At 37.6% G+C, this 72,089-nt stretch overlaps 4 protein-coding genes, 1 long non-coding RNA gene and 2 other non-coding genes across 7 annotated transcripts; 1 reads left to right on the forward strand and 6 right to left on the reverse strand.

Moving 5' to 3' along the window:
* Positions 1 to 14,448: 14,448 nt before the first annotated feature.
* LOC146915897 (uncharacterized) lies at positions 14,449 to 18,217 on the reverse strand. Its single transcript, XR_015014798.1, has 7 exons — positions 18,138 to 18,217; positions 17,487 to 17,538; positions 15,770 to 17,314; positions 15,524 to 15,678; positions 15,137 to 15,265; positions 14,990 to 15,061; positions 14,449 to 14,743 (listed from the first exon to the last, which is right to left on the reverse strand). It is a non-coding gene; the product is annotated as an uncharacterized LOC146915897 (long non-coding RNA).
* Positions 18,218 to 28,756: 10,539 nt separating this feature from the next.
* LOC146915898 (uncharacterized) lies at positions 28,757 to 31,037 on the reverse strand. The gene is made up of 2 exons (XM_085721483.1): positions 29,656 to 31,037; positions 28,757 to 29,513 (listed from the first exon to the last, which is right to left on the reverse strand). The coding sequence occupies exons 1-2, from the start codon at positions 30,879 to 30,881 to the stop codon at positions 28,757 to 28,759; spliced, it is 1,983 nt and encodes a 660-aa protein (XP_085577609.1). The 5' UTR covers positions 30,882 to 31,037.
* Positions 31,038 to 31,411: 374 nt separating this feature from the next.
* LOC146915899 (uncharacterized) lies at positions 31,412 to 31,816 on the reverse strand. The gene has a single exon (XM_085721484.1). The coding sequence runs from the start codon at positions 31,814 to 31,816 to the stop codon at positions 31,412 to 31,414; it is 405 nt and encodes a 134-aa protein (XP_085577610.1).
* A 55-nt stretch (positions 31,817 to 31,871) lies between these two features.
* On the forward strand, positions 31,872 to 31,973 carry LOC146915900 (small nucleolar RNA R71). Its single transcript, XR_015017173.1, has one exon. It is a non-coding gene; the product is annotated as a small nucleolar RNA R71 (small nucleolar RNA).
* A 1,580-nt stretch (positions 31,974 to 33,553) lies between these two features.
* Positions 33,554 to 38,992, reverse strand: LOC146915901 (kinetochore protein NDC80 homolog). The gene is made up of 3 exons (XM_085718140.1): positions 37,718 to 38,992; positions 37,152 to 37,398; positions 33,554 to 35,325 (listed from the first exon to the last, which is right to left on the reverse strand). Exons 1-3 carry the CDS (start codon positions 38,230 to 38,232, stop codon positions 35,275 to 35,277), a joined length of 813 nt encoding a protein of 270 aa, XP_085574266.1. The 5' UTR covers positions 38,233 to 38,992; the 3' UTR covers positions 33,554 to 35,274.
* A 12,777-nt stretch (positions 38,993 to 51,769) lies between these two features.
* Positions 51,770 to 52,393, reverse strand: LOC146915902 (uncharacterized). Its single transcript, XM_085721485.1, has one exon. It carries the CDS (start codon positions 52,391 to 52,393, stop codon positions 51,770 to 51,772), a length of 624 nt encoding a protein of 207 aa, XP_085577611.1.
* A 3,190-nt stretch (positions 52,394 to 55,583) lies between these two features.
* On the reverse strand, positions 55,584 to 55,690 carry LOC146915903 (small nucleolar RNA R71). Its single transcript, XR_015017153.1, has one exon. It is a non-coding gene; the product is annotated as a small nucleolar RNA R71 (small nucleolar RNA).
* Between the last annotated feature and the right edge of the window lie 16,399 nt (positions 55,691 to 72,089).

The following is a 72,089-nucleotide window of genomic DNA, read 5'->3' on the forward strand; positions in this document are numbered from 1 at the left end:
ATCTTTACTGTGTTCTTTCTAGTGTCGTGTTTAGATACTTGTTTAGGACTGGTTTTGTGAGTATTGATACTCTTGTGCATCAAACCGAAGCTGTGAAACAAGGTTTGGTTGTTTGTATTGGAAGGTAACTTATATCTTGTTGTGTTTGAGGTCTGATAGGTCACTGGGGCAGTGACTGACCATTAGGATAGTGAGATGGGATCTCAGATCTAGGAGTTCCTAGGTTCAAGTCTATACGGGTAGGTCCTAGGTCATATAGTGTAAACGACGAGTTTGCTGAGAGCTATTGAATAAGGACTACACTAGTGGATTTCCTTCCTGGCTTGGTAGCCCCCAGATGTAAGCGTGTTATGTTGAATTGGGTCAACAAACTTCCTGTGTTCTTTATTTTCTGTCCTTTATTTTTCTTGTTTTATTTCTGTTTATCGCATGATGTTGAAACATTAAACGAAACATTGCAAACGTTAAAACATCTGACAGAACGTGTTAAAACAAGTGCGCTAGAATTTCAATTGGCATCAGAGCAGGCACCCTGCCTGTTTTAGGGTGAGCTCCAGGGAGTTCTATTCTAGCACTATGGACAAGGAAGGTGGTTTTGTAAATAGGCCCCCTCTGTTGGATGGATCTAACTATGACTATTGGAAATCATGTATGTGTGCTTTTCACAAATCCATTGACAGCAAAACATGGAAGGCGGTTCTGAGAGGTTGGGAACATCCTGTTCAACTAGATGCTGATGGTAACAGACTATGTGTTGAAACCAGAAGAAGAGTGGACTGATGTTGATGATGAATTGGCTCTTGGAAACTCAAAGGCATTGAATGCTTTGTTCAATGGTGTAGACAAGAATATGTTTAGATTGATCAAGCAATGTACTGTCGCTAAAGATGCTTAGGAGATTCCAAAACTGCTCATGAAGGAACTACTAAGGTAAAGAGTGCAAAATTCCTACTCCTTACTACAAAGTTTGAGAATTTAAGAATGCTGGAGGATGAAAGCATTCAGGATTATCATCTGAATATTCTTGATATTGCTAACTCTTTTGAGTCTCTTGGAGAGAAAATCTCTGATGAAAAACTAGTCAGAAAAATCCTCATATCTCTACCTAAGAGGTTTGACATGAAATTTACAGCTATTGAAGAGGCTCAGGACATTTCAAGCTTCAAGGTTGATGAACTGATAGGATCCTTGCAGAATTTTGAAATGACTGTCAACAGCAAAACTGATAAGAAAGGCAAGGGGATTGCTTTTGCTTCTTCTGTAGAATCTGATGAGTCACAAGCAAATCAAAAAGATGATGAAGACATGGCAGAATCACTGGCACTGCTTGGGAAACAGTTCAAGAAGATTTTAAGAAGAGTTGATAGAAGGTCCAGGCCAAATCGTCAGAACATCTTCCCTAACATTGACAATCAGTTTAGTAAAGAGACGGCGGCAACACCTGATGAAGCAAACTCTCACTACAAAGGAGTCCAATGTTATGAATGTGAAGGGTATGGACATATCAGAACAGAATGTGCCACATTTCTGAAGAAGCAGAAGAAAAGCTTGACTGCCTCCTGGTCTGATGATGATGAATCTGAAGAAGATGGAGAAAGAGAATCTGCTAAGCACATAGCAGCTTTGACTAGTAAAATTGTTCCTGATGTTGACTCATGTGTAGAAAACTTGGGTGTTGCTGAACTCATTGCATCCTACAAATGTCTTACTGAAAGAAACTACAACGCAAGCAGATAACTTGAAGAGCAGAGAAATATCACCAGTAAATTGGAGAATGATAGGATCAGTCATCAAGCTAAAATTTCAGGATTAAACCACAAGGTAACTCTGTTGAACTCACATCTTAGTCTAGCGATGAAGCAGGTAAAAAGGGAAACTGGTAAAATAACTCCAACTTATGGTGAATGTATGTTGCCCCATATTGAAAAAGGTGTAGCACCACAAGGAATACGTCTGACAGGCAACTTAACTGGTATGTCGAACATGATGTTGGAACATCTAATCACCTTCAATAAATATAATAGGCCACATCCTGATGGAATGTATGATAAGAAGGTTAATCAGTTCTTCTGTACTCATAAGGAACAATCAAGTAGCATTGCAGCAAAAAACTTGAAAGACGGGCTACCTGTTGATATGAATGATAAACTTGAAATCTGTCCACATAAGAAGTTGAAAAACTTGGTACGCATGGGTCCACACTCATTACAACACACTAATCCGATTTTTCTGTCCCAAACCCACACAAACACGCCAACAATAACACACAAAAACTCCTCTCCTATCACTACCTTCTCTCTCAATCCTCCTGAGTTCAAACACACACAACCTTTTGTACTTTACCCTTTTCAAACAGCTCATCCCCGCATCTTCACCAATCAGAACCAACAACTTCAGACCAGCAAAAACTCACGCCCTGTACTCAACCAAGCCATGGCCTCTGAACACCAAGAAACCAACACTTCAGTTCCTATGATGGTCGAACCAATCACTACTGTTCTGCCCAGAAAGGTTAAAAGGAAATCACCCACTAACTCCAGTCCAAAGGAGAAGAAACGTGATAAATCTAATGTGGGAACACCTGTGACAACCTTATGTATGTTTGTCCAAGCAACTCCCTTTGTTACTACTGCTGTCAAACCCAATGTTGAGCCTTGTGTGAAGGATGCTAACAGTATTGATGCTGAAGGATTCCTCAAAACTACTTCCTCTTCTGAGTATGATGAAGGTAATTCTAATGCCTCTCTGATTTTTGATATACCTGTATCTAGTGAAAAGCCAGGTTTGAAGAACTTTAGTGTCATAAAGAGAACTGTGTCCATAGACATGGATCCATCTAATGATGGTAAGGTTGCAAACTTTAATGTTCCTGCACAAGAACATGGAGACATGAATGTTGAGGGAAATGGTGAAACATCCTTGAGTAAATTTGATAACCATGAGTATACTGCTACCACTGGTAAAAATAAGAATTCTGGTTCTGAGACTACTTCAGCAGAGGAAGTGAACTCTGAAAAGATGATTATTAGTGACCACTCTAATGGAAATGAATAATCTAGGGGTAAGACTAAAGAAAGCCTTGCTAATAATGAATCAAGTCAGGAGACTCACTCAGATAAGAGAGTTCCTTCTAAACATTCTGTTGAGAAACTTCCCCCTGATAAAGAGGAACATAGTAGGATTGAGGTTATTGCAGAGAAAGATATTTGTGCTAATAAGGTCAATGAAGATCTGGTGAACATTGATGATAGGGTATCTGGTGACATTTCAACTACAAAAAGAGGGGTTGAATGTGTAGCCAAAAGACTAAAGAGTAACAAAAGAAAGGTAGTCTACCATGAGGATGAAACCCCAAAATTTAAGAACAAGACTGCTGGTATAGGCCCTAAGAAAAGTTGGAGCAAGGTAAAAGTGAAATCTAATGCCACGAGATCAAGGAAGAGGAATGTGGCTTCTTCAGATGAGTCTGACTACTATGTTGGAGAAGATGTGTCAGACATCAACGTATCTGCTTCAAAAAGGTTTGCTGAGAAGAAAGTTGGGAAGATAGTCACAAATGTACCTATTGATAAGGTATCTTTTCACTTTCCTGAAAATGCACTTAGGTGGAAGTACATATTTCATAGAAGGTTGGCTCTGGAAAGAGAACTAGGCAAGGAGGCTATGGAAATGGAACAAGTAATGAGTATGATCAAAGAAGCAGGGCTTCTAAAAACAGTGTGCAATATTGGTAACTGCTATGAAAAACTTGTAAGAGAATTCTTGGTAAATATGCCTAAAGACTGTGACAACCTTCTGGGTCAGGAGTATCAAAAGGTATATGTTAGAGGTGAATGTGTCAACTTCTCTCCTGATATTATCAACAGATTCCTGGGGATTGAAGAGGTTAATGCTGCTGAGCTGAAAGTAACTAACAACCAGATATGTAGAGAAATCACTGCTGATCAAGTAAGAATTTGGCCTAGGAAGGGAAAAATTTCCTCTGGAAAACTGTCAGTCAAATATGCTATTCTCAACCAAATAGCTGCATCCAACTGGGTTCCAACAAAACATTCCTCTGATGTTGCTACAGGCTTGGGAAAATTCATTTACTCTGTGGGAACTGGAACTAGAATGAACATTGGAAAATATGTCTTTGAACAAACTGTCAAGCATGCTAAGACTGATGCTGTTAAATTTCCTATAGCCTTTCCCACTTTGTTGTGCAATATTATGATTGAACAACATCCTAGTTTGATAACTGCTGCTGACACTCCAAAGAAGAGGGAATCTCCTCTTACCATTCACTCTAAGTTGTTTGAGTCCAGTCATGTTCCAGACCTTGTTGGAACATATGGGAATGTACCTACTGCAGGGCTGATGACAAAGCAAGAGATTATAGCTGCACTCAAAGACACTTGTGTCATGATGGATAAAAGGAAAGCTTAGTTTGAATTAATGATTCACTCCCTGAAAGGGGAAAGTACAGATGTAGATGAACAGAAGGAAGATGAAGGAGCAGAAGAAGCAGACAATGATAATGAGGACAACAAGGAAGATTCTGATAGCAGTTCTGGAGCTGCTGAATGATTTTTTTGGTGTTTTATTTTGTGGGCTATGCCCTGAATACTTTTTGTGCACCTGTGTGTGTCTATTTTGGATGTGTAATACCCTAATACTCTGGATCTTTTTTGGTATTCTACTAAGTACTCTGCATTTCTGAATTCATTCTTCTGGTCTCTCTCTCTCTGGCGTTATTCCTTTCCGTTTGGCACATTTTGTGGCTAAAAAGGGGGAGAAAAATTGATGTGTTTCTGCTTATACTCCCTATTTGTATAGGTGCTCTCTTGCATGTATCTATAATATGCCTGATTGCTACTCTATGTTGTTGCATTTATTTTGCAACTATTTTAGGTTATGTGTAGATGTTGGCTCTTATGTTGCAACATCTTCATGATAATCTGAGAATCTGTCTCAGTATTTGTGTTTGTACATGTTTCCTTGCTGACATCCTCTGATATGTTGGGACATGTCTATGAAGGCTGGTGTAGGGGTTAGCACTTGTGCCAGAACATCTCTGTGCTTCTGAGGTTCTACTTTTCTCAGATGTTGTACATGTTCCCTGAAAATGCTCATTCTAAGGTTGGAACATGTCTGTGAGACTCTATGCAGATGTTGGCACTTTAGCTGCAACATCTTGATGTAATTCTGAGAGTTTTCTTAGAATTCTAGTGTACAGGTTCCCTCTGTCTGGTGACTTCTTAAAGTCAAAGTTGTTTTGTGTGTGACCTTTGATAGGTCTGCTAGCATGTATCTGCTGATGGTTGCTAGTTTGTGAATATTCCTTGAATGTCTATGTCCAGATCCTGAATCTTTTATGTCTATACATTAGGAGTTTATCTGTTCAAGATTTTCTGTATGCATGTATTCAGGGGGAGTAATGGAATATTCCTGTAAGTAGTCACTCGTGAGATCTTATATTCAGGGGGGAGTGATACTTCTATGTGTGCTTGTGCTAAGTCCAAGTTGGGTGAAAGGTTTAAACATCTGCGTCTATCACTTGTATGTTGAGTCAAATGTTTAAACATCTGCGTCTATCACTTGTAAGTTTGGGAACTTGTGTTTCCTGACTTCTGTTGCTGTTGGTGATAGGTATCTGAAGACATCCTAGTCTGTCACTTGTAAGTATAGGAACTTAGGTTTCTGTGCTTCTATGGTCTGTTGGTGACAGTACTCTGTAGGTATAGGAAATTTATTTTTTCCCTTGCCTCTATGTGCGGCAGGTACTCAAGTCTGATGTGCTAAAGGATGTTGAGACATCCTATGTCTGTAGCATTGGAAACTCATTTTTCCTCTGCTCTTGAGAGATCTTGCTTCTCTCCACTTTTGTGTTGGAAGTTATCTTCCTTGAATGTAGCATTGGAACCTAGTATTCTACTGCTCTTGAGAGAAATTGGTTCTCTCTTCATCTTTTGTACAAGAACTTATGTTCCCTAGATGTAGCTTAGGAATTCATTCCTCAGCTCTTGAGACTATGCTACTGATCTGATCCGCTGCTGCTTGTCTCTGATCCAGTGTAATACCTCTGCCAGCTTAAGCTGAGATTGAAGATCCGTGAGGTATTCTATGTATGCACACTTCTGCTTTCTCTAAAGTGATACTGCCTGCTACTCCTTCTTCTTGAATATGTGTTCGTGATGAGTTGAGGAAGTGTATCTATGGTGTCTCTTTGGATTTTGTGTGCTAGCTATTTCTTCATTGGTGTGTGCTCATGCTCTTGGAGGAATGGTATCTTCTGTATCCCTCTATTTCATAAGTATTGGCCTTGATTTGTTTTAGCCAAAAATTTGCCAAAGGGGGAGATTGTTGGGTATTTGTGTTGGCTACATTATTGTTAAAACAAATATCCTTGCTCTGTAAGTTGGAACCAATGTTCCAGCATGTAATGAGGCAGCTCTGTAACATGTTGGATACAATGTTTCAACATCCTGGCACGGTTCAGTGTGCCTGGGTTTCTACCTTTCTGTACGCGCGTATTTTATCGCTTATGGAAACCATATTTCCTTTACTTACTGACCAAGTAACGCGCATATCTTATAAGAATCAGTTGTGGAATATTTCTTAAATAGATATTTTATTTTAGGAAATATTTGTTACAATTTGGAATGTTTCAAAATAGGTTCCGACATATTAGGACTTTCCAGATTTGTTTATGATTCTGTTTTGCAGGTTTGCTGAACCGATCTGCAAGTTTACTGAAGCCTAACGAATTATTTAGCCCAAGCTGCTTCAGTATAAAAGGAAGACTTAAAGACCTAATTGCTCATTCAAGCCGTCATACTAAAAAGTTTAGATCTTTAGGGTTTGAGTCTTCATGTATTCTGTTCTTGTATCGTTTGTGATGCAATCTAGAATCTTTACTGTGTTCTTTCTAGTGTTGTGTTTAGATACTTGTTTAGGACTGGTTTTGTGAGTATTGATACTCTTGTGCATCAAAACGAAGTTGTGAAACAAGGTTTGGTTGTTTGTGTTGGAAGGTAACTTCTATCTTGTTGTGTTTGAGGTCCGATAGGTCACTGGGGTAGTGACTGACCATTAGGATAGTGAGATGGGATATCAGATCTAGGAGTTCCTAGATTGAAGTCTATACGGGTAGGTCCTAGGTCATATAGTGTAAACGAGGAGTTTGCTAAGAGCTATTGAATAAGGACTACACTAGTGGATTTCCTTCCTGGCTTGGTAGCCCCCAGATGTAAGCGTGTTGTGCTGAACTGGGTCAACAAACTTCCTGTGTTCTTTATTTTCTGTCCTTTATTTTTCTTGTTTTATTTCTGTTTATCGCATGATGTTGAAACATTAAACAGAACATTGCAAACGTTAAAACATCTGACAGAACGTGTTAAAACAAGTGTGCTAGATTTTCATTGTGATTTCCTGAGGAAAAGCTAACGACGAGGAAAGTCTTTGAAGGTGATCATAATGTTCCTATTAATGTGGCTACTTTTTAGGAGTTTCCTTATCCGGTCATGTTGATTGATTGATGGATCACCGGTTTAATCTGAAGCCCGATTATGTTTATGACCCGCATTGCTTCAGTATTTAAAGAAGGCTGCAAGACCTGAAGTATCATTCAAGCCATCATTTTCATAAGAATAGTTTATATAGGGTTTTGAGTCTTTTGTTTGTGAGCATTTCGTGTATCATCTTGATGCATGTTTAGGACTGTATTTTGAGTTGTAATTTGTGCACTCCTCCGAAGCTTTTAAGCAAGGAGTTAGGTAGTCTATGAACTGCATCTAAGCTTTTAAGCACGGTTGCAAGTTGTTATGTTTTGAAGGTAACTCCATTTTATAAGCGTCTGTAATTTGAGAATCACAGGGGTTGTGACCAATTGTAAGGGAGTGAGATGGAATCTCAGATCTCAAAATGATATCTACATACAATCATCACCGTCAAATCCAGAAGAGGGAAAAAAAACAAGTAAGAAAAAATTAAATAGTACCCAAAAAGCCATAATCTTTAAAATCGACCATTCTTTCAAGGAAATTAAAACAATAAACCAAAAATTCAAACTCAATCATTTTAAATAAAATGTTTAGCAACAACAAACACAAAATCAAACCAAAATTCATCCATTCTCATCAAAAACAAAACAAATTGTACATACTCTCACTATATTCATCTCTTTTGTTTTTAATTTATGGCTTTTTCAATAAAGTGTGTGTTGATATTGAGGAAGGAGGTTTGGGATTGAGATCTCTGATTTGTCTAAATCAAGCTACTAATTTGAAGCTTTGTTGGGAATTAAATCACTCTGAAGAGCAATGGGCAAGCATCTTAAGAAGCAGAGTTGTTAGAGAAAATAATTGCATTCATTATCATATCTTTTCTTCAATTTGGAGTGGGGTGAAAAGTGAATTTAACACAGTCAAAGAAAACACATGCTGGAATATTGGAGATGGCAGGAGAATTAACTTCTGGCTGGACAATTGGGCCGAGGAACCGTTAGTTCATTCTCTGCAGCTTCTTCCTTCACAAATTGCTCATTATCCTAAAATGCTATGTGATTATGTCCATAACCATCAATGGTCTTTCCCTGCGGATTTGACCTGGGAGTATCTCATTTTGAGGAATCTTGCAGCTCAAATTCCCTTACCAACACAAAGCAACATTGACAAACTTGCTTATAAGCATGTTGGAAATGGTATTCTCACTCTAAAAGAGGCCTATAAATTTAAGAAGCATCATTTTCCAAAGGTTTCTTGGGCTAAGTTTATCTGGTCCCCCGACATTCCGCCTTCAAAATCCTTGCTGGTTTGGAGGTTAATGTTGAATAAACTCCCAACTGATGATAATCTTCAAACTAGAGGTTGTCTTCTTCCCTCCATCTGCTCTCTTTGTTATAAAAATGCAGAAACTTCTTTTCATCTTTTCCTAGAGTGTCCGTATGCAGCCCACTTATGAAATTAGCTTGCATCTGCTGTCAACAAAAGCTGCAAATTCCAGACGGTAGAATAAATTTGGTCCATTTGCAATGGTGCCTGGAACCCTCAGTGTAAGCTTGTTATTATTTCTTCCTTGATTAATATTCTAAATGAAATTTGGTTTGCCAGAAACCAATTGCGTTTTTCAGACAAAAAAATCCACTGGAAAAGCTCTATATCTTCTGTTATTTCGGGCACTAGTTTATCTGGAAATTTGACTAAAGCAGTGGCATCAGCAAGCATCTCTAATTTCATTATCTTAAAAAAGCTCAACGTTAATCTTCACCCCCCCCCCCCCCCCCAATGCTCCTAAGATAATTGAAGTTATTTGGAAGCCTCCCTTACCTCAGTCGGTTAAATGTAACACCGATGGTTCTGCAACTTCTTACACTTCCGCTTGTGGAGGAATTTTCAGAGATCATGACTCCAATATGCTCCTTTGCTTCGATGAGCACATTGGGTTAAATAATGCTTTACATGCAGAATTGTTGGGTGCAATGAGAGCCATTGAGTTAGCAAATCAATTTAATTGGAACAATCTGTGGCTTGAAAGTGATTCTGCTATAGTGATCAATGCCATTAAGAATAGTGCACTTGTGCCTTGGAGTTTAAAGAATAGATGGAACAATTGTATGCATACTACAAGATCTATGAAGAATTTTTTGGCTACTCATGTTTATAGAGAGGGAAATACTTGTGCTGACGCCCTAGCAAATGCAGGCGTTTCCATTAATCATCTCATGATTTGGATGCAAAGTCCTGATTGCATTAGAGAGTTTTATGGTAAAAACAAATTAGGGTTTCCTAATTTTAGGTTTGTAAATTTTTAAGGAGGTATTGGTCCATGTCCCCCTCCTTCTTTGTTTCGTTTTTCTTTCAGTAATATAATTTTGGTAGCCTAGCCCTTTGTTAGCTACCTTGTTTTGGTTTAAAAAAAAATTGAAATCCAAATCTCAACCCCTATTTGTGCCACATAGGATGACAATACCACAGAGGATGACAACAGTAAGAAAGGGGAGCAACCTACCTTCACATAACCACATATTCATTCATATTTAAAAGTACAACAATCAAGTGAAGCAAGCAGTAACTAAGAAGACTGTGTCAACATGAAGCTTCGCTTATTCAATTCTCTGAATTTTACGGCATGCCTCCAATCCATAACAATATTTTTCGGGGAATGAATCTCTGTATATATTCGAGACTTCAGTTACAGTTTCCAATGACCCCCTTCTAACCTCTGAAGCTATAGATCCCACATGTTCTTTATAATTTGAGACTGCATCAATCAACTTAGAAAGTTCACCGGCATGCATTTGAATTTCTTCATCAGTTTGTTTAATCGTTTCCTGCAACTTCAATTCAGATGCCTTGACAACAATATATAAAGTTCATTAGATACAATGTTGTCACATAAATTAGGTAAAATTTAAAACGAGGTATTCAACAATATATCCAGTTTCTTGTCAAAAAAAAAAACAATATATCCAGTTTATGTTGAAATTCCATGTTGCTAAGTTTAGAGATAGTTTAAGCTTGATGGCCCTTGAACTAACTCGTTACTGCAAATATATAGCAGCAAGTTACATGTTACATATCACAAATATAGATATGCAATTAACTTTTAGTGTACCTTTTTTCTTCAACAGTCACAGTTTGATTATCATTTACTAGGTAAGCAAAAGCTTGCAGTAAAAAGGAATGGATTCAACACAGTACGGAAAACATGTTAGCTGCGGTGCAGAAGTAAGAAATTATGTCAAATTATGCACTCATATTCTTGCACAGTATAATACAAGCCAAAAAAAAATGATAAGATCAATGGGTAGCAACTAGCATCTTATGAAAAAATCCAAAAACTAAACTGGCACGAAATTGGCCAATCAATGTGGAATGCATATTTACAGCAAATTTTGGTCACCCTCCAAGTTCATTGAAACACAATAAACATAACAACGACAGACAGATGTTCAAACATTCAATACATATAACAACTACCAACGCCTTTTCCCCCAATTTGGTTCAAATACAACTGATTTTACTATTAAATATAAAATAAGAATCCGGATCTTACGTTTAGAACCTCAGCTGCCTCTCTTTCCATAATGCCCACATCATGATCAGCTAGCTGGATATCGTCCAATATCTTCTTAGCATCGGCATAACATCTATTTATGTAGTCCTGAGTTTCTTTCTTTATCATGTCCATTTGAGTTTCCAGCTAGTGAATAAATCAACAAGCAGTAGAAAAGAAAAAGTCAAACAACAGTCTTTACAAGGCAAGGCAATTTATGTTTCAAATACCCTTCTAACTCCAACGAAGAGTGTAACATAGACATTGTCAGAAAAAGGAAGAGTCGGCAAGAACTTGATTTGTCATCTACAACAAAGAATTTTCCTTTTAATAGTAGGGTGTCCCTAATATGGTCCTTATTTTTAAGGGTGCATCCATGGTCCCTTCTAAATGACCTTCAATTGCAGGTTCCACATAACAAAAATTATTTTTTTAAATGAACATGAGTAACTACTTTTACTTTTACACCCTTTAATAGAAGCCTAAAATCCCCAAATAGAGAAGCATTTTTTTTTTTTTTAAGAAAGAGAAGCATTTGTCTCCTCCCTTTCTCTCTCTTCAAGACCGCAAGATGGTTGCTGGAGTGGGATAATAATATCTGCAAATAAATCCAAGAAACAGGATGTTAATGCTTTTGAAATAAATCCTCCAATGGTGGAAATTAAAGGAATACTGGCGTAGAGGTTCAAACTTTAAGCCTCCTGCAAATCGAATAAATAAAACACCCCAAGGTCCATGAAATTAGTATGACCTAATTGGATAGTTACCAGTCAATTCCATACGGGTGCAATTGTGGTGGTTAAGAATTTGATGAACTATTTATTTGATGTTGGAGGTGATTGAATCGCGAATTCGGAAGAGAGAATTGCTCCGAGAATCGTGCGTGTGTATATGAAGGAGGAATGATTCTGGAGCAATTAACATAGAAGAGAGATAAAGGAGGAAAATAAATGGGTTTCTAAGATTGGTTTTATGAAGGTGCAGGAGAGATAAAAGAAGAGGAGGAAGAGCTGCTGTCTTGAAGAGAGAGAAAGAGAGGAGGAAAATGCTTCTCCGCTTAGGAATTTTTGGCTTATACTGAAGGGCGTAAATGTAATTACCTATGTTCACTAAAAAAAAATTGTTATGTGGGACCATGAAACAATTTTTGTTAGTGTAACCTACAATTAAAGGTCATTTTGAAGGGACCATGGGTGCACCCCTAAAAATAAGGACCATATTAGGGGCACCCTTAATAGTATTTTATTTTTGTTTTTCGGTCACATACTATATCATTTTTTCTCAGTGTAAAGATAACAACTAAAAGAAATATTTTTTTTTGAGAGAAACTAAAAGAAATATTAGTTACTTAACTATGTACTTTGGACTGGACCTACTATTAATATTATTATTTAAACATTGTCGCATGGAGTCAGATGACAAGTGCAAGGAATGATTTCAATTTGATGAGAAAAAAACATAAATAAGAACTAGTAGACTGTAGTGCCACAAGTAAGAAACACAAGCATGAGCCATCAATTCACCAACATTACCCCTGTATCAGCTTCCACATTCTAAGCTAAAGGCAGTCAAAACTCAGAATTAGAACATTAATTGGGGAAAAAAAGGGGATATTATTAGGAACCAAGTTTATTTCTGAATCATTGTAGGTGTGCTGGTTGTGATTCAGTGTGCTACTGCTTCATTTAATGGGCGTGTCTTCTCTGCAATTTGTTTAGGTGGCATTTCCAGCAGTGAACTGTTCTTAGAAGTTACCACAAGTAGAAGCTTTATCATGTCTCCATTTTGATGGTGTACCACCAACAGAACTTATTTTCTTATTTCTGCTGAATGCTAGAAGAATTAATATATTGATTATTTATAATCTTAATACCCCTCCCCTCTTTTTTGTAATTGTGGGTGTAATGTTCTACAATGATATGTGCTTGGAATGGTTCCTGGAATATAATTTTCTACCCATCCATACTAGTATAATATACATTGCCCATTTTAATATCATTTTATTTACTACTCCAGTTTAGGTAAGCTTTTACATGAGCTGAATTTTACCAATTTATGGCTCTATAGTATAATTTATTGGAGCAAAATGCTCTTCAATTTTTTATCGTGCATTCATATTACGCTTTGATGGACAATGTTGAGCTGCTTATTTGGTGCAAAATAGAGCATATATAGGATCCAGAGGCCTATTTCGGGAAGCAATGTCATTTTACTGTTTCAGCAAACGCGTTGATATATTTTACAGATAACAATTAATTTACTCACACGATGGGAAACCACAATCCTTACTGTTTGACTATAACTTTCTTTTTTCATTTAGATGTTGATTCTGCAGAACACTTTATATTCCTGAAAGATTACCAAAGTAATCAATGAATGATTTTATTCCTTTGCAAGTATGGTTTATTTCTCCCCTATGTAGAAGGTGTATGCTATTGCATATTTCTACTTTATTTTATGAATTTCAATTTTATGACTATTTGTATCTTTTCAGTTATATTGTGATCTTAATAAGCAGTCATATTCGATCACTAACCCCCTACCCCCGACAAATCATAGTTGTACCTTTTTTTAATTTTTTTACTATTATACACATATGGAAATTTTTATTTTAGCTTCTAAGTAAAATTTCAACATCATAGGATTTGAATGAGGAAGGGGAAAGTGCTAACCACTGAAATGAACATTTATAGTTTCATTTGGAAGCAATCTTGTAGAGGACAATAACTACCAAAAAACAAAAAATTACTGTATTGTACGCAGCCTTACCTTTTTCTTAGACAAGAGGTTGTTTCCAGGTCTTAAACCCGTGACCTTCCAATCACATGACAACAACTTAATCAGTTGCACCAAGGTTCCCCCTCTGTAGAGGACAATAACTAAGCTATCTTAATTCTTCATGCATTCTGAATAATATACTAGATTGATGACCCGTGTGCCGCACGGATCTTGTAAGTTGAAACTAATTTATAGTAGTATAATGTAGTCAATAGTTGGTAGATGTAAAAAATTTAAATGAAGATAATACATTGTACTACGCAATTAAAACACAAATTAGTTTGTAGAGCGTCTAAAAATAGTAATAGTAAATCTGAATAGTCGTTGATAATTTAAAAAAGTTGGTAATTGAAGTTTGTATATCTTAGTGCGTAACCGAGACATTACATGACACATTACAAAATACTTCCTCGTAGACGACGTTAGATGTCACATCGGTGTCCTCACCATCTTCATTAGTAATCAAATTTTTTAGCCCTTCCCTAGGTGTAACTCTCGAAACAACAACATACAGTTGGCTGTGAGAAAAAACAGGCGTTGGGAGATAGCACATGTTTTATAAAGTTTCATATATAATTATCAAATTGGTTATATTATTTCTTGCCACCATGTTTAATTGTATTATATATATACATTTAAATAAAGGATACAATAATACGTTCGATTTTTAACCAATGGTTAAAGATAAATACAAACCAAATCCATGTCTATACCAATTTTCATAAATTTTAAGAAGGAAACCTTAGATTCCAGCCTGCACATGTTCCATTGTCTGTTAATGATGAACTTGCTTTCGCAGCCAGAATTCATTCGTCATGTGATGCTGAGAAAGTCGATGAATAGAGGAAATTATTGCGTGCATCGGTCCGAAGAGAATTAGGTTTGATTGATAATGATATGCTTGTGATATCTCTAAGTAGCATCAATCCTGGAAAGGGACAGTTATTGTTTCTTGAATCAGCAAACTCAGTAGTAGAAAATGAATCATTTCAAGATGATTACAAAATGCAAAATTCATCAAAAGTTGAAGATATTTATACTTTGTCTAGAAGACATCATCTTAGAAAATTGTTGCCAATGATGAAGGATAGCAATATCTCAAGCAATACTATAAGCAGGCAACATGAATCTAACAATAATATACATGGTTGTAGGGCTATCTGTAGAAATTTACCAAGACAGACTCTTCATTAACTTTGCCCTGAGTAACATCATTACGATCAACACCAGCAATGCCGTGCAAGGCCTGGAAAATTAAAGAATCATGTTAGAATTAATATAGGGCAATATGCTTAAATTGCTTAAAAAAAATACATTATACCTCAATGTTGTTTAGTTTTCTATTTTTGAATAATTTCAACATCAGTGGTAGCCTTTTTCACAGCATAATTGTGCCACTTATTGTGCACATTGCCTCTGCTAACTTCCACTTTGAATAGCACTTGCTTGTCTAGCATACAGTTGAAATCAGTTGGGTAGTCACCTTGAGGGTTTGTCTAATATAAAGTCACCATCGCAAGGAATTTAATGGCAAATTCATATAGTAGTTGAGTAACAATACGATTAAATAGCACAAAAGTTGTCGATCCAGTGTCTTCCATGACAATAACATGTACTTTGAATCTAATAAAATTATCATACATTTGGAATTACTACGTCATTAAGCAGGATGTATGTGTATCATATAGATGGCCAAATATTAGTATACCTAGGAACAGTGCTCTTGCATTCCACACATTTATTACAACACAGCCGTCCATCAACAATAGTAACCAATGATGCACGTTGAGTACATGATCGAAAATACCATTCAACACCTGTTTCAATCTTACAAATGGTCGCCAACACTGATCCGCAACATGCCTATATAAGTTAAAACAACATTAAAAAAAGGTACTTATGGCATTGTGCAATTATTCAAAAAAATAATTAAAAGTCAGGTTGTAAGAAATACCTCGGTTGACTCGATCAGATTTTCAATTGTCATCAGCTTTGTTTTAACCAAATTCTCAGTCAATGCTTCTGTTCAGACTTCTGACTAATAGTCTGAATCAATTCAATTTATCCATTGTTCATCTTATTTTATACAGTAGTTTAGCAAGAAGATTAAATTATATGCAATTGATAATCTATAATCCAGGTAAGAATACTAAATTGTATACCATAGTTCATCTTACCCACTCTTATATGCATTAACCTCAGGTAAATCTCCATTTAAAATGACCTTAGAACCAAAATGGCACATAAATACTTCCTTAACTTGCCAAACTGAAGGATCAAAATCACTGGCGAAGACATGTCATGTATTGCAAAATATTACTCTATTTTGTCAGCATAATCACTCCATAGAGAGCAGTTTATTTGATTGTTTCTGTATGTAATCAAATGTTAGATTGTAAAACTAAACATGCATACACCAACAAAGTCCATGGAAAATGAAAGAGAGAAAATTAAAGGAAAGTGCAAGAATACAACTGAAATATAAAAGAGACAGAATGCTGAGATTTACTCTAAATCCTCAAGAGCAATGTCAATGACTCTCTTCTTTTTTCCATTCTTCTTTTTAAAATGATAATAGATAAAGAAACATCAAAGAATTACACGGCAACAGCAGGCAGGGTGGTGAAGACAAATAAATTCAGATTTCAAGTAATAAGAACTTAGAAGGCATGTCTACAATTATGCAGTACAATCAGCAAAATCAAGCTTAATCACTGTATAAATATTTATCTTCATTGTGTGGGTTATAACTTGGGAGAGACATATAAATCAATGATGCTAGCTACTCCTTTAGAAAAGCATTTATATAGTTAAAGTTTAGAGTATGTAAAGGCAGGTATTATAATATAAGTTACGGATAACTTAATCAATCTAATTTCTAATTATTGAACAAAAATATCCAATTTTATTTTCCTCACAACGTAGTAGATAAAAACTAATTGCATATTATTATGAACAGCACATAAGACAACAATATCATCAAAAATTATAAAATAGAAGAATTTGGCTCTACTTAAGACACATCTATTCTAACACTAAACACTCACAAAAACAGAAAATCACCTTGTGAAAATGCAACCCACATTATACTTTTAATCAACAATTTGAGAAGAAATTCAAAATAAATATATAAAATCTCATTGATAAGTTAGAAGACAGTGTGAATTTGCGATAAAATGAGGATGAAATTGAAGAGAGGAGGGAGATAAAGATTTGACCTGAAACACAAACATGACGTCTGCGTGGACAGGTTGGATTTCAAGAATATGTTGTAGCTGAAGAAATTGGATTTGTGTTGCTTAATAGCGTCGTATCAGTCACATTTCTTACAGATTGAATCAACTGTCTATTAAGTTAGTCCTCAATTCAGTGAATGTCGTAAAATGATGACACAAAAGGAAGCTTTGTTTTATATAACTTTCAATTCCAATAACCGTGTAGAAGCATCGACTGAGGTTCTACTGTGAGTTATGTCCTTCAGGAACCTCTCTGTGTTTTCCTGTTAATAAAGATAGGGTCCTGAATATATTGAATTCAAAGAATATGCTAGCTACTGCTCATGAATTTGAAGACTTTGATTTCAATTAGTTTTCAGCATAAAACTTCAATCTTTAAAATGATAATAGCTACATGAACAAAAAAAGTAGATTATAGTAGAGTAGAGTAAGTACCTGAAGATGATTGCGATGAATGTTCTGAAACGCATTTAGACACATGTAAAGCCTATGTGAAAGTCAAAATATTATCTCAAAATCCACAACAAAATAAAACAAATGGTCCTTGTCTATAGATGAGAAGTCCTAAAGAAGAGGTTGATGGACTCAAACATAAAACAAAGGTTGGGCAAAGAGTAAAATTGAATGAACAAACTCTATCACAGAAAACGGCTAAAAAGAAACAACAAAAGGCAGACCCAAAATTGAAGTAGCAGCGTAGAAAAAAAGTTACTGAAACAAAACACCAAGTGCAGAAGAACACACACCGACCAGCAACAGCCACGAAGCAAAAGTCCATCACTATTCAAGATCTTATAAAACCCATCCGAAATTGAATGTTTGTAAACTTCCAAAGCAATGAAATGATTCAAGATAGAGCACAGAAAAGTGAGATCAATAACTCAAATAACCCATACAAAGTAAAAAAAAAAAAAAAAAAGAGGAAAACCAAGAGATTATTTTAAAACTATATATGCAATCATACACAAACACAAATAAAATGCTTGAAAATTAAAATTGACTTATGCAATTCATGAGTATGTAGTACAGTTAATGTGATCTACTTCAATAAAAATTAATCTGGAGAGAAACTTTAACAATAAAAACCTTTCTCCATTGGATTCAAGCTCAAACAATCAGATTCTCAAATTTCTCTTTCTCATTTTGCAAATGATTTGATGATCACTGACAGGGCCGCAAGTGTACGGCTATGTCGGTTTTAGTATAAAAAGTATCGTATCCACATAGACCAATTTAACAAGTACCGCTTCTTGCTGTTTCTATGTTTATCTAAGGCGAAATCAAAATATTTTGGAATTTGCGCGGAGTAAATTAGATTTTAATTAAAGTGTAGAGGCCAAAACGACGGTTTCCGTCGACTTCTGTCACTCAAGTAAATTGTTGCGCTAAATAAATGGTAACGGGATAATTAAAGCTACTTGTAGAATTTATCGAACAAGAGACAACATTTGCTTTCGCAACACGTTGTCGGAATTTTCATACGCATAACCACCTACTTTCATAGAGCATAATTACAGGCTTAAAAATTCCCTTTTCTTAGTTCAATAATTTCTTAATTAAAAGAAAAGAAGTGCTTTCGCTTTATCCTTTTCAATTAAAAATCTGAATTTTTTCTAAGTCGGATGTCGTTTTCGCTCTTTCGATACGTAAACGATATCTCGGTGTCTCTACTTTCGTAGTAGACTTTTTAAGTTGCAAAACAGAATTTTTCAAAACAAATATTTAAATTCTCGTTACAATAAAAGGAGCGCGCAATTTAGATAAGTTACATCGATACGACGGTCCTTCGTTTTGGACTCAATTAAGACTACTCATCATGATAAAATAAAGCACTAAATTTAACTTTGATGAATTCATGTTAAAAATAAAATAAAAGCAAGTGAATAAAAAGGGAAAACCGAACCTGAATTTGATGACAACTTTAACTTAAAAAGAAAGAACAACTAGTAGAAAATAGAAGAGATTGGCACGACACTTTTCTGAACCAAATACCCGCAGCAGCTTGAATTAAGCAACTATATGATTAGCAATTAGAAGAGCATCCGTAGCAATCAGAATTGGGATGAACAGTAACACAAAGCAATTGGTTTGTGCATGGTAACTGCAGCAGCAATAAGAATTAAATACGATTGGAAGTGAGTATCAAAAAAACCATGTAGTAATGATTTGACACAATTTGAATTCAAGTAAAAGTGGCACAGCAACAGTATATATAAATATATATTACGTGAAAGCAACTAAATTGGAGTGAGAAAATAATAGAAAACTGAATTTGGAATTGAATTCAAAGGAAAATATTCTCGAGAACCCTAAATAAAAATAAAAAGAATACGGCAGTCTAGGTTTCTGAAACTATCATATTCCCTGGTGGCTACGGTTCTATTGAAATAAAACTGAAACTGAAAAAGTAGCCTAAAAACAAGGTAAAGCCTTTTCTCATCAGCTGCCCCTCCTTTTAGGAAATTATACCCCACACCCTTACAATTATACTCTCACCCTAAAATTTTACCTAAAATACCTATTATACCCTCTAATTGTTATTTGTCAAATCCTTTCAGCTTTGTAAGGGTGTGAAACTTTTTCGGAAAACCTCTATCTCCCTTTCGGTAAAAACAATTTCATCTTCTAGGGAAAATCTTTGCAAGGTTTCCAACCTTCTTCTTCTTTCCATGGTTGCCGGTTTCTTCAATTTTTCCATTTCTTGTTCCAATTATTTTCCCAATTAATATCAATTATATTCCAATTCCACTGCTTCTTGTTTTATCAATTATATTCCAATTCAAGTTCTTAGAGTTTCAATTATATCCAATTGATAGCAGTTTCAACGTTATCACAGATGAAATTGCTTCCTGTTTCAAATGGATGTCGATTATGTCAGTTTTCAATTGATTAAAAAAGATGAACATACTTTTGTTTCAAATTGATAATCCAATTCCACTGATATTTTTCAAATCTATATCAATTGTACTACTTTCACCACAATTTTATTTTTCCGGTTAAATCATATGGAGGATTCAATTCAAGTGAAATAATACGATATAAAATCCAGTGAAAATGTTTTCCAATATAATTTTTAGAAATGTAGTTTTCCGTAATTATTTCAATCGGAATTGTTTTTCAATGCTTTCCGAAAGAACAAAAACGTATTGGACTTTGATGTGGGGGTGAATTCACATGGATTCATAGATGTTGAAAAATAAAGGATATTATTGGAATTTTTAATAATATGTAGGGTGAAGGTACAAGTGATGGGGTACAGGGTAAAATTTCCCTCCTTTTATAGCTCTGAAATTGCAACCAAATAATCTTTGCTTGAGCCTAAAGTTGTGGAGAGTGGATTTGGATTGAGTTGAAATTTTCAACAGATAAAAACCGAGTCTGAAGTGCGACTCTTTCCTGGCTGATCTCACTTGAGTATGACATCAGCATGATGTCATTAATGGTAATGGGCTGACCATCATTGACTGGTTCAAGTTGCTCTTTTCACCTCCTTCTTGGTTCTTTTATCTTTGACACCCCTGTTACCTGAAACATAACAAAATAATAGCCAGAAGACATGCAAAACACAATGAACGACCCTAAAATAAATAAAAACTAAACTATTTATACGATGTATTTTGCGTGTTATCAAACTCCCCCACACTTGAACCATTGTTTGTCCTCAAGCAAAAAGCAAGGGACGACAACATCATACTTCAGAAAAAACGGAATGAACCAAAAATCAATTGCATTTTTATTTTTCAAGGCTTTGTTCTCAGGATGCACTTATCACAACCAAAACACTTTCCAAGGATCACATCAACCCTACAACAGTTTCAAGTGAGTGTGTGTGTAGTCCAACCCTTTTCTTGCTCCTGTATAAGACAGATATTATGAGGAACAGGTTCTATCCTTAATACTAAAGTAACCGAGAAAAGTCCTTTCTTCATTTCATATAAGAGATGTGGGAGTTTAGTTAGAATTAAATTAACAAATTAAGCACTTGGGGCTGCAGATTGCTTAGGGGCTACCATTTTCTCATAGGAAGTCTTTATGGAGAGGGTGTCCTTTCCTCCTAGATTCCATGATCACCCTAAGTAGTGCTGCAATTTTTTTATCCTCTCCGCGTAGGAAGTCTTTATGGAGAGGGTGTCCTTTCCTCTTACCTTTGATGAATTTATTTCCTCTTTTGAGAGATTTAGAACTTAAGTTCAATTAGGGAGTCACCACTACATTTAGGAAGTCAGAGAGGGGGTGTCCTTTCCTCCACATGTTGGTGCCATTCTCCCTCCCCACATTATATCAATATAGCACATTATTTCCCACACAAACTTATACTACTTTTACTCTGAAGACTTTTAAGGGTCTAAGTTACCATTAAAGTTAGAACGTGTTCCTTAAAATACCTACTCATACACTTACTCATGGATTGCAACTGAGTGCTTTTCTCATTGGAGAATTTTCACAATAAAACAAGATATGAGTTTAGTGAAACTTAAAAAGGGAAAGGGTGTTTACATGCATAAAGTCATCATCGAACTCAGCCTTAAATTTATTTTTATTATAATTTATATATTTTTTTTTTTGAAATTTTATTGGTTCATAAAACGGGAGAGTTAGACAACAAAGCAAAAACTACACATTTTATTGACTCGATAATTAAGACTTAGACTGTTAAGGTGGAAAATTCCTCCCCCACACTTAAAACTGACATTGACCTTGTTGAATGAGAGAGAAAAGAGAGACATATGCTGAAAATAACCGTGTGACTGAATAGCACTCCGGAATGTCTATTATATAGAGTTCAGTAGCTTCGAGACTAAGCTATGTATATTTACAGAATAAATATTCTACATAATATTCTATCTTAATTTACTTAGAGAATAAGGAAAATATATTTACAATGTAAATATAATATTTACTATTTATTTAATCAATAAATATCAACACTCCCCCTCAAGCTGGAGCATATAAGTCAAATGCGCCAAGCTTGCCACATACATAACTTGTTCTAGGACCTCGCAAAGATTTTCTAAAAACATCCGCCAGCTGGTCATCTGAATTTACAAAGCTTGTGACAATATCGCCTGATTCAATCTTCTCTCTGACAAAGTGGCAGTCTATCTCAATATGTTTGGTCCTTTCATGAAAGACTGGATTTGAGGCAATATGCAACGCGGCTTGATTGTCACATATAAGTGTCATTGGTCGTGCTTCTTCAAATTGAAGTTCTTTGAGTAACTGCTTCAACCAAATGAGTTCACATGTTACTAGTGCCATAGCCCTATATTCTGCCTCAGCACTTGCTCTTGCAACTACATTTTGTTTCTTACTCTTCCATGATATCAGGCTTCCTCCAAGAAGTACACAATACCCAGAAGTAGATCGTCTATCAGTAGGTGAGCCTACCCAATCAGCATCCGAGTAGCCAACTATTCGAGTATGTCTTATATCTTCATAGATGAGACCTTTTCCAGGAGCACCTTTGATGTATTTTAGAATCCGGATAACAGCATCCATGTGTTCTTGGCAAGGAGAATTTAAGAATTGGCTTACCACACTCACGGCAAACGAAATGTCCGGACGAGTGACTGTAAGGTAATTCAATTTCCCAACCAATCTCCTATACCTCCCAGAATCAGATAACGGCTCCCCCTGATTGGGTAGAAGTTTGACATTAGGATACATAGGAGTATCAACTGGCTTGGCGTTCAAAAGACCTGTTTCTTCAAGAATATCCATAGCATATTTTCGTTGTGATATTACTAGACCATCCTTAGATTGGGCTACCTCAATACCCAAAAAATAACGAAGTTTACCAAGGTCTTTTGTCTGAAACTGAGTAGAGAGATGTTGTTTCAACTGGTGTATTCCCTGCTCATCACTACCAGTTATGACAATATCATCTACATAAACAATAAGATAAATGCATCCTTGGGCTGAGTGACGATAGAAAACAGAATGGTCAGCTTCACTACGCATCATACCAAAATTTTGCACTACTGTGCTGAATCTACCAAACCAACCTCTAGGAGACTGCTTAAGACCATAAAGGGATTTGTGTAGTCGACATACCATATTAGACGACTCCCCCTGAGCAACAAACCCAGGTGGTTGCTCCATATAGAATTCCTCTTCAAGATCACCATGTAAAAAAGCATTTTTGATATCAAGTTGATGGAGAGACCAATGTCGCATGGCTGCAATGCAAAGAAGAAGTCTAACTGATGCCATTTTAGCAACAGGTGAGAAAGTGTCACTATAATCCAACCCAAAAATTTGAGTGTATCCCTTGGCAACCAACCGAGCTTTGAAACGATCAATCTTACCATCTGGACCAACCTTCACAGTATAGATCCACCGGCAACCTACCAAAGATTTCCTAGGAAGGAGAGGAACCAGTTTTCAAGTACCACTGCTTTGGAGAGCACACATCTTGTCAATCATTGCTTGCCTCCACTCAGGATTTGATAATGCTTCACCTGGAGATTTAGGAATAGAAACAGAGGGCAAAGAAGACAAACATGTGTAATGTAAAGGAGAAAGACGCTGATAACACAAATCAATATAATGAGGAGATGGATTACGTGTTGGACGGATACCTTTACGAACAGCAATGGGAAGATCAGACTCAGACACAGGCTGCGGGATCAAATCTGGTGATGGAGATGGTGTCGGAGGAGAATCTACAATGGCCTCTGAGATATTACCAGGTGCAGGAACAGGCACAATAGAGGGTGGTTGACGACGGTGATAAGTTTGTAATGGATGAGACACTAAGGGATCAACTGTAGGTGGATCTAGTGGGATAGACTCACGAGGATCAGGTGGAACAATTGTAGGCGGACCAGGAATAATTTCTGGAAGAAGGGGTTCAAGATGAAATTCCTGAAGGGGTTCCAAAGTCATCTGGTTTGACTCAAAAAATGGATCAGACTCGAAGAAGGTAACATCAGCCGATACAAAGTATCGTTGTAATGTAGGAGAGTAGCAAGGATAACCTTTTTGGGACCGATGATAACCAAGAAAAACACACTTGAGTGATCGAGCTGACAACTTATCAAGGCCAGGAGAGAGATTGTGAACAAAACATGTGGACCCGAAGACACGGGGAGGAAGTGGGTGAAGAGGGGAATGAGGAAAAATAATCGAATGAGGAATTTTGTCATCAAGGACAGAAGATGGCATACGATTTATAAGATAACATGTTGTTAATACAGCATCCCCCCAAAATTGGGATGGAACATTTCCATGGAGAAGTAGGGTCCTAGTGGTTTCAATGAGATGCCGATTTTTACGTTCAGCTACCCCATTTTGTTGAGGTGTATGAGGATATGATGTTTGGTGAAGAATACCATTAGAAGCCATAAAATTTTGAAATTGATGGGACAAATATTCAAGAGCATTATCACTTCTTAAAGTACAAATAGACACACCAAATTGAGTTTTAATTTCTCTATAAAATTGCTCAAAAATGGAAAATAATTCAGATCTATTCTTCATTAGAAATAACCACGTACAACGAGAAAAATCATCAATAAAAGTAACAAAATACTTAGAGTCTAAAGTAGAAGTAGTACGAGAAGGACCCCAAACATCGGAGTGAACTAAAGCAAAAGGGGATGAAACCCGTTTAATGACTCGATTAGGAAACTGACTACGAGTGTGTTTCCGTAACTGACACGACTCATAATTTAAATTAGATAACTTAGACAAACTCGGCATCAACTTCTGAAGATTGGGAATACTTGGATGACCCAACTGAGCATGAATAATAAGCGGTGACGTTGTGGTAGAGCATGTCGTGGATGATAAAGAGAGGTAGTAAAGGCATTGAGATTCATGTCCGACGCCAATCATCCTTCCCAAAATTCGATCCTGCACGACAACATTATTTTTAGTAAAAGTAACAATACAATCATGAGAATGAGTTAAACGACTGATGGAAAGTAAATTAAATGGACAACTGGATACGTATAGAACAGATGACACCGAGAGGGAAGGTAGTATTTGGACAGTACCAACCCCTTTAGATCGGGTTTGGGAACCATTGGCAGAGGTTATAACAGGTAAGAACCTAGACGTAGAGAGAGAAGAGAAAAGACTTTTATTACCCGTAACATGGTCAGAAGCACCAGAATCAAGGACCCAAGGACCAATGGAAGATGATTGAGAGAAGCAAGCAGATGAATTACCAGTGTGTGCAACCGAAGCAATAGAACTAGGATTTGGATTACTCTGACACCACCGGAGAAAATCTTCGTAGCTTACCTGTGACCCCTGAGTTTTAGATGTTGCTTGAATATTGTCAGAAGGAGAATCTACCTGGGCCGTATTCACTTTAGGCTTACCATGCAACTTCCAACATTGATCAATTTTGTGTCCGAATCGATTGCAATGCTCACACTTGGGACGAGACTTAGATGAACCTCCGCGAGAGCGGTTCTGATTATTACTAAGAGATCCAAGGGCAGCTGTATTACCTGGGGAAGAAGTTTCAGATGGCTCAGTGGAATATTTTGCTGGCTCTCGAAGAAGGATAGATGTGGCAATATCCATATCCGGAACAACAACAGACGCCAAAATTTGATCCCGAATGGAAGAATACTCGGGTGGTAAGCCATAAAGAGCTAGTAGCATGAAGAATGTGCTGCGTTGCTTACGCCCTTCACCTTTTCAGCAGGATCACTGGCGGCAGGAGGGAGAAGCTCATTAAATTCATTAAGTGCAGTGTGAACATTACCGATACAGGTATTGATAGAGCTGCCTATCGTCTTTGAATGAATGATGTTCATCATTAGGTGACATACTCCATAGAGACGTTGTATGTCATTGGTGTAGAGTTTCTTAGCCTGACTCCAAACAGACTCACACGTGACATGAGGACGAAAAATCGGTTTAATGTCCGGATGAAGTGTTGACTTAATAACACTGCACAACTGAGCATCAATATTCTTCCACATTGATTTCTCATTTTCAGGTACCTTGTCAATCGATTTAGTGAGATGATCTTCATATTCTTGACCTTCAACCCACAATTTTATATCACCAGACCAACTGTCGTAATTTGACCCGTTCAATTTATCAACTGAAAGGGGAGATGTGATGTAGTTGGTAAATATACTTTTGTGAGCATTAGAGGTGGTACTTTTGACAGATTCAGAACTGGTTGTTGGAGAAGTGCCAGACATGGTGAATGGTTAAGAAAAATAACAGCACAAATTGAAAAGAAGGGTTGTTTGTATTATATCACGTAATTTCGTGAATTGAAACTGAAAACTGAGACCGGATTTGGAATTAGCGAGGAATTTCGAGGCCGGAGAGCGAAACAACACCCAGAACGGAAGCCGCACGTGCGCTCACGCGCGTGGGAAACAGTGCCGGAGATGAAGGCGGCGCGTGCGGGCGCGTGGGAGGTTTGTTGCGGCGGAGATTTCGGTGGCAGGCCGGATTCGTCAAGGCGATTCGGATGGTGTGTTTGGTTTTCTGAAAAAGTAGCCGGAAAAAGCAGCTACGGCGGTGGCAATCGTGTTTTGGAGAGGAAAGTTGGCAAATCGGAATTGAAACACGGTTTACCGAAAAAATTTCTCACCGGAAGACAGTGGGTCAACCAGGTATTCACGATGTAGGGTTGTCTCTCAATAGGCTCTAGATACCATGTTGAATGAGAGAGAAAAGAGAGACATATGCTGAAAATAACTGTGTGACTGAATATCACTCCGGAATGTCTATTATATAGAGTTCAGTAGCTTGGAGACTAAGCTATGTATATTTACAGAATAAATATTCTACATAATATTCTATCCTAATTTACTTAGAGAATAAGGAAAATATATTTACAATGTAAATATAATATTTACTATTTATTTAATCAATAAATATCAACAGACCTCAATGGAAATAAAAACAAAAATAAAAGAAAAGGAAAGACACTACCTAGCAGATCGATCGTCGTCTGGGTCATCTGGGGGTATCCAATGATGCTGGAACATCCATATATCCTTTCCAAATTTTTTTTCCTTGCCTTTGGGACATGCCATCTATCCTTGCCAACTCTGACTGATCATTTTATTTCTTAAAAAAAAGTAAACATAAAAATAAAGTCAATAAATAAAAACTGTGGGTTGCCTCCCACGCAGCGCTTCATTTAACGTCGGTAGCTCGGCGCCTTACTCAGCTTTTAGGGTTTTGTTAAGGCGTAACGAATGCCTTTCTCTACATCCTCTCCAGAGGTGTAATGTTTTAACCTCTGGCCAATCACAGTAAATGGGCCGGTGGATTCACTCCACACTTCGACTGCGCCAGACGACATAACTTTTTTCACTTGAAATGGCCCAGACCAACGAGTGCCTAGCTTCCCAGGGAATAATTTCAACCTGGAGTTAAACAATAATACAAGATCCCCCTCTCTAAATTATCTCCTAATTATACGCCTATCATGCCATTTTTTTGTTCTTTGTTTGTAAATCTTGGCATTCTCGTAGGCGTCTAATCATAGCTCTTCTAACTCATTCAACTCTAAAACCCTTTTCCCCTGGCGGATTTGTAATCCATGTTAAGGGCTTTAATAGCCCAATATGCTTTATGCTCAAGTTCCACTGGGAGATGGCAAGACTTCCCATAGACTAGTTTGAAAGGTGTAGTCCAAATAGGCGTCTTGTAGGCAGTCCTATAAGCCCAGAGTGCTTCATCAAGCTTGGCGGCCCAATCCTTCCTAGAAGTTGAGATAGTTTTCTCAAGGATGGACTTAATTTCTCGGTTAGAGACTTCCACTTGGCCACTTGTTTGTGGATGATACGGGGTTGCAACTCTGTGCTTAACTCCATACTTTTGTAGCAAGTTTTCAAATTGCCTCGAGATGAAGTGAGATCCACCATTACTTATGACCAGCCTTGGGACTCCGAATCTAGGGATGATTATTTTCTTAAATATTTTAATCACAACTCGTGTATCATTGGTAGGAGAGGCGATGGCCTCGATCCATTTTGACACATACTCCACTGCGACTAGTATATATTGGTTTCCCATGGAGGACGGGAAGGGTCCCATGAAGTCAATGCCCCACACATCGAAGATTTCGACCTCTAGGATGTTCCTAAGTGGCATCTCATGCCTTTTGGAGATGTTCCTGGTGCGCTGGCACTGGTCACAACTCGCAATGAACGCGTGGACATCCTTGAAGATATTAGGCCAGTAGAGTCTTGCTTGGAGGATCTTGTAGGCCGTTTTGGACGTGCTGGCATGCCCACCATAGGAGGACGCATGACAATGGGTAAGGACACTCTCGACCTCTTACTCTGGAATGCAACGACGGAAGATGCCGTCTGCGCCTCGCTTGAAAAGGAGGGGTTCATCCCAGTAATATTGCTTTAGATCATTGAAGAACTTTTTCTTCCGCTGATAGTCCATGTCCAGGGGTAGGACCCCAGTGGTAAGGTAGTTGACAAAGTCAGCATACCAGGGTACCACAGTCTTTACGGACGCTATCAGCCTATCATCAGGGAAAGAGTCATCTAAAGGTAACCCCTCTCGCTTGAGGTCACTGAACCTAGAAAAATGGTCTGCTACCACATTCACTGTTCCTTTTTTATCACGAATCTCAAGATCAAACTCTTGTAGTAGCAGAATCCATCTAATCAACCTGGGCTTTGCGTCTTCTTACTCAGCAGATACCTTATGACGGCATGGTCAGTGTAGACAATAATTTTCGAACCTACCAAGTAAGATCAAAATTTGTCAATAGCATAGACAATGGCCAGAAGCTCTTTCTCAGTAGTAGCATAATTTATTTGAGCTTCATCTAAGGTTCTGCTGGCGTAATAGATTGCATGCATCTTTTTATCCTTCCGTTGTCCTAAGACAGCACCTACTGCATAGTCGCTCGCATCACACATAATCTCAAAGGGAAGACTCCAATCTGGAGGTTGCATTATAGGTGCAGAGATTAGTGCTTTCTTGAGCTTGTGGAAAGACTCAAGGCATTGTTCATCAAAGATGAACTCTGCGTCCTTCATGAGCAAGCCTGTAAGAGGCTTAGTTATCTTAGAGAAATCTTTAATGAAACGCTGGTAAAAACCAGCGTGACCCAGAAAGCTTCGGACTTCTTTCACTGTGGTGGGAGGTGTTAGCCTCTCAATCACTTCGATCTTTGCTTTGTCAACCTCTATTCCTCGTTCTGACACTACGTGTCCGAGGACTATGCCTTTCTTTACCATGAAATGGCATTTTTCCCAGTTCAGCACTAGGTTGACTTTTACACATCTTTCTAGAACTTTGTCCAAATTACTCAGACAACCCTCAAAGCTTGGCCCGCATACTGAAAAGTCATCCATGAAGACTTCCATAATGTCCTCTAGGAAATCTCCAAATATTGCCATCATGCATCTCTGAAAGGTGGCAGGCGCATTGCATAGCCCGATAGGCAAATGTTCCATAAAGGCATGTGAAGGTCGTCTTTTCTTGGTCACTCGGGTGGATAGGGACCTGAAAGAATCCCGAGTAACCATCAAGATAGCAAAAATAGGAATGCTTAGCTAGGCGCTCAAGCATTTGGTCTATGAATGGGAGAGGGAAATGGTCTTTCCTTGTGGCCTTGTTCAATTTCCTGTAGTCTATACACATACACCATCCAGTGGTTGTATGTGTGGCCACAGACTCTCCCTTTTCATTCTTCACCACTGTCATCCCTCCTTTCTTTGGTACTACATGAACTGGACTCACCCACTTGCTGTCAGAGATGGGGTATATCACCCCTGTATCCAGAAGCTTCAGTACTTCTTTTTTAACAACTTCACTCATGTTCGGGTTCAGCCTTCTTTGATGTTCTCTAGAGGGTTTGTAGTCCTCTTCAAGTAAAAATTTATGCATACAAATTGAAGGGCTAATACCTTTGAGGTCATCAATCGAGTACCCTATAGCTTCCGAGTATTTTCTTAATACAACAAGTAATTTCTTGGTTTCTGTCTCTCCTAAGTCGGCACTCACAATGACTGGTCGGTTAGGTCCTAGAAATTCATACCTAAGGTGTTTAGGTAACTCCTTCATTTTGACTTTCGGCTGCTCTTGAGTCGGAGCGGGAAGAAGGGTGAGGCATTCATTTTGATAAACCGGATTTACATCCAATTCTTCTTGATGGGGACTTGCCTCTTCTACCTCAGTTTCAGTTAAGGACATGTCCATTCCATCAGTGGGAGGTGGTCCTGACGCATGCTCCTTAATGCATTCATCAATTATATCAACTAAGCAAGCCGTGTCGTTAATGGAGGGGTTTTTCATGAATTTAGACAAAATGAACTCAATCTTTTCATCCCCGACCACAAAGGTAAGTTTTCCTTTCTTTACATCTATGATGGCACCAGCCGTAGCTAGGAAAGGTCTGCCTAAGAGGATTGGGATAGACGAGTCTTTAGTGATGCCCATTACCACAAAGTCGGTGGGAATGTACAAATGGCCGATTCTCAACGGTACATCCTCCAATATTCCTACCGGATACTTGATAGATCGATCATCCAGTTGTAGAGACATCCTGGTCGGTTTTAGCTCTCCAAGGTTGAGTCTCTCGGAGATGGAAAGGGGCATAAGACTCACACTAGCACCCAAATCACAGAGCGCTTTATCGATGACATAGTTGCCAATAACGCAAGGAATTGAAAAACTCCCAGGATCTTTTAATTTGGGTGGCATCTTATTCTGGATGATAGCGCTACACTCTTCGGTGAGTGCTACTGTATCATCGTCATCAATTTTTCTCTTATTTGTCAAAATTTCTTTTAGAAACTTGGCATAAGAGGGCATTTGAGTAATTGCCTCTGTGAAAGGGATATTTACGTGGAGCTTCTTCAAGAGCTCCATGAATTTCTTAAACTGACCCTCACTCTTTGACTTAGCAAGTCTCTGAGGGAATGGGATTGGAGGTTTGTAGGGGGTGGAGGTACATAGGGTTTCTCTTTTTCTTCCTCCACTCCCTCCTTTCTCTCTAAGATTTCCTCACTTTCAGCAGGCACCGACTCTTTCTCAGCGCCTTCCCTCTCACTGGGGTTCTCTAACTCTTTTCCACTACGTAAGGTAACAACATTCAGCTCCCTTTTTGGGTTAGGTTGAGGTTGCGCAGGGAAAGTTCCTGAAGGTGCAGCTGCTAGTTGTTGGGCCACTTGTGCAATTTGCGTTTCCAACATCTTGTTGTGGGTGGCCAACGTGTCAACCTTAGATGCAAGTTGCTTAATCATTTCATTCGTGTGAATGTTTTGATTCAGGAATTCCTCGTTCTGTTGGGATTGAGCCATGACGAAGTTTCCCATCATTAGCTCCAGGTTAGATTTTACAGGAGCAACATGGGCTCCTCTTTGACCTTGGAAACCAGGGGGTGCAATGGGTGCAAGATTTTACGCATAGGTGGGATTGCTATTTTTATATGGGAAATTTGGATTTCTTTGCCCATATGGGTTCCCATGCGCGTAGTTTGCCTGGTCCGTATCGACTAACAGATGACACTTAGTAGGAGTGTGTCCAGGTGTACCGCAAATCTCACAGTTAGGGGCCACAACGGCCACGAGGGCAGGTGGAGTGATGGTTAGACTATCAATCTTTTTATATAGCGCATCAACTTTAGCACTCAGATGATCAAAACTGCTAACCTCGTACATCCCTGCCTTGGGCTGGCCTTTTTCAGCTAGAGCGCGCTCGCTCCCCCATTGGTAATGGTTTTGGGCCATATCCACGATCAGGCCCCAAGCCTCAGCAAACGGCTTGTTCATTAGAGCTCCTCCCGCAGCGGGATCGATAGTCATCCTTGTGTTATACAGGAGACCATTGTAAAAGGTATGAATGATCAGCCACTTTTCCAACCCATGATGCGGGCACTCAAAAGATCCTTGTATCTTTCCCATGCTTCAAAGAGCGACTCTCCGTCTTTCTGCCTAAAGCAAGTAATTAGGTTCCTCAATTGCGCCGTTTTGCTCGGCGGGAAATACCTAGCGAGGAATGCCTTTTTTAATTCATTCCATGTCGTTATGGAATTTGACGGCAGGGAATTAAGCCATGCGCTGGCTCTGTCCTTGAGGGAGAAAGGGAATAAACGTAAACGAATGGCTTCAAGGTCGACGGCATTCACTTTCAGCGTTCGGCGAACTGCACAAAGGTAGCAAGGTGCAAGTTCGGGTCCTCCGTTGGGTTTTCGGAGAACTGATTTTGATGAATTATCTGCACTAAGGAGGGTTTGAGCTCGAAGTTATTCGCCGCAATGGCAGGGCGAACAATGCTCGTATGAGGCTCCTCCTCAAGGGACAATGAAATCCTTCAATGGCCGATTATCGTTGTTGTTGTCGCCCATTTCTGATTGAGTCTCAGACCGCGACGGGGTATCAATGAACAATCGGCACCTAGCTCAAAAGTAGCGCTCAATTTCGTCAACGTAGCTGACTAAATTTTCGGCACTTCGGGTTTTTCGCATGCAAAGTTTTTTTTTTAAATAAATAAAAGGGCCTTAGTCTAAACGGTGTAACAACAGAGTAGCGATATTGCCAAAAATTAGTCCCCGGCAACGGTGCCAAAAACTTGACAGGGCCGCAAGTGTACGGCTATGTCGGTTTTAGTATAAAAAGTATCGTATCCACAGAGACCAATTTAACAAGTACCGCTTCTTGCTGTTTCTATGTTTATCTAAGGCGAAATCAAAATATTTTGGAATTTGCGCGGAGTAAATTAGATTTTAATTAAAGTGTAGAGGCCAAAACGACGGTTTCCGTCGACTTCTGTCACTCAAGTAAATTGTTGCGCTAAATAAATGGTAACGAGATAATTAAAGCTACTTGTAGAATTTATCGAACAAGAGACAACATTTGCTTTCGCAACACGTCGGAATTTTCATATGCGTAACCACCTACTTTCATAGAGCATAATTACAGGCTTAAAAATTCCCTTTTCTTAGTTCAATAATTTCTTAATTAAAAGAAAAGAAGTGCTTTCGCTTTAACCTTCTTAATTACGGATGTCGTTTTCGCTCTTTCCTAGTAAACTTTTTAAGTTGCAAAACAGAATTTTTCAAAACAAATATTTAAATTCTCGTTACAATAAAAGGAGCGCACAATTTACATAAGTTACATCGATACGAAGGTCTTTTGTTTTGGACTCAATTAAGACTACTCATACATGATAAAATAAAGCAATAAATTTAACTTTGATGAATTCATGTTAAAAATAAAATAAAAGCAAGTGAATAAAAAGGGAAAACCGAACCTGAATTTGATGACAACTTTAACTTAAAAAGAAAGAACAGCTAGTAGAAATTAGAATAGATTGGCACGACACTGTTCTGAACCAAATACCCGCAGCAGCATGAATTAAGCAACTATATGATTAGCAATTAGAAGAGCATCCGTGGCAATCAGAATTGGGATGAACAGTAACACAAAGCAATTGGTTTTTGCATGGTAACTGCAGCAGCAATAAGAATTAAATGCGATTGGAAGTGAGTATCAAAAAAACCATGTAGTAATGATTTGACACAATTTGAATTCAAGTAAAAGTGGCACAGCAACAGTATATATAAATATATATTACGTGAAAGAAACTAAATTGGAGTGAAAGAAAATAATAGAAAACTGAATTTGGAATTGAATTCAAAGGAAAATATTCTGGAGAACCCTAAATAAAAATAAAAAGAATACGGCAGTCTTTCTGAAACTATCATATTCCCTGGTGGCTACGGTTCTATTGAAATAAAACTGAAACTGAAAAAGTAGCCTAAAAACAACGTAAAGCCTTTTCTCATCAGCTGCCCTCCTTTTATAGCTCTGAAATTGCAACCAAATAATCTTTGCTTGAGCCTAAAGTTGTGGAGAGTGGATTTGGATTGAGTTGAAATTTTCTGCAGATAAAAACCGAGCCTGAAGTGTGACTCTTTCCTGGCTGATCTCACTTGAGCATGACATCAGCATGATGTCATTAATGGTAATGGGCTGACCATCATTGACTGGTTCAAGTTGCTCTTTTCACCTCCTTCTTGGTTCTTTTATCTTTGACACCCCTGTTACCTGAAACATAACAAAATACTAGCCAGAAGACATGCAAACCACAATGAACGACCCTAAAATAAATAAAAACTAAACTATTTATACAATGTATTTTGCGTGTTATCAATCACTTGCTCTCAAATTCTGTAAATGAAATACCTAACAAAAAAAGACACAACAAAATGAGATATAAAAAGCGAGATCAGAACAACAAAAAGGTAAAAGTAGAAATTAAAGTATCAAAGCAAAAGTAAGCATAAATCATTGACACTGACCTTGTCATGTGCATCAGTAAAATTGCGATTTCGAATTAACTACCAAAGATTATCACATAACTAAGAATAAAACATAAGATATGTTGAATATATTGAACAATATACACCACCATTAAAATTTATTGAAGCAACTCATATTGAAACTGGGAAGATAGATGGCAAGTCTTTGTAGAACAGTAGATTTGAATAAATAAAATTTGAATATAAATGCATTTAAAGAAATGCAAATAGATTAAGTTCAGACGCTAAATAACAGCTCACAAAAATCACATATAATAAACTCTTAAATTTAGTCAATCAAAATTCAACCTCCATTCATGAATGACAAATTTCAGCCTAAGAGTTTTCCTTGTCCAAGATGTGATTGTTAAAATGCACCAACTAACTCCTTGAACCAATACTTGCACTAAAACAAATTGATTAAACAGATGACCAAAATAATGACACACAAAAGTAATAGCTGCAACAAACAAAACTAGTATATTCAATTTGCAATCATCAGTAATCAATTTAGATAGCAAATGCAATTCAAAAACTCATCATATTACAAATAACCAAAAATCTAATTAAACAAATACTTTAACTCTTACCAATTTGAAAAAACCCTAAACTGTAAAATCAACAAACAAAACTCACAAAAATCTTATGAACAACAATTACCTTAGTTTTAATAGAGGCCTAAAATGCTATTGTACGATAACTCTTATTACCTTAGTTTTAATACTGTTTGTTCATTTTTCACATACTCTGAAGTTATGATGCCTTTCTTCTATGCTTCTCCCAACATCTTCAAATTAAAAAGCACAAATGAAAACACACAAACCAAAAATTTTGTGGATTCCGATTCACTTACCTTTGTTCCGATTGATTTATTGGATGATGATAGCTTGATTGGCGAATCCACCGGAGGTCGGCGATTTCAGTTTCAGACGCCGATTCACTTTCATGTGTGCTGCTTCCTTATTCTTTCATACGCCGTTTAAATCTAAAGTGTGGATGAAATGAAGAAATCTGAAAAAGTTTGTGGAGAGGAAGATAAAGGAAAGTGACTGAGAGATTGAACCGAAAATCATAAAATCCCTAATTTTGTTTGATGGGGAAATTAAAAAGAGTGAGGTAGGATATGATGATGTTTTTGTAGTGGCGAGAGAGCGAGGGAGAGGAATGGGGTTGAGTGATTGCAATCTGTATCAGCAAAACATAAAAGGCGTAAAAATTTGTTTTGTTCACAAAAATAGGAGATCAGGTGTGAGGAGATTAGGTGCAATCAGTTTCAACAAAAAAAAAAAATAATAGGAGATAGGCATGTGGCAAATCTAGGGCAACAGGGATAAAATAGTAATAATAATAATAATTCCTCTTAAATTATGCTTCCGTTATAACTTTAATTAATAAATAATAATAATAATAATAATAATAATAATAATAATAATAATAATAATAATAATAATATAAAGATATTGTTGAAATAGAATTGCATCAAATAAACAGATGGCCAAAATTATAGCAAACTTGATAACAAAATTCGGCTGGCATTAAGTAAGATGATCAATGGTTAAAATTGAATGGCGCCTAAATGTGTAAGATCCAATCGCTCAGAAAAGTGGAGGGAAAAATGGGGGGAAAATATTAGGGTTAGGGATAGCTTGGGGGGATAAGCTGAAGTAGAGATAAATATGAAATAGTTGTTTCGAAAAACAGAAGAGATAAATATGAAATAGTTGTTTCAGAAAAATAGGGCTATAGATAAATATGAAATAGTTGTTTCGGAAAACAAAAGAGATAAATATGAAATAGTTGTTTCGGAAAAATAGGGCTATAGATAAATATGAAATAGTTGTTTTGAAAAACAGAAGAGATGAATATGAAATAGTTGTTTCGGAAAAATAGGGCTATAGATAAATATGAAATATTTGTAGGGCCAATTTGTTTCGGAAGTAGAGATAAATATGAAATAGTTGTTTCGGAAAATAGAAGAGATAAATATGAAATAGTTGTTTCGGAAAATAGAAGAGATAAATACGAAATAGTTGTTTCGGAAAATAGAAGAGATAAATATGAAATATGATCAATGACTAAAATTGAATGGCGCCTAAATGTGCAAGATCCAATGGCTCAGAAAAGTGGAGGGAAAAATGGGGGGAAAATATTAGGGTTAGGGTTAGCTTGAGGGGTTAAGCTTTAGTAAGTAAGATTATGCAGTATCCTGGAGTTGTTTAAGTAATTAAACTGATTTTATAGAAACACTTACATTGAAGCAAGGTTTCTTCTTTTTTTTTTTTCATCCATTTCTACTCTTTTAATTGATATTGTGTTATATGTCAAGAGAAAATGTAAATGTCATTAGATCATTATTTTCCTAAGGTTGAGTGAGTACCATTCTATGTTCTTAGTTAGGTCTATGTTCCCTTAACATATCACTTTTCAGTAGTTTCAATCACGCCTTAATTTCTATCATAACAAACTTAAATATTTATGTTCCACAACGCCGAGACCTTAAATATAGTAATGAACGCTACGGCCCATGTGGATGCACAGGTATATTACTAGTTTGAGGAGTCAAACATAAATGAGACCAGGTACAAGTTAGAAACACAGACATGAGCCATCAATTCAACAACATTAGCCCTGCATCCGCTTCCACATTCTAATTCCTGCAGGCCAGCACCACACTGTCCACACATAATCAATCTCTATCCAAACTCACTCTCTCAGTACATCAAATTTGACAATAATCAATCTAAGAAAATTAGGATTCATGTCCTTCATTTAAAGCACAAGCACACATCACACAATAAGTATTAAAATCAGTGCTAAGAAAGACAAAATACACTTACTTGATCAATGCATGACTGCAGTGCAGCAAGTTGATTTCTTTTCCCTTCAAGCCTAGCAGAATTTTCAGCAGACTTTTTCTGAAGGGAACCCAACTCTTCCAATTTCACCACCGAATTTCTCTTGATGTCATCAGCATATGATTCAAGTACAGGCTTCAGTATGACTTTGTAATCAATACCCATGATTTCACCAGGTGTGGCTCCCTTGGGATCCAACATGTACTGAATGTCATTACCAATATTCAACCTAGAAGCACATGAAATGAAACATCTGCTTAGTAATTAATTCCCTACTAACATTAACATCAGCGATATTCAACTAGTAATTATGATCAGTGTTTTCAATTACCGATAGCGTAAAATAGAGCATTGTTAAAATTTCGCTATGCAATAGTGCTATAACACCACCATAACAACCACTATTTGATGACATTTTGTACTAAATAACATAACGTATCTCAGAACAATAACGGTTGGTCCAAAATCCGCTATGCTATAGCAGCAATTTAACAAATGATTATAAAACAAATGGGACACAGTAAAATACATCAAGAAAAGAAAAGAACCTCCTACGAGCCTGGTTGCAATCGATGGAGAGAGCCTCTAAGTCTTTGATCTTATGCGCGAGAGTGCTATCAACTTCCCAACACTTTTCCTCCCAAGCATTCCTAGCAAGTTCCGCCTCACTAGCATCTCTCTCAGCAGCCTGCAACTCCCTCTTCATCCTGTCCACATCCCTTGCATTAAAAGTCTGCAACTCCACTTTTCTCTTAATCTCCTCATTCTCCTCGACAATCCTTTCATTCTCCACCACCTTAGCCTCCAACTGCTTCTCCTTCTCCGCCAAAACCCTCTCCAACGGCTCAATTCTCGATCCAAACTCCTCAATTATCTTATAAAACTTATTCACATCACCTTCCAACACACCCCTTTCTTTCTCAAGCTCATCCTTCTTAGACTGCACTGATCTCACCTCCTCCAATTGCGCCTCCAACTCAACAACGGTTTGCTCAACAGCAGCTAGTTTCTCCACAGCAACAGATTTCTCATGAAGAATCTTTTTGCGAATTTGATCCTCCATATCAAGAATAGCCTCGTCATCACCTCTAATAAAATTGAGATAACTATTCAAACAATATCCAAAGAGAATATTACTGTTACGAAGAATAGCTGTGGTACTCGACGAATTTGAGAGAGATAAGTTTTTTTTGACAAGTATTGGAGAGAGATAAGTTAAAATTACAAATCTGAACAAGCCAATGAATAAGACAAAGCATTGAAGGCCATTGATGCGGAGTAGCAGGGTTTTTAAGAATTGATTTATTAAGCTTGAAAGGGTAATCAAACAGTTTAAGAAGTAGTGGAAGTTCGTCTTCGAGTTTGTTAACGGGGAATTCAAGGAGTTTGGTGAGAAAAATTACGGTTTCGTGGGGAAGGAGAAGATTTGAAAGAGATGTGGAAACTGTGAGAGGCAAGGAAGGAGTTGATGGTTGCGATTGCGGATTGTTGATAGGAACGGTCATTGTAAAGGTCGAATGAGGGGATTCCGACAGAGGAGGGGCGGCTGCTGACGAGACTGATGTCGGAATCACGGTGGTTGAGAGGGGTTGGTCGTGGGTAGGTGTCTTTGCGTTGACGACGGTGGGTGGTGGTGGGTTGGCGACGGTGGGTGGTGGTGGGTTGGCTCATTTTCCGGTGATTGGTTTTTTTGAGTGATGAATTTTTTTTGAGTGATGAATTTGAAAATGAATGTTAGCTTGAAGAAGCGTGGAGTGGATTATATTAATTTTTTTATTTTTTATTTTGAAATTTGAAATAGTGGAGCTGAATATTTGATTTAATTTAATTAATAACTTTTTTAATCCATACTTTTATTTAATGTATTTAAATGTTATAGAAAATTACACATTAGTCAGTCACGATTGCAAAATCAATCTCCTAACATTCATCTCTCTTAAAAAAAACTTCTAATATTCATAGATTTAGAAGGTACAACATTGTTAAAATTCAAATAATTACTTATTTTAACCCACACTAAAGACAATTGCTAAAACATAGGATCAAACGACTAAAAAAAACATGTCGGCAGTTAATTGCCGCTGAGTTTATTGGTCATTTATTTGTGTTATTTCTGATGAGGTGCTTCTGACGAACTAGCTTCTGATGACGCAGGAGCACTTGACTTTAGGAACACTTTTCTTCAGATGCTTCAAGCTTCCTTCTTGTAGATTCCATTGCTCTCATTTGTTCTTTTAGAACCTATACTTCAAAGAGACACTAAATTTTTGTCTATGGTTCTGCACACATGAACAAATATTATCATACTCAATTGACAATTTTTAATACCTTGTTATCATCAAAACTCTAAAGGGTAATGTTAACACACATTTTGTTCAAACAATCTCCCCTTTTTTGATGATGACAAACATTAATATTTAAAATGTTCAATTGTTGTTAATCTAATTAACAAGTTGACTTTGAGGGTATGAGATTTGTAAGCTCCCCCCGAGTCCAATAGTACTTTAAGGTGAGGTTTGTAAGCTCCCCTGAGTTATATCCATGTTAATTAAATTCATCATTAATTTTTAAGTAATTGGTACTGGATAAGTGTGGGGATGCTCAATAGTGATCAAATATGTGTATAAAGTTTTTCTTTTATCTGATGTATGAAAGGGAAATATATATTTTGATGTTTAGTTGTGGTCAAATGTTAAATATGTTGTATTTTGATGCATAGTTGGCTTGGCAAAGAAAAAAAATGATGAAATTTGGCAAAGAAGCGTGGGGTGGATTATTAATTTTTTTATTTTTTATTTTTAAATTTAAAATAGTGGAGCGGAATATTTGATTTAATTTAATTAATAACATTTTTTTTAATCCATGCTTTTATTTAATGTATCTAAATGTTATAGAAAATTACACATTATTACAAGCAGGCAGTCACTAATCCATTGCAAAATCATTCTTCTAACATTCATATCTCTTAAAAAAAAATCTTCTAACATTCATAGATTTAGAAGGCACTACATTGTTAAAATTCAAATAATTACTTATTTTAACCCACACTAATTAGAGCATTTTACATTGGGTAATTATCCTAAAATATCACACGACTTATGTTCAACTCATTCTTCAACCGACGACAAGTCATCAACTTTTATAAGAGTTGGATTGTCTCCAAATATGCTACTTTTCTTGTGGACAATCATCAAGGATGGCTCAATTGAATTGAAAGTTATGTTCAAATATTAAAAACAGACCTCTAATATAATTAATTGAATAACTAAGTCCTCATGAGCTTAGCTCAGTTGATAGGAAAAATGCATTATATATATAAGATACGTGGTTCAAACCCCGGCCACAACCAATAAAAAATAACTATGTAACTAAATAAAATAATTAATGGAGTACAAAAAAAATTACCAAAATATTTAGGATCATATCATACTTTTAAATATAACAACCATCCCGAAAAAAATAACAATATATAATCAACCATTTTCTCTTATCATTTTCTCTTATACCAAACAATATATTAAATCTATTATTCTATTTTTTTTAGTGAATATATTAAATATATTTTATTTCTTAGATATTTATTTCTTGTTGAATAGTGATACTTGTAGAATCATTTGTGAGAACTTTTGTGACAACATTCTTTTGTTCTCTTATTAATCAAAAACAATAGAGAAAGTAAAATGAAGAGGAAAAATAAGAACACGTTGTGAGTAAAAAAGAGAGTTATAAAAAAATTGTTATAAAATGGTGGTACAGATATCATTCATATTTCTCTCTTCTCATACTCAAGTTATATCGGATGCAAAACCTGGTTTGCTAAAAACAAAACTCATTGGTATCATTCCTGATTGGTAGTTGTCTGGGCACCCCCGCGAGAGCTGATTTTGGTGGAATTATTCGAAACAATGTCGGATATTATTTATCTGGTTTCTGAGGCTATATTAATGATTCTTCAGACATCATGTATGTCTAGCTTCTTCTTTCAAAAAAAAAATGTATGTCTAGCTTCACGCTATTTACTAGGGGCTTATTTTGGCAAAAAAAAAACTTCAATATAATTAAGCTTGTTTGATATACCGACTCCTTGCATTGTGATGAGTCAATAATTAGTGTTTTTAATATATTATTTGAGTCCGTTTTATTTATATTTGAGTTTATTTTATTTTAGTTTATTTCCTTTTTAGAACTATTTTACTTCAATTGCAAGTTATTTTATTTTTGGAACAAATATTTGAAAGATGGAGTATTGGAGCAAAAGAAAGGAGAATTGGAGCTTATTCATGCCAAAAATATAAAGATCTCATGTAAAAATATATTATGCAAGGATTCATGACAAAAATATGAAAATCTCATACAAAAATATCTTGTGCAAAGAATTTGAAGATCTTGTGCAAAAATATAACAAGTGGCGCGCTCCTTTTACCCTTTTGCTGTTTTTGCTTCTTCGACAAAGCTGTCTATTTTAGTATTTCTGACCTAGAGCCCATGGTTTCTTGTCCAACATTTTAGTGATTTAATTCTTAGGGCCCAAGTCAATGTTAGACTATAAATAGAGCAGCCATCTAGTTTGTAAAACCATCTTTTGTTCTTAGAATAAAAGTTCACCTTTATTTTATTGTTTCTTCAATGAACGTGAGTGAGTGGACTCTTCTTGTCATGAGATTGTTGGATAAGTCTAATGACGTAATCCTAATCAAACCAAGCCTTAAACATTAATTTTATGTAAACTTAATTTGTAATCTATTTCACCGTTCTTATAATCAATAACAAATATTATTCGATGGATCGAAAGATGAAGTTTATTAGTTGTTATTGATTCATCACAAATATTAAGCGATAGATCGAAAGATGAAGTTTTAATATTGGAACAAGTGAATATAAACAAGGATTCGAAATATGAAAATAGTCTAGCAAACCTGGAGACAATAAAGTTTCGGACTTCAAGGATTTCAATAGCAATCAACCATGAAAATAGGCGTGGTTGCTAGAGAAACACACTCACTGAGACCGAAAGGAGATGTGATAGGCTAAAGAGAAACTTGCCTTTAGAAAAAAGGTCTAGCATAAAGTTCTAGGCTTAAGGTTTGATTTGAGAAGGGTTTGTCACCGTCCTCGTGAGCTTAGCTCAGTTGGTATGGACAATGCATAAAATATGCAACTTATCCAGGGAGCAAAGGGAAAAGGAAGACCGAGTGGGATCCAGGAAACTAGCGGACTGATCACCACCACCAAAAAAAGAAGGATTTGTCACCATGACGGACCAATAATCCCAAGGCTCTTTTATTATTATTATTATTATTATTATTATTATTATTATTATTATTATTATTATTATTATTATTATTATTATTATTATTATTATTATTATTATTATTATTATTATTATTTTCTTTTAATTAAAAATCCAAACTTTATAACTTAATTGTACCTGATCAGAAGGTGACTGCCGGTGCTTTGAATGCGGTGGTTGTGACGGTGGTGGAATTCGTCAAAATGCTTCTTGGAGCAGATGCGAGTGTGTACCTGTAGGCACTCCAACGCTCAAGTCAGTAGAGATCAGAGAGTGAGGGTGTAGAGAGAAGAAAAGATTCTACCTTGGGGACTGCATTGAGTCCCCTATTTATAAAGGTGGAGGGCTGTAGAGCCATTGTAATGGCACACCTGGCTCTGGCGGTTATGAAATCATGGGAAGTGTAACCGCCAGAGAGTTTATTGCGGGAACTTGCAGAGAGATATTGTGGCTCGTTTGAACCGGTCTCGCTCGCTCCGTGCACCCCCTCGCAGAGAGGGGATGTGTCGCAAGTAACGTTGCTAAACGTGGAGTTTGGGCTTTGGATTGTATTGGGCCTAAGTAATGGGCCAGAAATCCTTTTGGCCGGTCCAAAACAGTAGCCCCTAAGTCGTTGCTCTTGATGTAGAGTAATGACTTAAGTGTGGGCATTTTGATCATTTGTGGCCGAACGTAGGGGGAGGTTGTTTTCATGTGCCCTCTTGCTCGAGGCTGAGATGAGTCTCGCTCGCCAGACTTGAATGTATCTTTGACTCGGGGAGCTATTTGCGAGGGCAGCCGAGAGTGTTGAGAGGATTGGGCTAGCGAACTCGTTTTCCTCAGAAACCATTCGCCCTCTACTTGAGTAAGTTTGCATGAGTGATGAGTCGTGTTCAAAATTCAAGTGTCTGGCGATGCAAGATCAGACATGAAGATTCCCTCGCCAGGAAGTTTGGTCAAATGTCATTCCGCAATTAATGCCCACGTCTCGAGGGAAAAACTGAAGAGACATGAACTTTGTTTTCTGCGTGACACGTGTAAAGGCTATTGTAGTACTTGAGTACCTATTGTCTGCAGAGTGTTCTCGGTTTATATTTCTGAGGTGCCATCATCACCATTCATTTAATCCTGACGTTCAGAAAACCGCTACAAATGATAAGGCCCTTAGATGAATGGTTTGATTGAATCTGGACCATAGAAGTGTAACTTGAAGCGAGAGTTATAGGTGAAGGGCTATATTGGATAGAACATCGCGACTTTTGAGTGGTTTATGAAACGAGTATAAATAGTTCAAATGTTGTTTGGAAAATCACTGCGTTTCATTTTCTCTGAGACTTAGAGGTTTTTTCCCCAAAGTTCTTTCAAAGGTGAAGTCTTTCCGAATCCTTCAACTTCTCACTTTCAAGTTCAATTCATCCATCATAACAGGTAATGCTCTGATAACTTCATCTCTTTCATCTTTGTGCTTCTGACTTCCTTAGTTTTTGTTTTCAAAAATCATAGTTATGCATGCTTTTAGGGCAGACATGATTCACTCGGTGTTTTCCGCCGTTGGCTACGGCGGTTTCCACCGTGCATCAAGAGTTTTTAAGATATGTTGTCTGTTTTCTATATGTATTTAGAAGAACATTAGCGACGAGCTTTAACGTCTAGGGTTATGTCTAGTCATTGAGTGGTGTAGGCATTTGAACCGTTTATCGCGCCTCAAAACCTTCTAAACTTTTTCCCATTGTGATCAAACCCGTTAGTTTCGGAGGAGATGATTGTGACTTTCACCTTGCTTTTTTGATTTCAGGTTTGATAATGGTGGGAAACCTCGGCAAGAATAGAGGAGCAATGCCCGAGAATTCCTGGGTAGGAAAGGAAGCCCTAGAAACAACGTCCCATTTTTCATCTGATGGTGTGGGAATAGTTTTGCATTGCCCGATAAGGAGGAGGGAATGCTCAAAGGTCACGGATAGGATATGTTCGCGCATCCCGAGGGATTGCATCCCTATGTATGAGGCTAGGATAACCATTTCAAGAAATCTGATTCAGTCTGAATTTTAACCTACTTTTGCCATGGGCCAATGCTAGCAGTTTTCAAGAAATCCCAAACCTTGTTTAACTGACACCCAATCTCTGGTGTTTTCTAAGAATCCCTTGGTTCTGTTAGGTATGCCGGAACAGATGTTTTTTCTATCTTTCTGCGTACTTGAATATTTTGACTAACGATTCGCTTTTGTTTTCACGTGCAGGAAAAATGTCCAACATTCGTTCCCTGGTGAACAAATCCAGTCAAAAGTTGTAGGTCAAGGTAGTAGTAGCAGAAGAGAGTTGATCAACGAGAGCAGACGACATATGCTTGGTTTCCTGTTAGGGTGGCCGATGAGTCTGTAGAGGTGGAAGAGGTTTCCCTCAAGAGGAAGAGGGTCACTCCTTCTGATAAGGGCAAGCAGGTTCAATCTCAAGATGTGGTCCTTCAACAAGGAGCTTTTCTTGTTGACGAAGGTTTGTTTCAGCTTCCCAAGGTGTGGTCGCGGTTGGACCATTTCGGCCCTCAAGCTTCGCTCTACCTTGGGGACTCCGAATTCTAGGCAATTCATGATTTGGGGCATGTCGGTCGGTCCCGTGAGTTTACAGAGGGAGTTGTAAGTGCTATGAGGGCCCTGGAGGTTGCTGTTTTTCTCAACAACGCTTCTATGGAGGAGGCAGTTCGTTCTGATGCCATTTCTCATGAGATGGGTGAGATGGCCAAGAAGATGGCTGACATGGAAGCCAAACTGACCGCTTTGAAAGGAAGTGCTTCAGAGGAAGATGAGATGATTTCTTTCTTGAAGGGGAAAGTGAAGTCGGCGTCTTGTGAGTTAATGGAGGTCCAGGCCAGGTTTGCCGCTGAGAAAAAGGTTCTTAAGGATGCTCTCCGTAATGCTACTCAACCCGACGAGGATGAAACTGAAGACACCGCTGTGCTAGCTCGTTCTGCGTTGGTGTACAGGCTCGAGGAGTTGGAGAGGAACCTCGTGGATGCTGTACGTCATGGTTTTGATAATGCTATAGAGCAGCTTAAGGTGGTGAACCCTAGTGTGCGGTTCCGTGTGGATGGGCTCCATTTTCGGAAGTATGTTAGGAACGGCGAGATCGTTGACCAAGATGACGATGGGCATGTTTGAAATGCCCAGGCTCATTTTTCCCTGTAATTTTTTTCTTCTTGCTCTTGTTGACAGCCCTTGCGGCACTGACATTATACGGCCCTTTGTGGTTCGTATTTTCTTTTCAGATGCATTTTGCTCGTTTTCACTTAAACTTGTTTGAAAATGCATGATTTATTTTCAAGAATAATGATTTTTCTCGTCGTGCGAGGCTTTATACTGTTTGAAGTATTTGTTTGAGAGCAAACTGTTTATCTTGTATGCTATACAAAATGTGTCAATTTGCATGCTCTTTTTGATGCTCGCCTTTTCGATGTCGATGCTTGAATATGTAAGTTAGTCGAGGTGGGATGGCCTACCCCCGGACAGTCATTATTTCGATGTAGTGACTTAATGGCTGGAGATTTTTGCATGGCCGCCTACGATCTTGCTACTTTGACTTGTTAAAATCAACGTTCTGCTTGTTTTTTCCTTGGTACTTAGTCACTTTGCTTGGAAAGTTTTACCTTTGCGTTGTTTTGCAAGGAAGAGTTCGGCTAACGGTTACGCGGAGTATTAGTTAAAAATATTTCACATCCAAGAGATCGTTTATCTGATTGTTTGTCCAAAGTTGTGTTTCAGATGTGTAACATCGAATGAACGAAGAAATCATTCTAAGTTTAACGCACTGCGGCGTGAATCACCCATCGCGAGCTGGGGTTCTACCTAACGTGCCGAGTAGTGATGTCGCAGCGGTAAGCGTACATACTGAGGAGGCAGAAAATTTTTTTGTGTAAATTTTTCTTATCCTTTTTCTTTTTAGATTTGGAGTGGCACGACTTTCCTCTTTTGTTTATTTGCTCGTTTGGAGAGCGAGAAGTTCATTGTGTAGAACTAAGTATATATGTTAGAGTAATTTGACGTTGTTTGCCATCTAAGTATAATACTTTTTGAGTTTTTCGACATTCCAAGTCCTTGGAATTGCGTTTTGATGGAGATCTTCAAGTCCGAAAGCCCCTGTCCCAGTTTTCATCCGGATTCTATGGGGTTATTCCCAGTTGGCGGCGAGTTTCCCCTCTTCAGAATCCTTCTGGTTTCGCCGGAGGACGAGATCTCCGACTTCGAATTCTCTCTTTATGACATTTTGTTGTGGCGAACAGCTATTTTTTGTTTCAGCGCTGCTTCCCGCAAGGTAGCGTCAGTCCTGACTTCGTCTATAAATTCGAGCTCTTTGCATAGATTTGTCGTGTTGGCAGGGAAGTCAGTGTTGGCGTCAATACACCATGTGTGTTTGGTTAGCTCAATGGGTATGACCACCTCTGTCCCATACGTGAGCCAAAAAGGTGACTCGCCAGTGGTGGAGTGGGGAGTAGTTCTATAGGCCCAGAGGACCACATGCAACTCTTCATCCCGCTGGGTTTTGAAACCCTCTAGCCTTCTTCGTATCCCGCACAGAATGACCCTGTTTGCCGTCTCGGCGAGGCTGTTGGCTTGGGGATGTTCGACGGAGGTGAAGCTTTGTTTGATGCTAATATTCCTTAGGTAGTCATGGAACCTATGGTCCATGAACTGTGTACCATTGTCGGGTATTACTAGAGTCGGTACTCCAAACCTTTCTAGGATGTTCCTTTTGAAGAAATGGAGTACGTTTTTTGCCGTGATCTTGGCCAGTGGTTCAACATCGATCCATTTGGTCGAGTAGTCAATGGCAACTACCAGATATTTTAGCTGTCCGGTGGCTTTAGGGAATGGTCCCAGAAGGTGGAGGCCCACCATGCGAAAGGCCAAAGGGAAACTAAGGATGTTAGCTTAGTGGGGGGTGCTAGGTGTGAAGGTGAGAAAAACACAAGAAAGGGGGGTTGAATTGTGTTTTAAAAATTTCTTCGTTTCTCATGAACTGAAACACACAGATCAGAAGCAAGGTGAGACTACTTCTGAAGTGATATTCAGGATCTAAATGCAGCGGATAAAACAGAGAGAGAGAAGAAGAAAGGAAAAAAGCAATTATACAGGTTCCTTCCACAAACCGGAAGTAGTATACATGCAAGAGACTTCCTATGCTCAAGAACACAATCAAGAGACTTCTATTGCTCAAGCACAACTGCAAGAGACTTCTATTGCTTAAGCACAACTGCAAGAGACTTCCAATGCTAAAGCACAACTGCAAGAGACTTCTAATCAAACAAGATTACAAAGAAAAATGTTTGAGGTTGAACACTTGATATACAATCAGAGGTGCTCACAATACAGATCAGATACAGACTCTTAAGACTCTAGAATTTCAAAGATATGAACTTGAAAATAGAAATTCTAAGTGAGCTTTTGGAAGCAGGACAATTTCAGCAGAGTTTTGGCGCTTGTAAATTGTAGTTGAGTCTTACGCCATTCTCTAAGTCTTCACTCCTTTATATAGTGGTGTGAAAGGGACGTTGTGAAATTGCCAGCACATCAAAAAGAGTCGTTTGAAGCTTTGATCAATCACCAATGATCTTTTGCCTGATTTGGTTGTTGTCTTATGAGGAACCAATTTGAAATTCATTCCCATTGTGAAGGAACATCTTTGCAGGCGTAGCTGTTATTCAGAGCTGTTTTCTTGTCTTGTAGTGTGGACACTATAGAGTAGTGGAGATAGTGGTTGTACACTTCGTACAATTATACTATGTCAACGCTTTTTGAAGATAAGCCTCTAAAGCCTTCAAATCTTCACCAAATGACTGTTGCTTTGTATTCCCAGTCTTCAGCTTTACTTTTGAATCCAATAGACAACTTTTGAAGTGTTAAATCTTGAATCTTCAGCTTCTGGTGATTTTCAGCTTCTGATGAAGTCGCTTCTAAACTAGCTTCTGATGAACTTCAGCTTCTGATGACGCCATCATCTTCAAGAGCACTTCAGGAGCACTTTTTGTCTTCAGGAGCACTTCTCTTCACACGCTTTAAGCTTCCTTTTTGTTGATTTCTAAGCTCTCTTTTGTTCTTCATAACCCATATACGATGTAAATTTTTGACTATGGTCCTGTACACTTGAACAAATATTAGCTAGTCCAATTGAAAATTTTTACTACCTTGTTATCATCAAAACTCTCTAAGGTTTATTGTTAAACACATTTTGTTCCAATAATCTCCCCCTTTTTGATGATGACAAACAATAGTATTTAAAATGTACAATTGTTGTTAATCTAATTAACAAGTTGACTTTAAGGGTATGAGGTTTGCAAGCTCCCCCTGAGTCTAATATTACTTTAAGGTGAGTTTTGTAAGCTCCCCCTGAGTTCTATCCAAGTTAATTAAATTCATAATTTAAGAACGAGATAACTCTCAGAAAATTCTCACATGACATAGACTAAGAGATAAGAAGTTGGTCCTATCAATTTAAATTTTAATTTTAAATTAATGGGGCTCAGAGCCTATAAATACTATACATACTACTCCCCCTTTTGTCATCAACAAAAAGTTTAATATCTTAAGACAAAAAGAAAAATAGTTTAAAAGATAGTGAGAAAAACAAATTAATATAGAGAGCATAAACTATAAATATATCAGAGCATAACACAATCAGAGCATGAATATAATAATGTATATCAGAGCAAAACATATATTAAAGCATGAACATGAGACATATCAGAGCACTGAAAAGTAATTCAGAAGCATATGGAATTGATCACGAGCATACTAAGTTCAGAAGCAAATAATAGTATCAGGGTAAACAGAAGGAAACTAAAGATTAAACAAGCTAAGTGTGTGCAATTAGGGGTTGGATTGTTTGTTCATCATTTCCATCATCTTTCTGATCATCTCTTGAGTGACATCTTGCTTCTTATGCATGACTTCCTGCTGATTCTTCATTTCAAGCTTGAACTCTTCATTGCTCTTGATCAGATTGTCTTCTCTGATCTTAGCTTCCCTTAGTGCTTTTTGAGCTTCTTCTAGCTTTGCTTCTGTAGATGTCATGTACTCTAGCATGAGTAGCTTATGTTCTAGGAGTTCCTTTTCACGCTTCTTAACTTGTTTCTCCAAAACAGTATTCCTTTGAACCAAAGCTAGATCAGGAGATGCAGTCTTTAGATTGACATTGGTGAGGAAGGTTAAGTCCAGATCCTTTGGGTGAATTCCTGAAGGAATGAAATCATATATATCTCTCCCTTTGATACTTGGAGGACTCTGGACCCAAGTTTTTAGTACCTTGACTTCCTGCAGACTGTCATCTATACCTTTCAGCCAATCTTTAAGCTTCTGCTGAGCTTGATCTTGAATATCTATGCATGTAGATTGGAGTGCAGACAGAACATAGTCCACTCTTTCCTTCAGTCTGCTCCATCCCTTCTCATAGCTCTCTTCATGCACTAGATCAGCTCTTGCTTGAATCAGTTGAACAATTCCTGTCCAATATTCTCACAAACATTCTGTAATAATGTAGAATCAAGGAATATGGTTGGAGGTGAAGGTATCTTTGTGGGTTTTGGTTTAGCAGTAGATACAATGGCTAGGTTTGATGATGAGGGTTGGTCATTTGTAGTTTGAGGGTTGCTGGTTGAAGGTTGATCAGAGACAGTTTCTAAGACCTCAGTGGAGAAGGATTGATCAATCTCCATGTCAGTTGTCTCTGATGTGGTTAAGTGGTCAGGTTCATTTGTGGTTTTTGGCAAGTTTGGTGATGATGGTTGTGGGTTAGGTTCTACAACCATAGTTTAAGATTGAGGATTGACTTGATCATCCTCAGAGTCAGAATCCATAGATCTGGCTATAGAAATAGAAGGGTCAGCACAAGTTGGTTTCAAGGTTGATGATTGAGTTTGCTCAGGAACAGATTGTTTAGGAGCGACTGGTTCAGGAACAAAAACATGCTTAGATGGAGAGACATGTTCAGGGCTAGTTATAGGGTTAGAGCTAATTTGTGTGGCTGTTTGTGGATTGGGTGTATCTTGTTGGGGGCTTTCTGAAATGACTTCTTCATTAGCAATTGCTTCAGAAGCAATTTCAGAGGCTTTTTCTAAGGTTGGCTCAACACTTGGTAGTTCACCAGAATAGTGCCTGACCAGGTTATCTAAGACAGTTGTGTTTTCTGTTTGGTTGGTTGAGGCAGGCTGGGATGATGAGAGTTCAATGATCTCATCAGAAGGAACTATGTTAAGAGGTTGAACCATTGGTGGTCTCAAGGGATTATAGCTAACAGGAAATTTGTTGTATAAATCTGCTTTCCTTTAAGCTAAACTAATGACTCTATCATCTATTTCAGTTCTAACAGGTTCTCGAGAAATATTGGATTTAGGCTGTTTGTATTTAATGTTGTACTTCATGCCTAAAGTTATGTCATCTGAGTCAGTGGATGATGAAGATGATGTGGATTGGGTAGGTGAGGATGATCCTGATTCTACATTGATAACAGAAGTAGTAGGAGAACCAGGGTTACCTGTTGTAGCTTCTGGTTCAGCAGTAGTACCTTCAGAAGCCCTCACAATCATCATTAAATTTCCAGCTTCTGAAGTCACTTGCTGTTCAAGTTCTTCAGTAGCTTGAATAGCTTCTTCAGCATCAACAACTGCATCTTCTCTGACAATACTAGATGCAGGGACTGTAATCTTCTTTGACAGCTTTAAGGCCTTCTAAAGAGCTTCAGTTGCAGCATCTTCAGCCTTCTTCTTGTTCAGCTTCAAGATATTCTTTCTTTGAAGTTGCCTTCCTCTTGGATTTCCTGCCCTTAGCAACTGGCAGAGCACCACCATACATTTCCTCAGGTACATCATCCAGCCTGATGACCTTGCCATATGTCTCAAAGTGGTCTCTGATGAAATGCATCTGAACTTCAATAGGGTCCTTCTTGTAGATGGGTGGGAAGTCTTTCATCAGATCAGATTGAGCTTTAGATTCACTCACGTCAGTCTTGAGCTTGGTGACAGTACTGATCAGCTTCATATTCTTGAGAGTATGAGCATTGATGAACTTCCCAGTCTTAGTGTCAAGCTGCTGGTCTGAGAATGCTTTAACACTACTGATTAAGTTCAGAATCCCTCCTTGATGAAGGATTTCTGATATGAGTCTCCCATAAGGAACCCAGACTCTTTTCTTCTGCTGACTGTCCTTCAGCTCCTTAACCATATACTTGAAAAAGTATTTTGCAACATTCACTTTTTGTTGTTCAATAAAGTGATGAAGGAAAACTTTCTGCCGCTTTGAAGGTTGATCATTACCACCACTTTTTGGGAGCAGATTCTCATTCTGAATCTTCAGGAGAGCTTCTTCTTAATGTCTAACTCAACATATTTTCCTAGAATGTTGGAGTTGAATTTGGACTGGTTTACTATTTCATTCCAGGGGCTGTTTCTTGCTTTTGCAATATCCACTCCTGAGTATTTACCAGAAGCATTTAACCTGAGTACAGATGCTATTTGCCATTCAGTAATAAAGACTGGAATTCCCATGACGCTTAACCTAATTTCCATGCCAGTGTATGGTTCGAAACCCATTTCTTCTCTCGTCTTCCCAGCCAGAGAGGGATCAAGCAAAACCTTCTGCTTCTCTTCAGCTTTAGAAGCAGTTTTATCATATACTGATGCTCTTACCCAGAAATGCTTTACTAGAGCTTCATATGTTGGTCCATTCAACATATTGAAGTAAGGCATAAGACCTTGAGCTTCGTAGTAACCTCTGATGTCACACCCATGGAAAGCTAAAGAATCAAAATCCACAGGATTCTCTATTTGAACCTTTAACTGCCACTCTTCTAGTTCCATGGTTCTTCCTATGATTTCGTAGGCAGGGGCTTCTTGAGAAGTAGATTCAGGAGCACCTTGTTGTTGCATGTTAGAAGTTGATTTTGGAATATCCTGTTGCGAGCTTGATGATGCCATTGATGAAGATGATTTAGGGTTCTAGGTTTTAAGATTGCGCTTACTTCCCAACGAAGGTTGAAAGAGGAAAGTGTTTGTAGTGAAGTGAGTAGTGTGTGAATTGACTAAGTGTTTTGAGTAAAACGTTTGCAATTCAGAAAATGACAAACAAACACAGCATTAATGACAAAGGGGGCGCGTGTTTAGTACATTCAAAGCTATAATCATCATTGCCCTCTTAAGTCATACACCAATACAAATAAGCCACGCCAGAAGTTCTCAGAGTAACTGCCAAGTTAGTGGGCCAGGAGTTACCAAAAAGCAACTTCTAGCGTTTCCACTAACTCTGCTATTCAGAAGCATAAAATCCAGCTTCTGAAGTTCAGATGTTGAGGTCATCATCAGAAGCACATTTTCCTCAGAACCTCAATAAAGAGCTTCTGATGGACCATAGCTTCTGAACTGACTTCAGAACCTAAGAAGTGTATTCTGCTTCTGCTGTAGACATAGCAATAGTTGCTTGTATCTTGCTAGCCCAGGATATAAGATTATCACTTAGAATCCTATCACCAACATAATCAGCATCACAGAATCCAACCAACTTATAATCTAAGGACTTCCTATGCTCAAGAACACAATCAAGAGACTTCTATTGCTCAAGCATAACTGCAAGAGACTTCTATTACTCAAGCACAACTGCAAGAGACTTCCAATGCTCAAGCACAACTGCAAGAGACTTCTAATCAAAGAAGATTACAAAGAAATTTTTTTGAGGTTGGACACTTGATATACAATCGAAGGTGCTCATAATACATATCAGATACAGACTCTTAAGACTCTAGAATTTCTAAGATATGAACTTGAAAACAGAAATTCTAAGTGAGCTTTTGAAAGAAGAACAATTTCAGCAGAGTTTTGGCGCTTGTAAATTGTTGTTGAGTCTTATGTTATTCTCTAAGTCTTCACTCCTTTATATAGAGGTGTGAAAGAGACGTTGTGAAATTGCCAGCACATCAAAACGAGTCATTTGAAGCTTTGATCAATCACCAATGATCTTTTGCCTGATTTGGTTGTTGTCCTATGAGGAACCAATTTGAAACTCATTCCCATTGTGAAGGAACATCTTTGCAGGCGTAGCTGTTATTCAGAGCTGTTTTCTTGTCTTGTAGTGTGGACACGACACAGTAGTGGAGATAGTGGTTATACACTTCGTACAATCGTACTATGTCAACGCTTTTTGAAGATAAGCCTCTAAAGCCTTCAAATCTTTACCAAAAGACTGTTGCTTTTTATTCCCAGTCTTCTGCTTTACTTTTGAATCCAATAGACAGCTTTTGAAGTGTTAAATCTTGAATCTTCAGCTTCTGGTGATTTTCAGCTTCTGATGAAGTCGCTTCTGAGCTAGCTTCTGATGAACTTCAGAGAGAGAAGAGAAGAGAAGAATCAGAGAAGGAGAAGTCTGTAGACCTTGCTGCTAATCAATGTAAGGTAAGGTGATGAGTCATAATTTAGTCTATTTTAATGCATTATTTAGTACCGTTTTATTTAGATTTAGTTTTATTTTATTTTAGTTTTATTTCCTTTTTGAATATTTTACTTCAAATTGCATTTTATTTTATTTTAGGAACGAATATATGGTGGAAGGTGTCTTGGAGCAAAAGAAAGAGGACTGGAGCAAATACAGTGCAAAAATACGAAGATACGGAGACAAAAATATATCTCCACAAGTCAGAAGCTTGGCACGGCCCGTGCCAACATGTGGCACGGCCGTGCCACCCTCCAGGATGCTCTTTTGCTGCTTTTCTTCAAACCCAAGTTACTTTGTTGTAGTTTTACTGATTAGCCCTTATAGTTGCTTAGATTTTAAGTCAAATGTAAAGCTATAAATAGAGGAGCACTCCGTCATAAACATTCACCTTTCCTTAGAATATTTTAGTGAATTATTTCAATAAAGTTCTTTTCTTTCCTTTACTTTCTTTCTCGCAATTTATTTTATTGCTTTCTCTCTTCTTCCCCCATGTCTACAATGAACATGAGTGAGTAGACTTCTTTGTCTTGGGATTGTTGGATAAGTCTAGTGACGTAATCCGAATCAATCCAAGCCTTAAACCCTAATTATATGTTACCTTAATTCCTAATCTAAATTCACCGCTTTAACATGAATTAACTATTATCAAACTGTGGAAGCGAACGCGGAGGGTTTGATAATCATTAATTCATCATCTCAAATATCAATTCATAAAGCGAACGCGGAGCTTTGATATTCGAACAAGTGAATTTAGACAAGGTTTGCGAAACATGAGAATAGTCTAGCAAACCTTGAGACATATAAAGTTTCGATCTTCAAGGGTCCCAAAGGCAATTACCCATGAGAATAGGTGTGGTTGTTGGAGGGATACACTCACTGACTTCGTGTGAAGCTTTGATACGCTAAAGAGAAACTTGTCTTTAGAAATTAAGAATAACGTAGAATTATAAGTTTAAGGCTTGATTGTGAAGGATTCGTTGTTATGACGAACCAATGATCCCAAGGCTCTTTTATTATTATTGTTATTTACCTTCAGCAACTAAACCTCCCTTTTTATAACTTTTCTTCTCCTCTAATCATTCTTTTAAAGTTAGTTAAATTGAACAACTCCCTAGCGGAACGATACTCTTTTACTAATATTACTTCGATAGACCGTGCACTTGCAGTTTGGCTCTATCAAGTTTTTGGCGCCGTTGCCGGGGAGTTAACTAATTTAATTAACTTTTCTTTAGTGATTAGATTTCTCTTTCTTTTCTTTTTCTTTTTATTTTTCCTTCTTTTACCGTTAAACTTCTTGGATAACACAAAAATAATATTGACATGGCTGAAGAACGTGCTCTTAAAGAGTATGTGATTCCTTCAACGGAAGAGTCATGTGCTATTATTGTGTATCCAACGGTTGAAGGTGAAAACTTTGAAATTAAGCCTGCCCAACTTAAGATGGTGCAGCAAAATTAATTTCGGGATCCCCCGAGAGGATCCTAATCTTCACATTTAAACCTTCTGGCGTCTCACTGTAACTTATAAGGAAAACCAAGAAGCCACTAGGCTGCTTCTTTTCCCTTTTTCTCTAAAAGATAAAGCTCTCACCTGGCTCCTTCCCCTAAGAGTTGGTTCCATCACCTCATGGGATCAAATGAGGCGAGAATTCCTCATCCGCTTCTTTCCCCCTCTAAAATCGCCCGACTAAGGGCAAAGCTTTATCAATTTACTCAAAAAGAAGGGGGGTCTTTTTATGATGCGTGGGAGCGTTTCAAGGAAATGCTTAGACTTTGTCCCCACCATGGCCTGGAAAAATGGTTAATTATCCATACTTTTTACAATGGTTTGTCATGTGCTACTAAAACCTTTGTTGATACAGCTGCAGGTGGTGCTCTAATGAACAAGGATTTCAAAACAGCCTATGCTTTGATTGAAGACATGGCTCTAAATCTCTTCCTTTGGACCGATGAGGAAGCCATTGCAAATTCTTCACCCTCCAAAAAGAGGGCAGGTATGTACGAAATCTCTAACTATGATCACCTTGCTGCTAAGATTGAAGCACTAACCCACAACTTTGAAAAACTAAATGTTAGTGCTATCACTTCTGCTTCTACACCTCCCTCTTGTGAAACATGTGGTGAACGCAAACTAGGTAGGGTTGAACAAATAAATTTTATTCAAAACAACCAAAGAACAACACCCTCTAGTTATGTAAATGTTCAAAAAGTCATTCAAAAGTCTAATCTTGAACTTTTAATGGAAAACTATCTTTTCAATCAATCCGAACAGCTCAAGGAGCTTACGGATCAAACTAGACTTTTGAATGACTCTCTTGCTACGCTTACATCAAAAGTAGACTCTATCTCCTCTCACAACAAAATCTTAGAGGCCCAACTCTCCCAAGTTGTCCATGAAATTTGCCAACCTAAAATGAACGTTGTTACACTTAGGAGTGATAAGCAACTAGAGGACCCCATAAGAGTCAAGACTAATGAGGTTGAGAAAGAGATTAGTGAACCACAAGGTGAGAAAACTAGGGAAGAAAGCGAAAAACTACAAAGTAAGGAAACTACACCGCCTCCTTTCAAACCAAAAATTCCTTTCCCTCAGAGATTTGCCAAGTCTAAGCTTGATGAGCAATTTAAAAAGTTCATTGAAATGATGAATAAAATCTACATTGATGTTCCCTTCACCGATGTCCTAACTCAGATGCCTACCTATGCTAAATTTTTAAAAGAAATTCTTTCAAAAAAGAGAAAAATTGAGGAGAGTGAAACGGTGAACCTTACGGAAGAATGTAGTGCCATCAGCCAAAATAAATTTCCACCACAGCTTAAAGATCCAGGAAGTTTCTCCATACCTTGTGTCATAGGACCTGAAGTAGTAAAAAAGGCGATGGTGACTTAGGAGCTAGAGTCAGTTTAATGCCTTTATCTATTTATGAAAGGTTGGGATTGGGGGAACTTAAGTCAACAAGAATGACCCTACAATTAGCTAACCGTTCCATTAAGTATCCAGCTGGAATCATAGAGGATGTCCCTATCAAAGTAGGAGAAATATATGTCCCCGCAGATTTTGTTGTGATGGAAATAGAGGAAGATAACCAAGTACCAATACTTTTGGGAAGGCCCTTCCTTGCTACCGCAGGGGCAATAATTGATTTTAAGCATGGTAAGTTGGCATTTAATGTTGGTAAGGAAACTGTTGAATTTGAACTTGCTAAACTAATGAAGAATCCTTCCATCAAAGACTCTTGTTGCATGTTAGATATAATTGACCATTGTGTGAAAGAATGCTCATTATCATTAACTACGCATGATGGCTTGGAGGTATGCTTAGTAAATGATGCAGGTACAAAGCTAGATGGTGATGCCAAAGAGTATGAGAAGTTGTTGAATGAAAATCCTCCTATGGAAGGTATGGGCGTGGAAGAACTAATGGAGGAAGAACCAGCTCCTCTACCAAAAGAGGCACCAAAGGTGGAGCGTAAACCTCTCCCACCGAGCTTAAGGTATGAATTCTTGGGCCCTAATTCAACTTACCCTGTTATTGTGAATGCAAATCTAAATGAGGTTGAAACTGAAAAATTGCTTTATGTCCTCAAGAAGTACCCTAAAGCTATAGGTTATACCATCGATGACATTAAAGGAATAAACCCCTCATTATGTACACATAGGATATTACTTGAGGAAGACTATAAGCTCTCCGATGAACATCAAAGAAGGTTGAACCCTAACATGAAAGAAGTTGTGAAAAAAGAGGTCTTAAAACTCCTAGATGCAGGTGTTATTTACCCAATTTGTGATTCCAAATGGCTTAGCCCGGTTCTAGTAGTGCCTAAAAAGGGTGGTCTCACAGTTATTAAAAATGATAAAAATGAATCCATTGCAACTAGAACCGTCACCGGTTGGAGAATGTGTATTGACTATAGGAAGCTTAACAAAGCAACCCGTAAAGATCACTTTCCACTCCCTTTTATAGACCAAATGTTAGAAAGGTTAGCTAAGCATTCACACTTTTGTTACTTAGATGGCTATTATGGATTCTTCCAAATACCTATTCACCCTAATGACCAAGAGAAAACTACTTTCACATGCCCCTTCGGCACTTTTGCCTATAGGAGAATGCCTTTTGGTTTTTGCAATGCTCCCGCTACTTTTCAAAGATGCATGATGTCTATTTTTTCTGATTTTGTTGAAAATATAATGGAAGTCTTCATGGATGATTTTTTTGTGCATGAATCTAGTTTTGATAATTGTTTGACTAACCTGGAAAAAGTTTTGGAAAGATGTGAACAGGTAAACTTAGTGTTGAATTGGGAGAAGTGTCACTTCATGGTAAGAGAAGGAATTGTCCTAGGACACTTAGTTTCTGAACGGGGTATAGAGGTAGACAAAGCAAAAATTGAAATTATTGAAAAAATGTCTCCTCCTACCTCGGTAAAGGAAGTAAGAAGTTTCCTAGGGCATGCAGGATTCTACCGCCGTTTCATTAAAGATTTTTCTTCAATAACTAAGCCACTAACAAGCTTGCTCCTTAAGGATGCAGATTTTGTGTTTGATGATGCATGCCTAAAGGCATTTTGCAGGTTAAAAGAAGCTTTGGTCACTGCCCCAATCATACAACCACCGGATTGGAACTTACCTTTTGAAATAATGTGTGATGCAAGTGACTATGAAGTAGGGGCTGTGTTGGGACAAAGAAAAGACAAGAAGATGCATGCTATCTATTATGCAAGTAAGACCCTTGACGGGGCACATGTAAATTATGCCAAAACAGAAAAAGAATTGTTAGCAGTAGTCTATGCGATTGACAAATTTCGGCCTTACTTGGTAGATACAAAAATCATCATTTACACAGATCACACGGCAATAGAATATTTATTAAACAAGAAAGATGCCAAGCCGAGGTTGATCCGATGGATTTTGCTCCTCCAAGAATTTGACCTTGAAATAAAAGATAAAAAGGGTACCGAAAATGTTGTAGCTGATCACTTGTCCCGCCTTAGGGAAACCAATGAAGATGAGTTGCCCTTGGATGATTCATTCCCGAATGACCAACTCTTCTTATTGGCACAAACTAACGCACCTTGGTATGCAGATTTTGTTCTTGCAGCTGGAGTACTACCACCTGGATTGAGCTACCAACAAAAGAAGAAGTTTTTCCATGACCTAAAACATTACTATTGGGATGAACCTTACCTTTTCAAAAGAGGCTCGGATGGGATCTTCAGAAGATGCATTCTTGAAAATGAGGTAAGTAGTAGTCTTAACCATTGCCACTCCTCTTCTTATGGTGGCCATGCCAGTACTCAAAAGACTTCTTTCAAAATTCTTCAATCTGGTTTCTGGTGGCCATCACTTTTCAAAGATGTGCATCAATTCGTTTCTAAATGTTACAAATGTCAACGAACCGATAACATTACTAAGAGAAATGAAATGCCCTTAAACAACATTCTTGAATTCGAAAATTTCGATGTATGGGGTGTTGACTTCATAGGACCTTTCCCTTCTTCTTTTGGAAATCAATACATATTGGTGGCAGTTGACTATGTGTCCAAATGGGTTGAGGCTGTTGCCTCTCCCACTAATGATGCACATGTTGTTATAAAGTTTTTCAAAAAGATTATCTTTCCAAGGTTTGGAGTGCCAAGGGTTGTAATAAGCGATGGAGGGTCTCACTTCATTTCTAAACTTTTCAAAAAACTTTTACAAAAATATGGAGTGAATCACAAAATTGCTACACCCTATCACCCACAAACTAGTGGACATGTTGAGGTCTCCAATAGACAAATAAAAGCCATTCTTGAAAAAACGGTTTCTAACTCTAGGAAGGATTGGTCAAGTAAGCTCGATGATGCTCTTTGGGCCTATAGAACGGCTTACAAAACTCCAATTGGAATGACACCTTTCAACCTAATCTATGGAAAATATTGTCACCTTCAGGTTGAACTTGAGCACAAAGCCTATTGAGCAGTAAAAAGCCTCAACTTAGATCCCAATCTAGCTGGTCAAAAGAGAAAGCTTCAGTTAAGTGAGTTAGAAGAACTTAGGATTGATGCTTATGAAAATGCCCGTATTTACAAAGAAAGAACTAAAAATTGGCATGACAAGCATATCCTTAAAAGAGATTTCAAGAGCGGTGATCTTGTGCTGCTCTTTAACTCTAGGTTAAGGCTCTTTCCAGGTAAGTTAAGATCAAGGTAGTCTGGTCCGTTTAAGGTTCGCAATGTCTACCCTTATGGGGCAATTGAAATTTTTTCTGAAAAGACTGGACCTTTCAAAGTTAATGGCCAAAGACTAAAGATTTATAATGCAGGTGAAGCTGTTGAAGAAGAGACAATCCTAGCCCTCTCAGATCCTCCTTGAGGAACTACTCTTTCATCTTTCGTCAAGCTAGTGACGTTAAAAGAGCGCTTCGTGGGAGGCAACCCGCACATTTAATTATCTTTCCTGTTATTTCCCTTGTTTTATAGGTAATTGTCCGACTATGATTCGAAAAAGGAAGCAAAAAAATTGATGATCACCATCCAGAAGGTTGGCACGGCCCGTGCTAAGGTTGGCACGGCCATGCCAGTTTAAAAACTCAAAAAAACCAACATTTTGCCGAATGATGGCACGGCCCGTGCTAGGGTTGGCACGGCCGTGCCAGCTTCCAGACTCACAAACATCAATTTTTCTACTATTTTCATCAAAATTGTGAGCTTTTCGCACCCCTTTCTTCCTCTTTTCTTTTAATTTCTTTTTCTTTTGAATCATTGAGGACAATGCTTCCCCTAAGTGTGTGTGTGTGGGGGGGGGGGGGGGGGGCTAATAAAGTGTCTAGAGTCGTAGTGTTCCCAAACTCCCTTGAACTTCATTCTTTTGTTTTCTTTTTATAGCAAAAGGCTTGATTAGTAGCTTGTTTTTAATGTAAAATATGGCATAATTTTTTTTTGTTTTATCTCTTCTTTAAAGGTTGTTTCTTGTACATGAAAGTGGTTTCTTGTGTTTTTTGTTTTCTTGCTATAGCCACATCTTGTTTTATTGTGAAAGATCTCCAATGAGAAAAGCACCAAGTTGCAATCTTTGAGCAAGTGTATGAGTAGGTATTTTAAGGAGCACGTTCTATCTTTAGTGTTAACTTAGACCCTTAAAAGTCTTTAGAGTAAAAGTAGTATAAGTTTGTGTGGGAAAATAATTAATTGTGCTTTATTGTTATATTCTCTTAAATGTTAAAATGGGGTGGGAGAATGGCACCAACATGTGGGGGAAAGGACAATCCCTAACTTGCTAATTGTGGTGGTGACTCCCTAATTTGAACTTAAGTTCCAAATCCCTCAAATGTGGAAAATAAATTCATCAATGCTAGGGGGAAAGGACAATTACATCCAAAAAGACTTCCTACGCGGAGATGGTCAAAAGTTTTGCAGCACTACTTAGGGTGATTTTGAATCTAGGGGGAAAGGACAATTACATCTAAAAAGACTTCCTATGAGGATAGATAGCCCCTAAGCATCTGCAGCTTAAATTGTTAATCTAATTTAATTTTAACTAAATTCCCATCACTCTTATATGAAATGAATAAAGGACTTTTCTCGGTTACTTTAGCATTAAGGATAGAACTTATTCCTCATAATATTTGTCTTATACAGGAGCAAGAAAAGGGTTGGACTGCACACACACACTCACTTGAGACTTGATGTTGGGTTGAATAGGTTCATGAGGAATGTTTGAAATTGTGATTAGTGTGTCATACCCTAATTTTGGACCTAAAAATACTTGCTCAAAATATTTTTCATCTCTGATATGGTCTTTGACCTTTAAAGGATTGCCAATTTGCTATTGTTTTACACTGATATTTTACCCTGCTTTATCTGCCAGCTTTGCTTTGAAAATCTTTTCAATTGTGATTTTGTCTATGTTTTCTTGCATTTGAAAACCATCCAAAATGTTTTCCTTGCATTACAAGTCATTGGAAAGTCCCTCTGATCAATTGCATATTTCTCTGCATTTTATTTCAATGTTATTTGCAAAAATTCATGAAAAAGGGCGTTTTAGTCATTTCCTGCATTCAAACTCATTTTAGTCCTTGGAAATTGTCTCTGAGTCTTTTTCAATTAGTTTGTATAAATCCCTGCTTTAATTCCATGTTAAAATCCATTTCAAAAATTGCATTTGAGTCATTTTGAGTCAGTTTAGTCCCTAGGGGCATTTTGGTCATTTCACATGAAATTTTGACAAAGAGAGGTTACTTTAAAGTACCTCATTTTGTAGTTGGTTCATTTTAGTCCTTTGTGTGTTTTTTTAATTGTTTCACTTTACGTTATTTTCCATTTTACATTTTTTACCCAATTTTATTTTTAATTTGCATTTTAGTCCTTCAAAGTTTAAAAAAATTGCATTTAAGTCCTTTTGGTTTTAAATTGCTTTTTTGGTCCTTTTGCTTAATTGCAGAACAGTCCCTATTTGTGTCAAGTTTATTTTTTAGTCCTTTTTTTTAAATTGCAGTTTGGTCCTTGTACTTTCAAGAATTGCAGACTAGTCCCAAAGTTCCAAAAATTGCAGAGAGGTCCCTAAGGCAAGAAACTCAGCAAGGCCGAGTCTGTTAAGGTCCAAGCACAGGTGTCAAGTTTCTATTGGTCCAGTGGTACACATGTCAGCTATATAAAGGATCCAATCATCACAATTCCATTCAGATTTCGCCAACTCATCAAAATCACAGAAACAGAATCACACTTTCTCTCTCTTGACAGTTACGATCAAAAACACAAAGAAACCCAGAAATTCATCCCCAATTCGATACCCTAAATCTCCAAAAAAAACAATTCACAACAAATTCGATGAATCTTTCACAGTTCTCAGTGATTCAAGCATGAAGCATCATCATTGAACCGCTTTTCTGCAATTCAAGCACAAATTCGCCACTGTGAGTGACGAATTCATACGATCACAGAAAGGATCGAAGTTGAGAAGAAGAAAGATCAAAGAAGAAGAATCAAACCAGAGAAGAATAGGAAGAAATTCACCGATTTATTTTCGGTCTTCAACTACAACAAATCACTTACCAGAGGTTCAGAGAAGATTCACGAAGTTTTCCTTCATCTTCTCGTTCGAATCTCCATTTCAATTCAGGTAACCACAAAAAACCTTCTCGTTTTCATTGTAAAAAGCTCAACGAAGGTCTGTAAGTACGAATAAACGGTGAATCAAAGTAGATCGGTGACTTAGAAACCTTTTCCTTCGAAAAAGCTTTGAAAAGATTGAAAAAAATTTGAAACTGTAACTTCAAACGTAGATCTACAACGTTTCACCGTTTATTTTGCAAAACTAAGTTCATATTCGTAATCAGTGTGAAAAATAGAGTAAGCTAGGGTTTAGATCCATGTAGATCGGTGTTGTTAGGACTCGCCGGAATCTCGAATTCACGGCGGCGTTGATGAAGATTCCGATGAATCTTCATCTTCTCCAGCCGTTTCATTCCAGAAATCGACGGCCAAGGATGAACGGGGAGGAGAGAGGTGAGAGCTTCTCTCACTAGGAGAGAAGGTAGAGAGAGAAAGAAGAGAGGAAAGTGAGGAAAACGGTGAAGTGAGGCTTATATAGACCTCTAGGATGTGCCTTGACCGTTGGATCTGGATCAATCCAACGCTCCTGATGTGTTTGGATAGTCCAGATCCATCAAGGATCTTGGGCTTGGGCTTTTTTGTGCTGAATTTCGTCTTCTTGTTATATTTTTGCTATTTTAACACTGTTTCTTGATAATTACACCCCTGTGATACCAAAAACCTTTTAAAAAAATTCCTAAAAAATATTCGATCATTTTCTTGATATTTTTGATGAATCTTGATGTGTTTACATGTTAAGCATTGATCAAAGATATGAGGAAATGATTTGTTCTTTGTTAATTCAATTCTTTTTCATTTTTAGTTAAAAACCTTGTTAAAAATTTCTAAAAAAATCTTGTGAACTTTCTTGCCACTATTTTTGATACTTAAGACTTGTTTCTCATAATATTTTGACATGTTAAAAAATGGATAAAAATATAGGTGGATTTGCTTGTGATTTTTGGTGCCTTTTGTCAATGTTTGTGAAGTTTTTTTTGTATGTTTTGATTCCAATATTTTGTCTCATGATGATTGATACTTGATGAATAAATTTTGTGATATGTTTGTCTTTAGTTTAGTGTATTTGGTACTTTTTGTGATGTATGGTATTAGTTTCTTGTTTTACAAGTCATGTAAATAATTGTTTGTGAAAATAAAGTACCAAATGTATCTAAAAATGTATCATAACTCTTGACTTGAATATGTTCTTATAATTCTCGCATTATTGCTGTAATAAAACCTTTGAAAAATTGTCATGATATGAGGGTTATAGGTCATATGCTTGTTTTGATATTATGATAAATTTTAGGTATATTTTGCCACCTTTATGTTAAGAGTTTTGTTACTTTTTTGTCAAGTTTTTGCTACTTTGTTTAGTGTTCCTTTTGCTTATAATATCTATCCTATTGTGCCTTATGCTACTAACCCTTTCATTTCATGTTTCATACATTCCATAAGCACCTCATCCTCCATCTTATATTCTTAGCTTTTATTTCTTGCACTTTAAATTTTGCCAAGACTTAGCATGTAAAGACTTAGGTATTTTGTAACATTACTTTTAAATTCTTGCAAGACCATAGAATGTAAACTAGGGCATATGTAAAGGACAATGGACTCCAATGATGTACACCGACACAAGCACCGACACATGCACACGCATCACATGGATACTTTAGATGTATGCTTAGGGAATGTATGCCTTAGATGTATGCTTAGGAATCACGATACTTAGAAAAATCCTTTTTCCAAAAAAATGTGAACAACTTCACCCAAATAATTTTCCAAAGAAACCTTGGGATCAAAATCCCATTGAATTTTCCCTTAGATGAATTTTCCCTAATAAATGATAAAAGAATTGCTAAATACTTAGACCTTTTTTGCAAAGTAACTAATCACACCTCACATTTTCCAAATCTTATGCCCTTGAGGCCTCTCTCTCTTATTCTTCAAAATTCCATTTTCAAAATTAAAATCAACCAACAAAAACAAAAACTTTTTGGAAGAGAACTACATGGAGTTTGATCCCTTAAAAGGGTATGTAGGCAAGAAGTCAAAACTTCTCCAAGTCCAAAAAAACAAAATTCAAACACAGTATTCTCTCTCCAATTCTTGACTTAGAAAACCCTTAGGTGTAAATAACATTTTCAAATAGCATTTAAAAATAAAGCGCGCGCGTAGAAAGTAAAGACGGTTCCTATAGGATACTATAGTCGTTATGGGTGCCTAACACCTTCCCATGACGAAAACAATTTCCGGACCTCGATTCTCAAGGATTTTTTCTTATTTTTCCCTTCCCAAGAAAAAATGAGATATCAAAGGTTAAAAAGGTTCAAACTTAATCAATGTTTGACACCCGAAAAACCAAGATAAAACAGTTGGCGACTTCACTGGGGAGATTTGAGAGTTACGCCGAGTCTTTATTTCCACGCTTGCGCTTTTGTTTTTACTTGCTTCTTTTTGCTTTCTTATGTGAATAAATGTTTAAATTCTTGCAAACGTGTGGGGGTGAGAATATTAAAGTCCTACACCCGGGCTGAGTGAACTTAGGATTAGGGGGGATATAATCGACAATTCATTCCGAGGGTTGCCTCGTGTATTGGATTATACGATCAATCCCACATAGCTGAGGCATTTTGGGGGTGATGTTGTCGGCGCGTGTTGTCGCGTTTAGGCACTTTGCTTCCAATTGTTCTATGATGCTATGGACTGTAGATAACCAAACCCATCCATGACCTTTTCTAGGATGTAGTGCGGAGGATAAACCTAGTGTTGTCTCGAGTTTTAGTCGTCACGCGATACTACACTCAAGCTAGACCTTCTTACGGATAATCATGGAGCGAGTGTTTGTCTCGTGGCACCATGATATACGTGAGAGAGGTTGCAACTTGGGAACTTTTTAGAACCCGGTTACTATTACCCAAAGCCTTAGTTTCACCGGACACCGTGTCCACCCATGACTCCTTGACTTTAAACCTTAAACCCACCATGTTCTCTCCGTACTTGAATGTGATCATGCATACATGCATACATGCATAAAATTTTTTCCATGCATTTATCGAAGGGCTTAGACAAATTGAATTTGTAAACATTGTAGGAATGGGGAAGACTAAGTCCTACAAGTTCAAGGAAGTGGATTTGGCTAGTTTGAGAGATTTGGCACTCAAGATCGAGGATCCGACCGGTTTCCGACATCGCTACGGGGACTTACTTACTCTTCTCCGGACTAATGTGGAGGAGAAGCTTGTGCATACTCTAGTGCAATTCTATGATCGGGAATACCGGTGCTTCACTTTTCCTGACTTTCAGTTGGTGCCTACTCTTGAGGCTTATTCTTCCTTGACAGGTTTACCCATAGCTAAAGGAACACCTTTCACGGGTCTTGAGCATCCTCCTATTCCTTTGATTATTGCCCGTGATCTCTATCTCAAGACCTCCGATGTCTCCAAGAATCTTGTCACCAAGGCTCACATCCGAGGGTTCACTTCAAAAAATCTACTTGAGAAAGCCAATCTCAAAACTACTTGTCAGGACACTCTTGAGGCTATTCTTACACTACTGATCCATGGGCTTATCCTCTTTCCAAATCTTGATGACTTCGTGGATATGAATGCTATTATGATCTTCCGCTCCAAGAATCCGGTTCCTACTTTGCTGGCTGACACATACCATGCTATTCACGATCGATCTGGCAAGGGTCGTGGATACATTCTTTGCTGTGTACCTCTCCTATATAGGTGGTTTAATTCGTACCTCCCGAAGTCTTTCCATGATAATCCAGAGAATTGGACTATTTCACAGCGGATTATGGCTCTCACCCCTAATGAAGTGGTTTGGCTCACTCCCGCTGCTAGAGTCAAAGAAATTATATTTGGTGGTGGAAAGTTTCTTAATGTACCTCTTCTTGGTACCAGGGGTGGAATCAACTATAACCCGGAGCTCGCCTTGCGACAATTTGGTTTCCCGATGAAAGATAAGCCCATCTATCTTGCTACATCTCCTTATTTCTTCCACTACTCCAATGCTCCTACGGGAGTAAGAGGAGACTTCATAGAGGCCTGGTCCAAGATTCGGAAGAAAGATGTGAAGCATATGGGTGTGAGGTCCGGTGTTGCTCATGAGGCCTATACTCAATGGGTAATAAACCAGGCTGAGAAGATTGGCAATCCTTACCCCGCCATGAGATATGTGTCCGCATCTATTCCAACCATGCCTTTACCTCTACCTCTGCCTACTCAGGAGATGTATCAGGAGCATCTAGCTATGGAAAGCCGAGAGAAGCATCAGTGGAAGACTAGATACTATGAGGCTGAGAATTTGATCATGACTTTGGATGGAAAAGATGAGCAGAAGACTCATGAGGTTTTGAAGTTGAAGAGGGAGTTGGCTAAGGCGAGAAAAGAAATTGAAGAGAAAGATAAGTTGCTTATGAGGGATTCCAAGAGGGCTAGGGGAGCCCGTGACTTCTATGCCCGATACTGCAGTTATGAGTCAGAGTCTGAGTCTGAGGATGATCCTTCTACTTCCTATGCTTGAGGATTTCTGTTTCCTGTTGTTGTTTCCAGTTGTTGTTTATATTATTTACATTTCAAACTCTATCCCTTGGCTTAGCATTTCAAAAGGAATTATCTTGTAAGACCTTGTGATGTTTGCATGTTTCGTCTGGTTATGTTAGTTGATGTTTCAATCGTTTAGTAATGTTTAAAAATTTCTAATTTGTCTAAAACCCCTCGATAACACAAAAAAGAGTCTTTTTGCATATGCATTTTGTCGCGTCATTTTTCGGAGATCAAGGCTATTTGATTAGCTTTTGACTCACTTTTGATTTCACGACTGAACATTTAATTTTTTAAGAAAAGGGGAAAAAAGTTCAAACACCCCACATTTTGAAAAGATTTAGGGTTCGGGGGTTAGTTACATAAAGGGAAGGTGTTAGCACCCTTTATGTCCGTAGTACTCTACGGGAACCTTTTGGTTTTATTTAAATTAATGTGCTATAACTTACTTGTTTTTTTTGAAAAAAAGGATTTGAAATGATAAAAGAAAGGAGACCTAGTTTATCTACATTTTATTGATTTGGAAAGACAAGTCCTTTGCCTACGTACCCGTGAGGGGTCAAAATCACGTAGTTCGTGGTAGAAATTGACGCTTGATGGGTTTGGTGTTTTTTATTAGTTTTGAAAAAAGTTTTAAAGTAAAAAGCCAAGTGGCAAAATGGAATTGGTTTGTATTTTTTTAATATTGAAAGGAAGAGACTTGAAGTAAGATTAAATTGATTAAAGTTTGATTAAGAAAATAAAAAAAAAAAGACGGTCACTTGATTTAAGATCAAGGTTTATTCAGAAAAAATATTTTTTTTGTGATTTTTGAACTATTTGCATGTTTTTTTTGTTTTTTTGAAATAATAATTAAAACTAACACTAACGGAGCGAGAAAAGATAAATGCGTAGGCATTTTGTGGTGACGTTGGATCACCACAAAAACCGTTAACCTAATCTAGAAACATAGAAAGAAAGGCATACACACACGCACGCACACATGCACCTAATCTGTTACAAAAAAACCTATTAATACATTCTATGGTCTGCGAGAAATAAATGACAGAAAAATAAATATGCACGATTTACATTAAGCCTATATTTACATTCTAATATCTTTGCTGTAAAAATAAATGATATAATAAATTAAAATGCGTAATGATCAAACTAAACTAGAAAATGCATGAATGAATTACATTTAAACCTAAAATACAATCTAATAAACTGAAAATGCTTAACAATAAGATAAAAATGCAAACACAAACTCAAATAGTATGAGATGCAGGAAATAAAATGTAATTGAAATAAAAATGCCTAGAAAGGAAAAAACAAACGTGATAATAATAGAAAAGAAACGGAGATAAAATGAATGCAGGGGTGTAGAGATTAAAATGGGGGTGCAGGGAATAATAAAAAGAGAAATGGTCCTAGAATGCTGTAAAGGGGCGTGTTGGGCTTCTGGGTCTAGATCATGGCTGTCTGATTAACATCATATGGTGTAGGAAGTGAGGGTGCATGGCAGCGTGTGGGTGGGAGTACATAGGATCATAGGCTATACATAAATGTGCAATTCACATTTTTTCATTCATTCTTCAACAGAATACTTCTTTTCTTGCTTCTCTCTCTATATGTTATGTTCCTTCTTTCCCTGTTCTCTCGTCCTCTCTCTCTACGCTATGTTCTTTCTATTTCTTTTTCTAAATTCTTTTCACAAATTCAAGCAAACAAGTGTATATAAAACCTAGATCAAGAATTACCTTTTGTACTTGGTTTGAGGATCCGGCTTCGCTCCTGCTTCTTTCTTTCGTCCGATGGTTTGCGGTGTGGATTGAATTGTTGGCGTGAATCGTCGGTTTAAACGGCGTTGGTTCCGCCGGTTCTATCAGCGGTGTCGGCTTCCTTCTGTATTGCGTTCGTGATAGCTTTGATGGCTTCGTTTCATTGCGGTTTCGTCTTGATGTTCGGACTTGTGGTTATGGGTCGATTGAGGGGTCAAGTTTACGCCAGTTTGTGCTGTGTGTGGATAGGTTTAGATTCGTTGTTTGATGTTTGTTTGATTATGGCTGATTTGTGGACGGTTTGGAAAGCTTATGTGACTGATGATGGTTTGTGAATTGGCTGTATTGGAATTGGGTTTTATGCGTCTATTTGTAGGTTTTGTTATGCGTGGAATTGTGTTGTGAAATCGGCTGAGAAGTTGTGCGATGCTGTGTTGTGGTTTATTGAAATTGGTTTGGGAAAAGTTGGTCTGTGTGAATTGTGTTAGTGATGCTTTGGTTCGTAAAACTTGATTTGAAGGTTCAGGTTCACCGTGGAAAATTGTGTGTTGGTTTCTGATGAATTTTTGGCCCCCCTTCAATGTGTGCGTGCAGGTTTAATTTATATTGTTTATGATTTGGATTAGGGTTTGTTAAAAGAGTAGAAAAATAATGGCTTTGGATTGGAATGAACAAAAACGCGTTCATCACTTGTGCTGGAAACTGATGCACCTCGACTGGATTGTGAACTGGATTTGGGTCTGAGATTGTGGCGCAGAACAACAACTCTGAACTTGGACAATTTTGGACTTATAATAAATAAAAGAAAGAAAAAAAATTGGACTTATCTAATAATGAAAAAAAAAGAATAATAATGAAAATAATAGAAATGAAATAATAATAAAAACCTGGGGATGACATCACTATTGAAATTGAAATTGATTAGTGACATCACTAGAACAGCTAACGCTGGGGATGACACTTTTGAAATTGAAATTGAAATTGATTAGTGACATCACTTGAACAACTAACGCTGGGGATGACACTTTTGAAATTGAAATTGAAATTGATTGGCGACGTCTCTAGAACAGATAAACTGGGGACGAAACCATTGAAATTGAAATTGAAATTGATTAGTGACATCACTGGAACAGCTAACGCTGGGGATGACACTTTAAAATTGAAATTGAAATAGAAATTGATTAGTGACATCACTGGAACAGCTAACGCTGGGGATGACACTTTTGAAATTGAAATTGAAATTGATTGGCGACGTCTCTAGAACAGATAAACTGGGGACGACACCATTGAAATTGAAATTAAAATTGAAATTGATTGGTGACATCACTAGAACAGCTAAGCTGGGGATGACACCTTTGAGATTCCGTAATCAGGGAAAAACACATTTGATATTCCGTAATCCGATAAACCGGGGAATAACACATTTGATATTCCGTAATCCGATAAACCGGGGAACGATACATTTGAGATTCCGTAATCCGATAAATCGGGGAAATACACGTTTGATATTCCGTAATCCGATAAACCGGGGAACGACGCGTTTGATATTCCGTAATCCGATAATCCGGGGAATGACATACTTGACATTCCGTAATCCGACAAAGTGGAGAATTGAAACACTTGAAATTCCGTAATCCGATAAGCCGGGGAATGATACACTTGATAAGATAAAGGTTGAGTGAGGACCGACCTGAAAGGATACACCAATTTCGACTTTGAGTGACTGATGCAACCATGTATGAATATTGTGGTGTATATGTTGTGTATGAACATGTGAAAGCATTGATGTATGAATGTATAAACATATGAATACATGAATGTATGGATGTAGCTTGTACGACTGTATAAATTGGATATGACAGGCGACTCGATGAAACGAGACAAGATATGTAGGATGGGAGGCGGACTGACATCGCAGTACAAACACTCGGCAAACTTCCTTGGAGATGATATTATTGTGAACAAATCGAGCCGTTAGCGGTGTAAAACCCGACACAAGGTAGCAACTGATGAATTTTGGGGAGAAAGCCTACTGTCATACCAAAAGTCTGGAAGAAGTCGCCATTTGTAAACCGGCGCAGAGTGTTATTCCACTGGTATGCTTCAACAGTCATTTTTTTTTGTTTTTTTTTCTTTTGAAAATCCCTAACTTTTGCCTGGACCGCCCTTTCGGGTTTTCAGTCCACCGGGAATATATTCCTTTTTTATGCCCCTAATTTTTGCCTGGACCGCCATTTCGGGTTTTCAGTCCACCAGGACGCTCTCTATTGCCTAAGCCGCCTTTTCAGGTTTTCAACATAGCGAGCATTTATTTTCTTATTTTTTTGTTTTTTTTACTGTGAAAGCATCTTGCTCGAAGCAGAGGTCCTCTTCATTGTGCTTAGCCATGTTTCTCTTTCGGAATGTGACCGTTTTCGAGGCTGATGTCGATGTACGCTTCAACTACTCAAAGAGAGTGTGTTTGTTGTTCACACTTTTCAAAAGATGTAAAAAAGAAGTTTCGTATTTTGAAAATTTTTGCTTCAAGTATTGTCATCAAAAATAGAAGAAATTTTGCAAATAAAATAAATGGGAGTTCCAAATAAATGGGCACAGGCTCAAATTTGATGAATTGAGTGGTGACCTGCCAAAGGCGTGGCTCCACGGATTTCAAAAAAAAAGTTTGGAAAATGGTAATTATAATGGGAAGGTACATTGAACACATATAACCGTTATTCTTCCCAACAACTTTGAATGGCTCAGTTCTGAGTCTTTGAATGCCCCTGTTTCGAGTCATTGAATGCCCCTGTTTCGAGTCTTCGATCTGCAG

Source organism: Medicago sativa, chromosome 6 (genome assembly GCF_051527215.1).
Source record: "Medicago sativa cultivar Bolivia chromosome 6, Bolivia_mono, whole genome shotgun sequence".
In the NCBI taxonomy this organism is placed as follows: Eukaryota; Viridiplantae; Streptophyta; class Magnoliopsida; order Fabales; family Fabaceae; genus Medicago; species Medicago sativa.

Bases quoted from the DNA above. Each gene is read 5' to 3' on its own strand.
- LOC146915898 (XM_085721483.1), bottom strand. From the start codon at position 30,881: ATGGAGCTCTTGAAGAAGCTCCACGTAAATATCCCTTTCACAGAGGCA. The intron at 29,514-29,655 runs GTGTATGTGTAT...GGATTCTTTCAG, and splicing joins ACACATACAACCACTGGATG to GTCCCTATCCACCCGAGTGA.
- LOC146915899 (XM_085721484.1), bottom strand. From the start codon at position 31,816: ATGACTATCGATCCCGCTGCGGGAGGAGCTCTAATGAACAAGCCGTTT.
- LOC146915901 (XM_085718140.1), bottom strand. From the start codon at position 38,232: ATGGAGGATCAAATTCGCAAAAAGATTCTTCATGAGAAATCTGTTGCT. The intron at 37,399-37,717 runs GTTCTTTTCTTT...ATGTGCTTCTAG, and splicing joins TGCAACCAGGCTCGTAGGAG to GTTGAATATTGGTAATGACA. The intron at 35,326-37,151 runs GTAAGTGTATTT...AAACTTTTTCAG, and splicing joins TGCAGTCATGCATTGATCAA to ATTTCTTCATTTCATCCACA.
- LOC146915902 (XM_085721485.1), bottom strand. From the start codon at position 52,393: ATGGCATCATCAAGCTCGCAACAGGATATTCCAAAATCAACTTCTAAC.